Source organism: Peromyscus leucopus, chromosome 4 (assembly GCF_004664715.2).
Source record: "Peromyscus leucopus breed LL Stock chromosome 4, UCI_PerLeu_2.1, whole genome shotgun sequence".
Classification (NCBI taxonomy): domain Eukaryota; kingdom Metazoa; phylum Chordata; class Mammalia; order Rodentia; family Cricetidae; genus Peromyscus; species Peromyscus leucopus.
This window is the reverse complement of record NC_051066.1, coordinates 149,764,630-149,836,718: the sequence shown is the minus strand read 5'-3', so window position 1 is coordinate 149,836,718 and position 72,089 is coordinate 149,764,630. Positions and strand designations below refer to the sequence as shown.

The 72,089-nt window shown below is 48.9% G+C and overlaps 1 long non-coding RNA gene across 1 annotated transcript; it reads left to right on the top strand.

The window, feature by feature from the left end:
* Positions 1 to 17,149: 17,149 nt before the first annotated feature.
* LOC119087924 lies at positions 17,150 to 29,665 on the top strand. Its single transcript, XR_005091471.1, has 5 exons — positions 17,150 to 17,248; positions 21,235 to 21,362; positions 21,622 to 21,812; positions 25,970 to 26,036; positions 27,725 to 29,665. It is a non-coding gene; the product is annotated as an uncharacterized LOC119087924 (long non-coding RNA).
* Positions 29,666 to 72,089: the final 42,424 nt, after the last annotated feature.

The following is a 72,089-nucleotide window of genomic DNA, read 5'->3' as shown; positions in this document are numbered from 1 at the left end:
TCCCCAACGTGAGAAGAGCTCTGAGGATGAATCTGACTTGCTGTACTGGCTTCCACCGCATCAATGCGGCTTCTGGACCTCGGTCAGGTGATGTCCTCAGGGCTGTGTCGCCTGGAGGCAAGGGTGTCTGCGTGCTCTGCATGGTCAGCTGCAAGCAGGTCCCTGGGCCCAGGTAAGCACACACTCCTCCCCCAGCCTGCCCCTATCCCAACACCGCACCGTCTGAATGTCTCACAGAGGAGAAGGCACACGATGACCAGCCCTTGAGGCAGCTGACTCCTTCATCAGAGACGAAAACCACTGATGCTCATGTCAGTGTGGGAGAGACATGCTTGTCACACTCGCCGAGAAATGACGCATCCAGATGTGCCAGGCTCTCTGGGCCGTGTGCAGCATGCTTGTCTCTCATCCTTAGAGCCCAGGGCTCAGGGTGCCCCCGGAACAGATCCCAGGACAGTTTTGTGGAGTACCCACTCTGTCCCAGGACTAGACCCAGGAGTGGCTCCAGGAAGCACCTGTTTCAGTCATGTTTCAGACTTCACCGCATTGGCTCATTAACTATCACGGCATCCCATGGAGTGAATGTCATTACCCATACTCCACATCCCAGGACACAGAGGCTGGGGGAAGCTGGTCATATGACCCATGATGGCACAGTTGGAAAGAGGGATGGCCAGAAGGTGACATCCAGCTTACCTTCCCCCCGTCATCTGAGTCCCAGCCTCCAGGTAGCTGGGAGACATGGCATGTGGAAGCTGTCCCCACGCCTGCCGAAGGAGGCGCATGTTTCACGTGCAGCCCCCTCTGCTAAGGGAGACAGACCTGAGAGAGAACTCGGATGCTCCCAAAGTGACTAGTGCCAATAAAGAACTAGAGGGACCAGAGTCTCGCCCACCACTGTGGCCTATGGGTTCTGGGCTGGCTCTGGGAATGCTGTTTGTCTAATGATGTTGAAAGTTTGGAAACCTTTGGCCCACATTTCTTGGTATGTCCTCTGCTGTCCCATAGTTCAGTGTATTAGTGGGAGACGGTGCCCTGGGGTGGACTCCAGGTATGGACCCTATTGTGGGGGAAGGCAGGTGCTGAATAAATGGGAGTAAAATAGGCCAGAGGAGAGCCCCTGGACCCTGGACACCCCTTATTCATTCCACAGAAGGACATGAAGGCCTGGGCTGGAATGATCTGTATTGTATGGCCATCTGTCTCTGTTGCCTGAGAGTGGCAGTGAGTGAGCTTCCTGGAGGAGGTTTCTAGGAGCTTGTTCTAGAAGCATTTGATATGAGAAGAGATGGAAACTGTGAGACAGGCATTCCATGTGCGTAGAGGGGAGCGAGGATGAGAGGAGGGCAGAGCTGCAGTGCACATCATCTGACCTGCAGTGTACATCATCTGACCTGCAGTGCACATCATCTGACCTGCAGCACACATCTGACCTGCAGTGCACATCATCTGACCTGCAGCACACATCTGACCTGCAGTGTACATCATCTGACCTGCAGTGCACATCATCTGACCTGCAGTGCACATCATCTGACCTGCAGTGCACATCATCTGACCTGCAGTGCACATCATCTGACCTGCAGTGCACATCATCTAATCTGCAGTGCACATCATCTGACCTGCAGCACATCATCTGACCTGCAGTGCACATCATCTGACCTGCAGTGCACATCATCTGACCTGCAGTGCACACATCTGACCTTCAGTGTACATTATCTGACCTTCAGTGTACATTATCTGACCTGCAGTGCACATTATCTGACCTGCAGTGCACATTATCTGACCTGCAGTGTACATCATCTGACCTGCAGTGCACATCATCTGACCTGCAGTGCACACATCTGACCTTCAGTGTACATTATCTGACCTGCAGCACACATCATCTGACCTGCAGTGCACATTATCTGACCTGCAGTGCACATTATCTGACCTGCAGTGTACATCATCTGACCTGCAGTGCACATCTGACCTGCAGTGCACATCATCTGACCTGCAGTGCACATCTGACCTGCAGTGCACATCTGACCTGCAGTGCACACATCTGACCTGCAGTGCACATCTGACCTGCAGTGCACACATCTGACCTGCAGTGCACATCTGACCTGCAGTGCACATCTGACCTGCAGTGCACACATCTGACCTGCAGTGCACATCATCTAATCTGCAGCACACATCTGACCTGCAGTGCACATCTGACCTGCAGTGCACATCTGACCTGCAGGAAGCCCAGGCTGCTGTGACCCTTTGCCATCACAGGTGCCTTCAACAGTGGACTAGAAACTTAACTGCAGAATGGATTCTGCACCCCAGCCCCTGTAGAAGCCAGACAGTAGCTCATCCTCAGAGTGCGGCACCAGAGCACCCAGAGGTGTTCCTGAAGGAGGCTTTTGTGGAAGCCCACAGAGGTTTCCTAGTGAGATCTGAGCTGGCTTTACCAGCAGGGCTGCATAAGAGGATGACTGGACCACGGGGATGGGTACCAGGTGTTTGGAAAGGTCTACACTTGGCTGTATCTATCTATCTTTTGCGTCACTCTTTGGCATTGTTATAAAAAGCCCTTTTGAATAAAGTTCTAGACCATTGGGTATTGACCCAGGTCTTCCCGAAACTATGCTGTGTTTCTGTCTTTCTTCTCATCGGCTAGGCCTATCATTCTACCTAATATTTTTTATTCCTCTCTCCTCCTCAGAGGAACCCTTTAAAAGGTGGGAACAGGCCTCCCACAGGCTTTACTATAGTAAGGAATCTAAGGGAGGCTGCTACGAGCTGCCAGTGCATGGTCTCTGTAAAGGAAGCCAGAACTGTGGATCTAGACATAGAAACACAGAACTGGAGCCAGGCACTGCCCATATGGGCTCTGTGTGGGCTTCACCATATCCATGGATCCCACTATCCAGGGGTACATGGCATTCTCGCCCGGCAGGCCTGACTTGATGCTGAGGGCTGCTCCTCAGGGCGGGACTCACAGCAGATGTCTGAAGAGGATGTGTTTGTGGAGGTGAGGGTGGCCTAGCTCTTCCTTGTATGCATTTAGTTTTGCACAAGCTCACTGCACAGAGCCTGGCTGTCATCTGGAACCACTTGTGAAATCCTATCCCTGCCTCCAAGCACAAGAGCCCGAAGTAGCTTTCAGGCATGGCTGAGACCTGGATGGACCTGGAAAGAGTTAGGTTGTCCCCCAACCCCCAGCCCAGGACCTTGGTGCGGTCCCCCCTCTACTCTACCCAAGTAGTCACTGTGAATTCACGCAGGGACCCAGCCAGCCAGCCCTTCCTAGGAACAGGACAAGGAGCTAGGACATTAGCCAGGGGACTTTTCTCATTTAGAAATCACAGAGACTTGGGGTCTGGGGCTCTGAGCAGATAAAAAGGCAAACTGTTAATGGTGGAGGGGCAGGAGGGGGGAGGAGCAAGCCAGGACCCTGCATGTGTGACTCATGTCTGCCTTCCCATCTGCTCACTGTTCTCAGGGACAGTGGAGGTCGAATTAGGAGGGGTGGAGGGATGTGAGCAAAGACACTTCAGGGGGTTTAGGCTGCTGGCACGCAGAGTCGAGTGAGGACAATCAGAGAGGTTTGCTAACGCTGGGCAGAGCCAGTTTCAAAGGGATAGAGCCTGTTGGGACACTGACAAGAAGTGTCCAGAGTGAGAGACAAGGGAAATGATCCCTGGGAATCTCCTGGGGCCTCTAAGGTGGCCGCCTGGGAGGAGAGCCATGGAGCCCCTGGCCAGCAGGCAGGCATGACCTGGAGTCTGAGGCAGCATGGTTCTCAGGTCGAGGGTAGGTCTGGGCATGGGAATGCTGCCCCGTGACCGTGACCGTGACAGCCGTGACTGCCGAGACAGCCAGGTGCTGCTCTACACCACCGGGATAGACCTCCAGCCTTTGTCGCACCGTGAACAAGGCCATTTTACTTTGCCCACAAAGGGCATCCGGAAGCTGAAAGGCCAAGCTGCCTATCTAGCAAGATAGAGCTCACAGTGATAGGGACAGGTGGTCTGGCAGTCTGAGTGGGTACCACCCATCTCAGGGAGTCCTCGATGGTAGCTCAGTTAAGGCAGCCATGGCCTCTTCATGAGGCTGGCACTTCAGGCCTCAAATGACCTACACAGAGGAGGGATTTAGAGGGTACTTGGTCAAAACCAGCCTGGACTGCTTCGGGTGCATCCTTGACTTATATGGGAAACCTGGGGGCTTCCCTTGTAATGGCTGCAGGGACCCCTGAGGGCAGGACACAGTGCCCCATCAGGGTTTGTGAGACTCTTCTCTTCTCCTCTGCTCTCTGATCAGTGCCAGGCCAAAATCTACCTTCCTCTGCAGTTCTGGGCCACTAGCATGACAGTGTGGTCTGTGAACCCTTCGGTCACAGGGACTGATGGATGTGCACCTGCCTACCACACACACACAAACGTGCTCATATACTCACAAACAAATATACTTCCAAACATTCTTTTACCTGTGTGCTCCGAGGTGCCCTTGTAAAACCACACAAACACACTCATCCACTTACGTACAAAGCAGACCTCCACGCGCGCGCGCACGCACACACACACACACACACACACACACCTCTAGACCAAGTCACCTACTGTACCCTTGCCAAAGACAACATCATTCCAACCCACAACATAGAATTCAGTGCACCCCACCTTTCAGCCCCCTCCATGGGCATGCACATGAATGCATCCACTTGCCATGCAATTTATATAAACACAATCTCATCCCAGTCACACTTTCTGAACACAAACACATGCTCGTTCATCTGTTTCCACTCATCCTGCAACCCCGCGGCTGGAGATTGGCTGCAGGGCTGCTGCAGGTGGCCTGGGTGGCATGGGATGGAATGTGGGTACTGCAGGGCTGCTGCAGGTGGCCTGGGTGGCATGGGATGGAATGTGGGTACTGCAGAGCTGGGGAGCCTGCCAGGGTGGAACAGAGGAAAGCCAAGCCTTGAAGGAAGAAAAGAAATTTGTTTATGGAAAGTCACGAAGGCCCATGATTTGTTCATTCATTCACTCATTCACTCATTCATTCATGTTGCTGGAGGCGATGCTTTCATTTGCTTGTTTGTGAATGATCCTGCTCCCCTGAGGAGGGTGAGCTCTCTCAGGAAGGGGTTGTTGTTCCTTGTCCCTTTGTCTCCAGAGACTTGAGCAGGGTCTGCTATCCATCTCCACAAGGAGGCTCTTGATAATAACTGTGAGGTCTGCAAATGCCTGTTTTCCCCCACTTCCCCAGGGCTCTCTGCTGAAGGCAGCCTGGCTCGCATCAGATGGGATGAACATTTCAAAATACATTAGTGACTTTTCTTATTGCCGGACACCCGAAGGGGGGAAAAAAAAAAAAAACAATTCGAGGAAGTTATTCTGGTTTACAGCTCAAAAGGATCAGAAGAAGGCACAGAGCAGGGAGTGACAGGCTGGCTCGTCATGTATCCATCTCAGGAAGCAGAGAGTAGACAGGAAGTGGAGCTGGACTATAAGACCTTAAGGCTCGCCCCAAGTGAGCCACTTCGCCCGTCAAGGCTCCACCTCCTGAAGGTTCTATGCCTTCCAAAACATCACCACTAGTTAGGGACCAAGCGTTTAAACACTTGAGCCAATGGGGCACATTTCACCTTCAAACCCCAACATCACGGATTGCAATCTTTTGACTCTTCCGGCGAAGAGAAGAGATGAGGGGCTCCTTCCATCCGGAGAGAGTAGACGCATGAGGCAGGATCCAGGCTGCAAACCTGCTAGATTTCAGAGCTGTGAAAAGTGGATGGAGCCGGGAAGATGGGGGGGTGGGGGAGCCAAGGCAGAGAAGGATGGAGTCGGGAGGAGGAGGGAAGGAGACAGCTAAACAGAGATGCAGAACATTCCCTAGACCTCAGTGACCTGAGCCATCAGACCTCCCCAAATGTCACCTGAGAGTCATTCAGCCCAGAGAGCAGAAGAGGAGTGTGGGGTACAGGGATAGGGGCTCTCTAATCACATGGAGTTTTGGACAAATCCTTCCCGGTCTGAGGGTCTCCTCTCCGCCTCAGCTCGGGGGCTGGACCCGATAGCGATCCCCAAAAGGCCCTCTGGGGGTGGTTTCGGGTGGTCTCCAGATGCACGGTTGTTATTTTAGTAACTGTCAGCAGAGCAAAGAGACGGGCAGTGAGGTGTAGTTGGCATTGACTCGTATGTGGGTTGGTGGAAAGCTGGTGAGAGGAGACACCACAGGGGTGGGTACAGCACGGTGGTGGAGGAGACCGTGATGCCTCACGGACCTGCTGGTTTGGGAATTTTAAAGGGCCTGGTTGAAGGCTGATAGACAGGGTAGTATGAGAGTGACCCTGCACAGCTCACCCCTCACCAAACCTTGAAAGAGAAGGGAGGAGCTTTTCGAGGTTAGCCTGGGTTAGGAGCCATCCTCCATCCTCACGGGCCAAGTGGGTACCAGCAGAACAGTGGTTGAAATTAGCAAACACTGTACACTGAATAAGGGGGACTGTGAGCCTTTGCACTGGATCTTGCCTTCTCCTGAGTCTCTCCTCCCTGTATTCTCAACCCCCCACACCCCATTCATTCCGATCTCCTCTCACATGCCAACTGCTGAGAACTGCTTTTCCTCACGCCCCAAGAGACATGTTCCCCACTGTCCTCAGTCTCTAGCCCACGATGTCTTTGTCTCCTTGGCTGGGAGTCATCATCGTCATTTGTTGATGTGCTGAACATCTGATTCCCTAGAGAAGAAGGGACCATGTCCAGGCTGCTCACGGCTGGGGTCTGAGAAGGTCTAGGTTTTGCTGACTGAATGCATAAATAGCCATGTATTATCCGAGTCGTCTTCTGCTCCTGCTCAGATGGTTTTGTTTCGTGTTCAAGCCACATTGAGGCCATTACTTTCTGTCTTCCAGGACAGACCTGTGGGGCCTTCCTGCTGGAAGTAGAGCTGGCATCACATGTTTAAACAATGGGTGGAGCTGAGCCAAAACCAAAAGCTGCACCCATGACGCTCACAACTTATTGAGGGTGCCATGTGTCTGTCCATGCACTGGGTGTCCTGGTCAGCTAGGCCCCTGTAGCTGGGGAGGGAAACCTTGGTTTTTCACATGCCTGGCAGAATTGCTTTTAGTGTGTGCCTTCTATCAAAAGCTTGGCCAAAACTAAAGCTCTGAGGCCTCTGCCCTTGGAGGATACCCAGTTGGCAGGTCTCCATGGAGACCACAAAAGCACATCTGGTCCCTCTTGTTTCTTGGGGAGGACCATTAGTTCTGACTCCACAATGCCAGGCCTCATGTCTCTTGGGTGGGCATAGTGAACCATACATAGGGGACCCAGAGGCCCTGGGTGACATGTGTGCATCATATGGGGTCCAGTAGTCTGGAGGTTGGAGTCCATCACTACTGGGACCTGACTGAGTAGCTGCTAGAACATTCTGGGGTTGTGAAGCAGCTACTCTCGCCAGCATTGGATTCTAGAGACCTCGGTGGCTGGATCCTAATTCCTCCCAGACTCCTACAGCCCTTGCGGCTGCCTCCACCTCGCTCTCCTTTTCCTTGCTCCATCCTCCCCCACCCATCTCCTTTCCTGTCTCTATCAGTCTGTCCTACTCCGTGCCCTCCCATTCCCTGTGTGTACCTTGCCTTGGCTCTATACATGATCACATAGAGAAGTCAACATGCCGAGAACTGTAGAAGACACTAACAGGATTTGTACAAGCTGCCTCTCCTGCTCCTGGCTGCTTAACTGGCTTTGACCCTGGCCTTGCACTTCTGAGCCCCTTGCTCATCCTTTCTGTGCTCAGTCAGGTTGCTTCTCATTTGGACTTTGTATCCTCACTCACTCCACATGATGGTAGGAGACCATGCCAGCAGGAGAAAGTTCTTGTTCACCCTACAGGAGGCCTGCAGACAGGGAAGAGCATGCCTAACCTTGGGTATGTTTTAGCCTCATTTCTTTATATGTATATATAAAGAAATATTGTCTAAACACTGTATCCTGGATCACATGAGTATAGAAAGTAATTGGAAAAGAGAGAGAGACAGAGACAGACAGAGAGAAAGACAGATGTGAATGTTCTTGGCAAAGTTGGGAACAGTACCATAAATGAGCAGAAGGAATAGGCTGTTGCATAGAGAACAGAGGGGTAGGTACTGCTAAACTAGAGAGCCCAGGGCCATGGGTGACTGCCACACGGCTCACACAGTTGTCCCTGTGAGCTGACCCATGCACCCACCATGGTCAAAGCCTCAGAGTATTCTGGAGAAGCTGGGGGTTGGGTTTTTATAGATGTTTGCTAATGCTTATGGTTTTAACCTTATTCTGACCAGTCCATATCCTCTCCCATCAGGCTTGGGCTAATGTCATTCATTCCCTGGGAGAGGATCTGGCCTCAGTTTCCCCACCTGTCAGCAGGAGTCTGCCTATAGAGTGGAGCAGGGTCATCTGCAGAGCATACGGTGACAACATTGGGCCTGTGACATGACCTTCCCCCGTCTGCTTACTTACTGTCCCGCCGTCATCCTGGCTGCTTCAAGACTAAGGCCTCTCATGCCTCAGCCAGAGAAGGGTTAATGCTGGGCATAGCAGGGGTGGGGACCGCAGAGTCCCCAGGAGCTGTGCCGCAGTCAGTGTCAATGCCTGCTCTGGCTGGTCAATAGATTCTGACTAAGCCGCTCGACTCAGCCCATCCTAGGAGGAACACACAGGCCCCTGTGATCCAGACTGAAAATACCCCTCTGGAACTTGAATGTGGCAGTGTGCCAGGCAAGAATGCCCACCTGAGGTTCTGATTAGAGACTCTTGGGTGATGCTGGGGACCAGCCTGGGCAGCCATCTGAATGAGGAGTTGAGGGACCACCCAGAGGAGAAACTCTTCGTGCCTATCATAGAGAGATTCGCTGGCCTTTAACACCGTGCATCTGAGGAAGGGGGTGGACTTACAAACCAGCCTGTAAAACCGGGGGCAGCCCAGAGGCCTGTCCCCAGCCCAGCATGGTGCTCTGCCTCTAAGGAGCCCCACCCCCACCACATGCGCAGCAGCTGCCCGGAGCTCTGAGGACCCCTAACCCCTTCCAGTCTGCACAAGATCTGTCTGTAGCCAAGAGGGAGAGATCAGAGACAGCGACTAAGAGGACACGCTGCACCTTTGTGACAAGGAGACAAGATACACATCTGCTCCCAGATGGGAAAAACATCTGCACACAGCTGTGAGAGGTAGTTCTAACCTGGGCAGCGGCGGCTTGGAACCCAAACAGGGCTCGTCTCTGTCGCCAGGGACAGCTGCTCCACACAGTCCACCTGGGGCCATTGCCATTCACCATGAGGGCAGTGCCGCAGCTTAAGACACATGGGAAAGAAGGAATGATTGACAGAGGTGCTGGGGTGAGAGAAGAAAGCTCCGGGCAGTGAGACCACCTTGCTGAAGAGACTGGGGCCAGAGAATGCTGACGGGCAGGAACATGCCATGACCATGACCATATGCTTAGCTGCATATACCTCTCGCCCTCTCTCTAAACCTAAATCTCATGTCAGAATCTCACAGCTGGACCTGGAGGTGGGGAGAGTCACCGGACCTCTTGATCTGTTCCTCTCACACTGGGTACATCTCCTTTCTCTGCCTTTCACTATCATTTGTGTCCACAGTTGGCCTGTGGAGGACTGGTGACCCAGCCTGGCTCTTTAGGGCTCCCAGGGTCCAGCCTTAAAGCCTAACAACTCTGGTAACAGGAGGGCAGTGCACACATAGTCACCAGATGTAAACAAGGCTGCCTCTGGAGCAAGGGCTACCTAGGCATCTGCAGAAGCATTGTGAGGCCTCCACAAATAACAAGAGAATGGAGGGGAGCAGCTGGAACACGATCCAGATCGCTCCGATCCGAGCATCTGCCCTTGGCCACGTGGCTGGGAATTCTTCAGTGTCTTTTCTTTGGAGGAAAATGGCTGCCCTCAAGCCCGGTACATGACAGGTGTTCAGCAATATTTGTCTATAGTACTGGGCTGATGGAAACTGTATCTGCCCAAGGACCTGAGATGACCCTTATTCTCCTCTCTAGAGCTTGGGGCGAGGTGGGGGAGGAGCAAGAAGCTTCCAGGGTCCATCTCCTGGTTGGACTGGCAATGTGGCAATGCAACATTAGCCAACTGCTTGCAACAGTGCAATGTAGTGTTGCCATAGTAACCAGCACATCCCTGGCTGCAGCAGGTATCTTTGATGCAGCGGGGGTGGGGGGTGGGGGGGTGGGGGGGGGTTACGGGACTCCTAGCCACTTTCCTCTGAAACTTACAAGGCTCAGAAAGCTCTTGAAACATACAAGATACAGAAGGTCCCTCCCCAAGATTATAAAAGCAGCAACAATCGCTGAGGAGAAGATGCTCTCAGATCACTAGACCTCATTTGGAAGCCTCTCTGAGGCCCAGTAGGATAGAATGTCATGATCAGCTAGTGATGTCTGCCAGGGAGCAGGCGCCCAGGTGCCCAGTCATACTCTGCCAAAGTCACAGACTCCAGGACTGGAATCCATCATGGAGCCTGATGCATAGGAATGCGCCCTTCTTATTGGCTGGGTAGGAGGAGACCCCAAGTATCTGGCTATCAGAGATGGCTCTGCTCTGCACCAAAGGGCATCTAAAATGCTGAGGTCAGGAGTGGGTTATGCTTGGGTGGCTGGTGGGAAACAGACTGCTGTGCCAATCCAGGAGGATTGCCATCTTGCCCTACCTCATTGGAAATCCACTTCAGGAAGCAAGGTCGGTGTGGGGTGGGGCGGGGGAAGTTGGGAAGGGGGTGGCGTGCTTCTTGCTGCTCCAGGAAGGTAAAGGCTCTTCATAGCCTTAGCCTAGCCTTGACCTGACCAGAGCAGGCATCACTTGAAGAAAGACAGAGTTTGGCTGCATGGTCATGGGACACCCGTAGAGACTATTCATACTCTGCATGATTGGGACAGGGCCTTAAGAGAACGAAGAGTGGCCTGAGAAGTCCAGTCCTGTGTATGCCTGGTAAAGGAAGGGAGGGACACTCGGTACCATAGCCTCAGGGGGAGGCTGTAGGCTAGACCACTAGACCACTGCTCTGGACTAGTACAAGGAAGTATTCGTCAGGACTCCTGTGGTCCCATGTGATAGAGACTCAAAGAAAACAAACAAGTGAAGAGGGATGTCAACGTGAAGGGAGTGGAGGTGTGTGGTGGCTTCAGGTGCAGCTGGATCCAGGAGTCAACTCCCGGGCCTTTACTGACTCGATTCCCTTTCTCAGCTCTGGGTTGGCGTGGAAGAGAGGCAGAGGCAACCACAGGCACTGCTCCTGCCCTAATGGCAACGGTGCCAGCCTCCCCAAACCTGTTAGCAACCATCCCAGGACAGGCCGTGATGGGGCAAGGTCAAGTCACATGACCAACCCCCCCCCCCTTCCTCACCAGACAGGAATGGAGCAGGCCTGAGTCACGTGTCTATCCCGGGGCCCCCCAAAGAGTGTGGACTGAATACAGAGGGGAAGTGTCCTCGAAGTAGATTGGAATGCACGGTGAGTCAGAGGGAGGAACAAACACATGGGAAGGACCCGTGTCCATGACACAGACTCAGGACCTCATTTCAGAATCCTACTTCTAGGACAAATGTCCTTTGGGTGACTCTTCTTCTTCTTTTTCTTCTTCTTCTTCTTCTTTTTTTTTTTTTTGAGAAAGAAATGTGGATTGTATTCATTTATCGAACCAGATACATCAAGACACAGAGCTCATTAACAAGAAGGATGAGTGGGTGCATGGTACGGGTCTGAATGTTCGCACACTTGCCTCCTCTGTCTGCCCAAGGATTACTATACTCAGAATCGTCCACTCCCGGACGGTAACTGCTAATGCCTGATTTCTTGGGGGACTGTGCAGTCTGCTGTGATTGTGAGAAGAACAAGATCATTTTTTTTAATCAGCTTCCTCCACAGAAGCCTGTTTGCAGCCGGCCCAGACCTAGGAGGAAAACACCATTTAGCTTCGCCTCCCTAATCCCCACTGTGGGTCCCTAAATCACCAGATGTCGCTCAGCACCACTCAGCCAGAAAGGAGCAATGCTCCACAGTCATCCGCTCAGAGTTATGGTCCCTGTCACCTCCTGCTGATGGCTCCTTTAGGGTGAGAGGAGCGCAAGGCTTGAAGAGGGTGGCAGGACCCTGCCACTATGTGACTGTACCCCTGGGGGGTGGTCACTGCCCCTCCAAATCACCCCTGGCTGTACCCACTGTGTTTCTAACCCCTAACTCATGACCTTCTTATGTTCCCTGGAGATGACAGCCTTGATTCACAGCCTGACATCTTCTGTGTGGTTGATAAAAAATAAATGTCACCCAGTGTAATCACTGGGACTTGGCACCCGAAAGTCTAGGCTTTACACTGTCATAGACAGACAGACGGCCTGTCGGTTTTTCAGGTAGATCTGCCCTGTGGGGTTTTTCCCTTTGTCTATGAAGGGAGTGTGGAGGGCAGGCAGGCCAGCTAGCTTTCTCTTAGGCACATGAAACCCTGTGAACCTGGGAGAGGCTCAGTGCTCTCCTCTCCATGTTATTCTCTGGGTTTGTCCTGGCTTGTGCCTTGGGCTGAACCAGCTAGGAAGAATGAAGTCTACCCCAGGCCCTGTGAATGTGACCTGTGGTGATTACTTCCTGTGAATTGAAGCATCCCCCTTGCTTCCTAGAAGGAAGCTTGTTAGAATCCAGAAAGCAAAGGAAACTTTAAGGCCCAGGAAGCAATGGACCTGTAGGTGATTGGCAAGTCCTGGCCCTGCCATCACCACCACCACCACCACCACCACCACCACCACCAACGCACGCACGCACGCACGCACGCAGTTAGGTGAGCAGTAATGGTGTGTGTGTGTGTGTGTGTGTGTGTGTGTGTGTGTGTGTGTGTGTGTTGGAAGTGGGGGGGGGGAGCCTCTCAGACCTGCCTAGCTACCTCAAGCTGTGTAAGGAGCTCCAGACATGCAGGCTGGGGTGAGATGTTCAGTGATGCTTGTCTTAGTCGCCCATGCTCCTGGAAGTAACCCCAATACTCTCACTGGCTCACTAAGCTAGCCTCGTGTGGGATGATGGGGTCTGGGTGAACTGAGGATGTCTCACCTGGGTGAACAGGGTTTGGGGCTTATCTCCCTAGGATAAGCCGTGTCGCAGGACCATATTTGGAAAATAAGTCACTGCAGATATAAAGCAGAAGGTGCCCTCTTTCTGGATCAGCCAGGGACCCTCCATCTAGCAGCCAGAGTCTTCATGAGTCACAGAGGAGGCAGACAGGTAGAGGGGGTGGCCATGAGGGGACCATGAGACCAGAGCCTGGATGAAAACAGGGAAGACCACTCCTGGACCTGAATTTAGGGCCTCTGCTCCCTTTGATTTTCACTGGAGAGAGGGTGTCTGGTTAGGTGGTATTTTGATAACAAGTCCTATCTCTGGGAACTGGGCCCATTTCAATGAACTTCCGGGAATTTCGTATTGTTTTTAAGCAACAAAACAAAACAAAAATGATCAGGAAATGCTTGAGTCTCTCACCAAAGGAAAAGCTATTACAAGAATTCGTCTCACCTGGGGTTGTAGAAAGGGTCTACTGAGTGATGAATCGGGAGACTCAGTTTCCCCCACCTCCACCCCCAGCAGCCCCTGGTGACCCTGTCTGTGTCGTTCCCCTGGACTTCTGTCCCTGCAGTCCCCATGGTTTCCTTCACTGTGGTGGCTCTCCAGCTCACAGCATAGTGCTCAGTGTGTTCCGGTGTCCTCTCTAATTCTGTCCCCACTTCCATTTCGGCTTTCTGCCTCAAATCCTAGAGCCCTGTGGCTTCTGGAGAGCAAGGAACAAGGAGACAGGATAGAGAGGCCAGGCTGTTCAGGATATCAGCCTGACCCCGCTGGGGTTGGTGACTCGGTATCCCCTCTCCAGCCACATCCCGTCAGGAAGATGTGAAGGAGACACGGGCCCGGGGATAATCAGAGTTTGGAATGGGGGCCTGATTACCTGCCTGGGGAAACAGTGATTTATGGGTAACTCTGTCTCCTCCAAGGTTGGATGGGAGCTAATTTCCCGGCAGTCTTAAATCAATCCCCCACACGCCACGAGGAAACTCAGGGGCTGTCATGCGCCTCATGTAACCACCGACTTGATTAAAATGAGGGTGTTGAGGAGCCATGCCCACCCCCCTGCCAAGGCGGGGGCTCAGCAGGAGCTGGCAGCGCCATTTATCCCCGAGATGGCGGCAGCCCACACACGGCTCACTTAACTTCATGTTTGGCTGCTGATGGGATTTCATTTATAGATAATATAAACAGGTTGACAGGGCCCTAATTAACTGATTTGTGGTCCCCTGGGAACAAATGGTTATTAATATTCATCAACATTTGTCACACATAGGCAGATGCCTGGCCCCGACATGATCGTAATACGTCCTCCACTGGCCGCACCACAGTTCCTGATTTGTCTCTGGCCTATGGGCTCCAGAGAGCAGCAGCAGCCGCTAATGGCTCACTCCAGGAGACTGCCACTCTCCTGAAGGTCTTGATAGTGGCATTAATGCATGATTTGCCCATGACAGCAGGCCAGGTTTCCCATCATTCTCTTTTCTCACCAGGTGTCCTTGGCTCCACTTTCCACCTGTCCCTTCCTTGAATCTCCCCTCAGACAAATTTAGAACTTCCTCCTCCAGGAAGTCTTCTGGGACTGATCTCTGCTATCTTTTTAGGTGACATTATTTGCGGCTGTTTGGGGGTTTATATGCGGACGTGCTAATTGACTATTTCAGTTTGTTTTATCCAACAATTCTCTGCCTCATGAGCTTTTCTGAAAGTTAAGATCAAATATATTTCTTTCTTTGGAAGTAGAGTCTGGTTTTCTGCAGTCAGTTGTGCACAGTAAAAAATTAAATAGCCAGTTGGGCGGTGGTGGCGCACGCCTTCAATCCCAGCACTTGGGAGGCAGAGGCAGGTGGATCTCTGTGAGTTCGAGGCCAGCCTGGTCTACAGAGTGAGACCCAGGACAGGCACCAAAACTACACAGAGAAACCCTGTCTCAAAAAACCAAAAGAAAAAGAGAAAAGAAAATCAAATAACCCCCCATGCAGCAATGGTCGCAGCTGAAGGCCCTTCGGGGGGCGTGGGAGCCACTTACTGTCTCGCCTCGGGCCCATGAGGCAGGTGTGTGAGGGCAACTGAGGCCCAGTGGTGGACTACCAGGTGCCCAGGGAGGGGCGTGGCCAGCTGAGTTATTGACGGGCCCGGAAGTGCTCCATGTTTGGTGGCTCTGTGCACTAAAGCTGATCTTCCTGTGCTTCGTTCTCTGCGTGTCCTCAGTCAGTCTGTCTGCCGCAAGCTCACTGGGACCCTGAGCCCTGACCCTGCCTGTGCCCCTCTGAGGGTGCTTGGAAGGTTGACAACAAAGGCCACCTCTCCCCAGGCTCTGTGACCTTTGGAAGGTCAGCTGACATTTCTGAGCCAAAGGTTTTTTCTAGACTCCTGGTTGTTGCTGGAGGGCTTCTCTCCAGGTTCCCCAAGCCCCGCAGTCCCACAATCCACTTATAAAATAATCACTCAGACACTTATATCACTTATAAACTGTATGGCCGTGGCAGACTTCTTGCTAACTGTTCTTTTATCTTAAATTAACCCATTTTTATAAATCTATACCTTGCCACGTGGCTGGTGGCTTACTGGTGTCTTCACATGCTGCTTGTCCTGGCGGTGGCTGCAGTGTCTCCCCCCCAGCCTTCCGCTTCCCAGAATTCTCCTCTCTCCTTGTCCCACCTACTTCCTGGCTGGCCACCTACTTCCTGCCTGGTCACTGGCCATCAGTGTTTTATTTATATAGAATGATATCCACAGCACCTGGTTCTCAACCAGAGATCAATTTTTGCCCCCTCGGAGACTTCTGCCAAAGTCCTGAAACACCCCAACTTGGGAGGGGGAGGCTGGGCCTGCAGCCACCCAGCCGCCCACTAGACCAGGCTGCTGCAGGGACCCCCAGGCCCAGGCCAGCTGGATTGAGGTGAAGGGGTTCCTATCTAGGAAATCAAGATGTTTTAAAATACCGGACAGGGCTTGACGCTCTGCCCCAGCCCTACAGGGGTGGGCTAGTGTACCGCAGCTTGGGTCCTATCCCCACCACTGCAGAAGGAAGTAAACAAAGATTAAAACACCGATGAATACCCACACCTCTACCTCCCAGGCTGCACAAGACAGCTGAAGCACCACTCCCCCCCCCACTCCCCATCAGGCCCCATTCCCATCCCCTCCCCACCCCCATCCTCTCCCTGCCCCCCATCCCTCCCCCACCTATGTCTCTCGGGCACAGCCCCTCCTTCCTGCTAAGGTGTCCCACTGAGTCACATATTTCATCCCTGCATACATCTTAGCACGTGATGCAACGTAAGGTCGTTTATGTTACACAGATACGCTGAATAGGCCCTGGGGGTGTGGGTGGCTCAGTGGCAAAAGCGATTGCCTGCAAGGGCGAAGCTTAGAGTCTGGAACCCCATTACCCATGTAACTGCTGAGGGGAGGCATCTCCCCTGTGGTTCCAGCCTCATGAGACAGGCATGAGGCTCTCTGGAACAAGCTGCTCACCGTGGTTAGCCATACGGACCAGACCTGGGCTTGGCTGAGAGACCCTGCCTCACTGAACAAAATGGGAGAGTGATCGCTGGCTCCCCAACATCAGCCTCCTGCACATGCATGCACACGTGTGTTTACGCCCATGCAATCACATGCACACATACCCTACATACACGAAAATGGCCAAAGAAAATAGACAGAAAAACTAATAGAATGTTCTAAACATGTTGCGAAATAATGGCCAATCTGGGTGGATTCCTGCACTTCTTACTGCCTTTTCCTGTCATCCCTAGGGCACTGGCATGCAGCAGATGTGAAAGTGAGGCCCAGAGATGTCGGAGTGGTTTTTTCTAGGCCCTCAGCATGTTTGGACCATGATGGGCTCTCACTAAACTCCAGTCTTCAGGGTCAACTTCCAATTCCCCTCCTGAGTACCTGAGAGCGGCCTGATGCCACTTTCAAAGGACTTGAGCCGCAGGCATGCCTGGAGTTGGCCCTGGCCTCTCACCCGGGTTAATGACTGCTCTCTCCTGGGCTGGTGTCAAAAGCTTTCTATGACGTGTGTGTCTCTGCCCCAAATGGTCATTTTGTTTCATGGAGCTGCATGGGAGCGCTGCGGTGGAGAGAGCGTTGGAGCTGGCCCCAAAGGCACGGGTCCTTTAAGGCTGCCCCCTCCAGAGAGCTGGCTCTGCACGGGAAGGTAATTTGGCGGCCACTCTCCTGTACCTCTTTGATCCTCGTGAAAAAAGGTTAAAAGGAAAGCGATTTCGGAGAAAATGACCTACATGATTAGGTGAAATGGCTTCTAGCTCCAGCTGAGAGGCGGCAGCCAGAGGCTGCTGGGTTGGCGGGGGAGGGGAGGCCGGGGGAGGGGAGCCTGGAGTGGACCTGCGGCTGGGACCCCAGGAGGAATCTCAAGGTGGGGACAGCAGAGGAGACCCCCTACTCCCACCCCCACCCCGCTCTTCCTTTCTGCTCTGTATAAACAGGACAGTCTCACAGACTAAACCACCAAGCTCTACAATGCTGTTGAAAAGTCTTTTCTGTCTTGATCCTGCAACAGCTGTTTGCAATAATTTTGGATTTTTTTTCCCTCTTTTGCTTTTTTTTAAATTTTATGAGACAGGACCTCACTATATAACCTAGGCAAGCCTGAAATTCACAATCCTCCTGCCTCAGCCTCCTGAGTGATGGGATTAGAGGCACATACCACCACGCTAGCCTTGCTTCCAACTCTTTCCTTAGCAGGTTGGTATTTAAGTAGCCTACTTGTAAGCAGCCCCCTTGTCCTCCAAACCTAAGCAGGTGGCCAAGGAGACATACACAGAGGGTGCTAGGTAAGAAGACAGAGGGTGTGCACCCCAGCAGCCACTTTGAGCCCGTGAAGCATCCGTAGTCCGTTCTGCTGGCGTGGACCTTCCACATGTGCCCTGGATGCTGCCAGATTGCCTCCCCCCCCCCAAGTCCAGTGAAGCTTTATTATTCCAGCCATTGTCCTAACTTCTCTTATGACCAGCCAAGCAACTGTGAGTTGGAATGATAACAGGGCAGATGCAAGGCTCTGGCTTCCTGGCGGTGGTTATTTACCTCCCAGAGCAGCTTGAAGCTAAGAGACTATTGAAGTCCCTTAACTCTCTCTTTATTTTATTTTTATGTGTGTGCCTGAGGCTATGTCTGTGTTACACATGTGCAGTTACCAGCAGAAGCTAGAAGAGCCCCGTGGGTCCTCTGAAGCTGGAGTCACAGGTAGTCACGAGCTGTCCGATGTGAGGACTTGCCTGCTCAGTTTTCTCTCCAGCACCATTAACTCTCTTTTTACTCCAGGCACCCTGCTGGCCAGCGAGCTCTGTCCTTGCTGTGGCCAGAGAGTGTTATGATTCCAGCAGATGAGCCCATGGGTCTCCCCACCCCCAATCTCCCGTGACACCATCACAGGACTGGAAGCTTGCCTTCACAGTGCCGCGCTGGGGACTAGGGAAGCCTCGTCGCGAGGCGATAAAGCCATACTATAAGGACAACTGGGTGGTGACATGGTACTGTATGCACAATGGGGTGCATACTCTCATGCATGCCCCCTCAACATTCCCAGCAGCATTCGCTGGGGTTCTATAACCATAGCCAAGTGCCTTTCCAATGACGCAGCACTGTCCCGCTGGGAAGCTAATGGGACCTCTCAGGCTGCCAAGTCACACTCAGGAGCTGGCTACCTTCCAGTCCCTTGGAACGCGTAGATGAGTTGAACCCAATTCCCCAGTATCACGAAAACCTGAAGCAGAGAGGAAATGTGTGCATGGCTGTGTCCCGGGCTACATCCACTGACGCTTGGAGTCAGCCACCACAGGGAGCAGGCCACACATGGTGCCCACTCGGATCCTGGGATTTGAGAATGTGCGGCTCTGTTGTCTGTCCACTACCAGCCCCAAGTCCAATGTGAGTCCAAAGACTGAACTTCAAAGACAATGAAAGACTATTCCAGAATGTTCTAGAAACCTTGGTTTGTGGTGACTTAATTAGACTGCTGCATTTCCGCATTTCCAGCTGTTCTGCCCTTCTGGATGGGAACATGTGCCTGTCGGCCTCAGTGCGCTGCAGGGAGGGAGGCTGTTAGTAACTGGTCACCCTCCCTCCCTCCCTCCCTCCCAACCTCCCTGCCGTCCCACCCGCTGGACCCTCAGTTCTTGGTATCCCTGACTGGAATCCTAATTAAAGTCATGCACAGTGTGAGTTTTTAAAACTCATCTTTTAGGAGTGGGCATCTTTATTAAATCGGGGTGGGGGGGTATGTAAACAGCGTCTTTATTGTTAGAAAACTGAAGAGGGAAGAGCTCGTGGACACAGGAAGAAACTGGACCCTTGAAGCCGATAGCGGGTCATATTTGGAAAATAATGGTTCAAGGCCACTGTTGACAGAACCACGTGTGTGTGTGTGTGTGTGTGTGAGAGAGAGAGAGAGAGAGAGAGAGAGAGAGAGAGAGAGAGAGAGAGAGAGAGAGAGAGGAATTGTGGAAAGGATGTTTAGCAGGAGGTCCATCTTCTGAACCAGGGTGTGTGTGACTCAGCCCTGTCCACTTCAGTCCCGGTATACACAGCAGAGCTCCAGAACCACACACACACACACACACACACACACACACACACACACACACACACACACGGAAAAAACAACCTTTTTGTTTTCAAGATTTATTTTAGAGGCTGGAGAGATGGCTTGGCAGTTAAGAGCACTGGCCGCCCTTCCAGGGGACCTGGGTTCCATTCTCTGTGTCTATACGGCAGCCCACAAGCATCTGTAACTTTAGTTGTGGGGGAGTTGACACCCTCTCCTGGTTTCTGTAGGCATCAGGCATATACATGGTACACAGACATGTGTGCAAATGGAACCCCCACATACATACACAAAATAAAATGAATAAGTTTTGTTTGTTTGTTTTTCGAGACAGGGTTTCTCTGTGTAGCTTTGGAGCCTTTCCTAGAACTTGCTCTATAGACCAGGCTGACCTCGAACTCACAGAGATCCGCCTGCCTCTGCCTCTCAAGTGCTGGGATTAGAGGCGTGCACCACCACTGCCTGGCTAAGATTTATTTTTAATCTGTGTATGCTATGTGTCTTTGTGTAGGTGTGTACACATGAATGCACGTGCTCAGAGACCAGAAGAGGGCATCAGATTCTCTGGAGCCAGAGGTACAGGAGGTTGAGAGTTGCCTGATGTGAGTGCTGGGAACCAAACTCCAGCCTTCAAAAGAGCAAGAGACATTTTTAACTCCTGAACATCTCTCCAGCTCCCACCCCTCTCCATTTTGTACAGCTGAAACATTGTGCCTGTTGATGAATGGGTCCCCACCTCCCTCCCACCCCCCCAAACCTCCGCTGACCCGCTTCCACACTCTGTTTCTATGAGGGGCTGTTTAACATCGCCCGGGAGTGTGAACAGGCAGTGAGTCTGTGGCAATCTTATTCTCATTGTCTGTGCTTTGTCCTCGTGGTGTATTGCAGTGTTTTGTTTTTCCTTTAAGGATGAATAGTTTTCTACTGTCCACACCACACCATGTTCTTTAAACAGGTCCATCCATCAGTGGACATTTGGGCTGTTCCCTCCCCTTTTAATGGATGTGGTGGGAGTGTTAAGACTTTTTGTGATCCAGATTTCAGGTGTTTTTTCTTTTTCTTTCTTTCTTTCTTTCTTTCTTTCTTTCTTTCTTTCTTTCTTTCTTTCTCTCTCTCTCTCTCTCTCTCTCTCTCTCTCTCTCTCTCTCTCTCTTCTTTTCTTTCTTTTTTTTTTGAAATAAATAACCCAGACATGGAATAGCTGGTTCAGATAACACTTTTTTTGCATATTCAAACAATTTAATTCCCAAAACAAGCAATTTTAGCTAAATACTTACACACATTTTTAGAAGGTTGCTAATAAACAAAGATTATAGGCAGTTTTGAAGCCAGACTTGAAAGCCAAGATAAGGACACTCCTACTTTTCTTAATAGAGTATCTTTTATTCCTTGACAATTCCATACACACAAACGACGCATCTTGCTCCCTTCCTTGCCTCCCCCAACCCCAGGTTCTCCCTACATATCCCCCGACCCCTCCCCCAGCTTCACGCTCTCTCCTCTTTTAAATTAGTAACCAGCTGAGTGTAAGGGGGCTGCCCGAAGTGCTGACTGATGCTTTCCACCTTGACCTTCTACAGCTGCAGTGAGTTCGTGAATGCAATGGCCGAGCCGTGTCCAGAAGACAACCTCTCAGTGTCACCCCGCCCTCCAGCCCTTCATTCTTCCTGCCTCTCTGCTACAATGTTCCCTGAGCCTTGGGCAGTAGGTAAGATGTTCCTGAGCCTTGGGCAGCGGGTGAGATGTTCCCTGACCCTTGGGCAGTGGGTGAGATGTTCCTGAGCCTTGGGCAGCGGGTGAGATGTTCCCTGACCTTGGGCAGCGGTGAGATGTTCCCTGACCTTGGGCAGTGGGTGAGATGTTCCCTGATCCTTGGGCAGTGGGTGAGATGTTCCCTGACCTTGGGCAGTAGGTGAGATGTTCCCTGACCTTGGGCAGCAGGTGAGATGTTCTGACATCCCATTTAGGGCTGAGCACTCAGGAGCCACTTATTCTCAGCACTTTGACCACTCAGGAGTCTCAGCATTAACTGCTGACCACCGGGAGAGAAGATTCTCCAGCCATGGTTGAGGGCAGCACTAATTTATGGAATGGATTCTGGCCCAGCTGCGTTAGGTTGAAAGCTGAAGTTCTCAGATCCAGGTCCCATGTAGTGGAGGTGAGTGACAGCTGCCCCTGTCAGCAGCTGAAGTGTGTTCGGGAACTCTCTGAAGCAATTCTTGTAACTTACCTCCTGGTCCATAGATGGAGCCTTCAGCTTGGCCCTGATACTCCTACTTTTTAAATTTTTTTGATGTTATGTATATGAGTATTTGTCTGCATGTCTATAAATACAGTTTATATGCCAGTGCCCCAGGAAGCCAGAAGAGGGTGCCAGATCCCCTGGAATTGAAATTGCAGATGGTTGTACGATGCCATGTAGCTAAGTGCTGGGAATTGAACCTGGGTCCTCTAGAGGAAGAGCAGTCAGTGCTCTTAACGGCCAAGCCATCTCTTGGCCCCTGATAGTTCTATTTATAATTGCCAAGGTATGGCTTTCTTCCTCTAAGTATTTACATGACTGTCCCGTCACCATTTTGGAGTAGGGATTGCCGTGGCCCGTTAGCCCTGCTAACAGATTGAGCAGCCCAGTATGGTGTTGGTCAGGTCTGTGGTAAAGGCAATGGAGCTACTGATACTTTGTAGCAGATGGGGATGGCCATACGATCCTTGACAGGTCTTGGGTTTGTGGTTCAGGGAAGACACTGAGACAGATTGTCCTTATTAGTAAAAAGATTTTAAAAATATTTTTGTTTATGTGGCTTTTTGTGTGTGAGTGTATGCCACATGTGTGCAGGGGCCCTTCATAATAAATATGCCCAACACACTAGAAATAGAGGGAAATTAACTCCATATAGTAATGACTATAAATAAAAACCTCAGTTAATTAGTTGTCAATGTGGAAAACCAAAAGCTTTTTCTCTCAGATCATGCAAGGATGCCCACACTTAGCACTGCCCTTCAACTGGTCACTAGGCAGCCTAGCCAAAGCAAGGAAGGGAGGAGGAGGAGGAGGAGGAGGAGGAGGAGGAGGAGGAGAAGTCAGCAAAAACGTGTTTCTATTTGCTTATCCTGTCATCTTCTACACTCAAATCTCTGAGGACTTTGAAAAAGAAAGGAAATGAAATCCGTTAGAACTAAGACACGAATCCAGCAAACTTGCAGAACACAAACACAGTGAAGGCTGGCTGCATTTGTCCATGAGCTGCCTGAAAAGGAAATTAGGGAAACGGTGTCATTTTCAAGCAGAGAGCCCAGACATGAATCCACACATATACATACCATCAGCGGATTTTCCCCCTGAAGCTGCCAAGTCTACACATCATGGAGGGGACAAGTCTTCAAACAATGTTGGGAAAACCAGACCCAGTGTGCTGAGGGAATAGATTAGGGCCTTCCTTCACACGCATGAAAATCAATTCCAAATGCATTACAGACTTGTGGACACGAGGCCTAAACATGTAAATACAGAGAAGAATACACAGGCTGGTCATTAGCCAGTAGCTTTGGTGGTGGTGGTGGTGGTGGTGGTAGTGGTGGTGGTGGTGGTGGTGGTGGTGGTGGTGGTCGTGGTGGTGGTCGTGGTGGTGGGTGTATTTATTTATTTTTAATATGACATAAATGCACAGGCAAACACAGAAAAAATAGACAGATGCATAGCCAAGAAATAATAATTAAAGTAAAAAGACAACCTACTAAGTATATAGAATATTTACAAATTATCCATCTGATACAGGATCCATTTCTAAAACATGTAACAAAGTTCTACAACCTAATATTAAAACCAAGCCAACCAACCAAACAAACAAAAGAAACCTAAAAACTCCCAAACCAAATATCAAATAGGAAGGGCTTGAGTAGACATTTCTCCAAAGAAGCACACCCGTCACTAGCTGAACAGCCCTTGGGAAAGGTGTGGGCATGAGCAGGGCACTTGTGCCCCATCAGTTCCTCCATGGACCCTCTGTCCTGGGTACGCCCATCTGCAGTTGCCAGGACAGCACCATGAAGAGACGGAGCCTGGCAGGAACAACCACAGTCCTCTCAGGTCTGCCTCCCTGGGCCAGGGGGCAAAGCCTGTGATGGAAGGCTGGATGGCCACAGGTTCCTGTCATGTAAGCTAGCTGACACAGTAAACTGGCCTCAGAGAGCGTTGAAGGCGGGATTTCCTGTCCTGGAACAAACCAACAGCAAAGAAGATGGGGTGGGGGTCTCAAACTCTGTGCTGCTGTTGTTGTTTACCCCGACTCTGTAAAGTCCAGATTTAAAGGCAGAGGTCCATTTAGAAAGGAAGGGAGGGAGGGAGGGAGGGAGGGAGGAAAAAGAAAGAAAGAAAGAGAGAGAGAGAGAGAGAGAGAGAGAGAGAGAGAGAGAAAGAGAAAGAAAGAAAGAAAGAAAGAAAGAAAGAAAGAAAGAAAGAAAGAAAGAAAGAAAGAAAGAAAGAAAGAAAGAAAGAAAGAAAGAAGGAAGGAAAAGTCTTCTTAGCAAAACAATTGGTGTGTAGTAGTTCTTTTAGAGCAGATACTACCATGGGCTTTTCAATCCCTGAGCCCAGTCAGCATCTGCCGCTCTGGAGTCCCATGGGGGGTGGGTCTTGAAGGTGATGGTCACAGGCTACTCTCCTGTGTAGTTGGTGGCTGTGCTCTTAGGACTCCAGGCTGGGGAATCCACTTAGAGCTGCAGGCTGTCCACAGATCGTGACACCTCCCCATGGCTGCCTGGTTCTGCGCGGACATCAAGAGTCTCGGAGCTGAGACATATCCATCCTCTCCTCTCCTTCCTTCTCTGTGCATGGTGACGTGCATGTGTGAGGGTGGACAGCCTCGGGTGTCAGGCCTTGCCACTTGTGGTTTGTCTCTGCATCCCGGGTTAGCTGCCCACAAGTTTTCCCTATTCTATCCCCGCCTCCTGTCTCTTTGTAGGACTGCTGGGATTATATTGTTTGCTGGCATCGCATCTGGGTGGTAGGGATCTGAACTCGGGTCCTCATGCACAGCAACTGCTTTCTTAGCCCACCTTGGGGTCATGCTTTCAGACCAATTCACTTTTCAGTTACACCCAGGTACTGTGTTGGCTTGGATCTGAAATCCCTCTAAGGCCTTGCTTGGGTCAAAGGTTTAGTCCCCAAGGTGATGCTGCTGGGAAGCAATAGAACCTCTAAGGGGTGGAGCCTGGAGGGAGGTTTCGGGTCATTGGCAGGGTGGGGTGCCCTTAAAGGGGATTGTGGGGCTCTGGTTTCTTCTTTTGCTTCCTGGCCACCATGCAGAGAGCAGCTTACTCATAATGCAACCCAGAGAGGCGGGGCCACCTGAATAGGAACTGAAACTTCCAGAACGGTGGACTCAAATAAACCTCTCTCTCACTAGGGCCATGGTCATGGGTATGTTTGCCGTTCACAGAAAGCTAACTAATGCAGATACCAAAAAAATAAAATAAATAACAAACACTCTACCCATGTACCCACGCACCCACGCACCCATGCATGAGTATAATTCAGTAAAGTTTGGTAAATGAGAATCCTTACAGACGTGATGATTAATGACAAGGTCTGAGGCTTAGGAGAGACTAGAACTTGGGACTATGGCAGATGGGAACCACCGGCCTATGGCTGGTAGATAGAGCCACAGTGAGGAGCCCAGAGTGAGGGCTGAGACCTGGATCATCTGTTTGGAGGCCGTGGGTGTGGTCATTACCTTTGTGTTGATGTGACAAAACCTGGCAGAAACAACTTAGCGAAGAAAGGATCTACTTTGGGGGATCTCAGTCCATCATGGCAGGGAAGGAAGATGTGGCCGAGCCGCTCTTGGCAGTGGGAATGTATGGCAGAGGCTGTTCACATCACAGTGGACCCAGAAGCAAAGAACAATAGGAATCAGTTGGAGTAATGGGCCACAGCCCTTCCCCCACATAGTGGCTGACGTTCTCAAGCTAGACTCCATTCCCCAAGAGTCTCCAGAACCTCTCAAAATACCACCACCAGTCACGGACCAAGCATTCAAACCTCAAGCCTGAGGGGGTGGTTCAGATTTAGACTGTGGCAGTGAGCAAATACAGACTTGAATAATTCTTTTCCACATGACAGATCTGCTGTCGGGATGCTGTGAGGTCATAGCCTAGCTCAGCTCCTGCACTTCCAAAGTCAGCTTGGAAAATAAGCTCCATCCATGTGGCAATATGGCCCCCAAGCACTGCTCATGGGGGATTTTCTTTCCACTCTTCTGAGCATTCGTTTCCTTTTAGGAAAACAATTCTTATTTTAATTTTTCCATGTTTCAGATGCAGCTGTCGCCATGGTCTCTGGGAGCCTGAACAGAGGAGGCGACACGTGACAGATCTTACGGAGGTAGGGGACGAGGGGTAGGAAACAGAAACTGTGGCCTGGTCCCCAGGAAGATCGGGGAGGAAAGCCAGAGCAGAGAGTTGGAGAGGATTGTCAGGAGGGTTGGAAGGGTCTGTGGGCTGCTGACCCTTCTATCTCCTAAAATCTTCACAAGTAACACCAAAAACAAAAAGAAGGGTAGGGGACGGCGCCATGGGTAAAGTGCTTGCGGCACAAACATGGAGACCTGAGTTCTGATCTCCAGCACCCATGTTAAAGCCAAGTGTGGCCATGTGTGCTTGCAGTCCACACACTGGGGGTAGAAAGGATGCCAAGGACTCGCTGGCCAGCCAGTCTAGCCAAAACAGGGAGCTCCAGGTGAGTGAGTGACCCTGTCAAGACACTCTGACCTCCACAAACACCTCCATGAACAAGTGCACTGCATACACACGTGCCCACGCACACACAAAACCATGCATGCACACACAAGAGGAGGAGGAAGAGAAAAGAAACTCAGAGAGAGGGCCATGGCATGATAGGAAACGGCATCATGGAGTCAGGGATGATGTTGGCAGGAGGGGCATGTCTAACTCTCGCTGAATTCCGTCTAGTCAGTGCGGGGCAAAGATCAGTGGAAGGTTCTGAGCCAAAGAACCCACTGTGCTTAGACAGTAACAGGAGGCCAGGATTGGGGCTGGGCTGGAGCGTAGACGTGAGAAGCCCATGAGCAGCTCATTGTAAAAACTAAGTGGCTCCAGCCAGTGGAGAGGGCAGGAGGGTGCTGGCTTTGTCACAGCGGCTGAAGATGGGACCTACACAACTTCCTGGAGGGGAGATGTCAAAGGTGGCTCCCGGGTGAGGTGCCACAGCACTGGACACGTGAGTCAGTAGTTCTGCAGGATCCACGTATTTAGATAAGATGACCAACCAGTCTGGGAGGCTGTAACAAAACGCCATTCCTAGAGCAGTTTATGAACTCCAGAAATGTATTTACTTCTTTTTATCAGTGTCAAGGCTGCAGAGGCCAAGGTCCAGATGCCAGTGGAGTCAGAGTTAGGGAGGCCCTTTCTGGACCCCAGGTGGTACCATCTCTGTAGATTTTTGTAGTGGCGGCAGGTGACCAAGTTCCCTTGTACCTCTTTCATAAGGGCACACATGCCATTTCCTGAGGGAGCCCCACTTGCCAGTGCCCCTCCGAACACCGCCACTTTGGGGCAGGATTTCAGTCTGCGCATTGGGGGAGAACACAGTGGAGGCCAAGTATTTCATCTGCCCACTCCTGACATGCATTCAGGGGCTCGGGGCTCAAGAGAAGCACATGTGGGCACTGTCAGCATGTAGGGCCATTTAAATCCTTGAAGATTTCCCGGGGAGAGAACAGCTGGTGTCAGCCCCACGCCCACTGTGTGACCTACACAAGGCCATCCTGACCCCAGCCCCACGCCCACTGTGACCTACACAAGGTCATCCTGACCCCAACCCCACGCCCACTGTGTGACCTACACAAGGCCATCCTGACCCCAGCCCCATGCCCACTGTGTGATCCCAGCCCCATGCTCACTGTGTGACCTACACAAGGCCATCCTGACCCCAGCCCCACGCCCACTGTGTGATCTACACAAGGCCATCCTGACCCCAGTCCCACACCCACGGTGTGATCCTAGGCAAGGTCATTCTAACTCCAGCCTCTCTGATGGTTTGTATACTGATAGACTGGAACAGCTGCTCTCCAACATCCTGTGCTGATCTGTAATCTACAAAGCAGGACTTCAGGCTGGATTGACCTCTGTCGAGGAAGAGTAACTACCCACAGACCAGCATGATCCTACCAGAGTGAGACCTGGATCAGATGGGCCATCCCAGGACTGGCCAGCCCTGGTGAACCTGCCACAAGACACTGGAGGTCCCCATATCCCCCAAGCTGCCAGGCTGGGACCACCAGCAATCAAGCCCCTGGCCACATTTAGTTTTCTACAACATGAAACTTGGGACCATTAGGAACCAGTCCAGTGGGATGCCTCAGCTGGGAAGTCTGGCAGCCTCCAGGGCCCCATGGCTGGGAAACTTGTGACTTTACAACCAGAGTCAAATCCCTGTGACTTCAACAAGAACTTTCTGCAGAGTATCCTTCCTCATCACAGGGCATGCCCAAGTTATTGCCACCTGTGAGTAACGCCTTGGACACAAGAAGGCTGGTGTCCATGGAGGTGGGGTAGACTTCCACACTGGTAAGACAGTCTTTCTAGTTGATGTCTTTGAAGAAGGGCTATGGAACATGGAGGAAGCCTGTTTCCAGGCCAGGCAGAACATCCATGGAGACAGAAAATGACACAGGCACCAGAACATATTGAAGAGGTTTGTTGAGTTGGACTGAGGATTCCTGCAGCCACGGTCAGAGTGAGGGGGACTCCCCCCCCCAACAAGGTCAGGGTGAGGAGGACTCCCCGCCCCCAACAAGGTCAGGGTGAACCTACCAGGTCGTGCCAACAAGACCAGCGCAAACACACTTCTCTGTGAGTGATGGGTGTGGTGATTAGGAATACAAAATCGAGGACACACTCCCTTGGCTGGAACCCTGCCTCTCTTCATTTTTCATCCGTGTCACCTTGGACAAGAGACACAGCCTTTCTATGTCTAGAACCTTCATTTGAAAAATGAACTCACGCATGCAGAAGCCAGAACACATGGTACCGCACAGGGCCTGCTGCTCTGACGACTTGGCTGCATTCCAGATTTTTTTCCTGCTCTTTGAACAACTGCCCGGAACACATCTGGAATCAGACTCCATAGGCACATGTTAAGAACTCAGCCCGTGAAGAGCGCAGCTCTCCCCTCGCCTCAGCCATGAGATAAAGTCAGGGTGACTACAGTGTGGGCAGCTCAGGGCTGGCAACAGAAGACTTTAAAACCACAACGCAGAGCCAAGATACAGCTTGTAACTCGGCGAGTGAACAAGGAGCCAAGTGGTGTTTGGGGTGGTGCCAGGAAAGTGTCAGGAACCAGGGTATGATAAAGGACAGACACTCAGGCAGGCAGGGGTGCAATGGGAATGTGAGATCACCTGCTGTCCTTGGAAAACCCAGGAGAATCCACTAGGCTCTCAGTCCAATCTACACACATTTGGGGACCTATATCAGCCAATTATAACACCCATGCAAAAAGCATGAAAAGAAACCCCAGAAGTTTCTGGAGAAGAAAGGGATGTAGGCAGAGTCCATTGACCAAACTTGGCCTTGATGTTGGGATAGAAAGAAATCAGTGGACAGTGCACCAATTCACAAATGAATGAACCCTACGATTAAGAATATGTAGTTGTCATTGTTTGGAATCATCAGGGAGACACACTCCTGGTGTGACTCTGTGTATGTTTTACTGAGGAGGAAAAATCTACTCCAAATGCAGGCAAGTACCATCCATTGTCAGAGGACTCCCAGTAAAGTCAGAGTCAAGAAGATTCCTAGAGGGTCAGAGTGAGCAGGGAGCTCAGCAAGATTGTGCTGATGAGACCAACCCATGTACCTGCACATGGCCCCTTTATGAAATGGTGGGTGTGGTGATTAAGAATTCAAAACTGGCTGAGTGGTAGTGGCACACGCCTTTAAACCCAGCACTTGGGATGCAAAGGTGGGTGGATCTCTATGAGTTCTAGGAGCCAGAGCTATAACACAGAGAAACCCTGTCTTAAAAAACAAGCAAACAAAAGAATTCAAAACTGAAGCTGGGTGGTGATGGTGCACTCCTTTAATCCCAGCACTCGGGAGGCAGAGGCAGGTAAGCTTCTGAGTTCGAGGCCAACCTAGTCTACAGAATGAGTTCCAGGACAGCCAGGGCTACACAGAAAAACCCTATCTCAAAAAACAAGCAAGAAAGAAAGAAAGAAAGAAAAAATTCATAACTGGAGACAGAATGAACCACAAAATTCGCAAAAGGAGTAAGCAATCTGGGCAGACACATTTGTCTCTCTCCACTTCCTGACTGGGTGCAATGTGGCCAGCTACCTCATGCTTCTGTGGCCACATCTAGAACCACTTTCAATGGCATGCCTTCCCCACTGTGATGGACTACACCTCCTGCAGCTGTGAGCCCAGATAAACCCTCCCTTTCATAAGTTGCTTTTGTAGGGATTTTTGACACAGAAATGAGAGCAATAACTTTAACATGACTGTCCTACCCCGAAGAGATCAAACCCAAATTCAATAGCTAATAGATCACTTGGGTATGATCACAGCAAGTCATTGAGGTCCAGATGAACAAAGTTTGAAAAGAGAAGAATGAAAGAAAGGGGTACATAGCACATTCCTTGTGAAGAAGAGAGGACTGGTTGACCAGATGTTTATTTCCTTCATCTCCAATCTCTAGCATGTGATGTTCCAAGAAGATGTCATGAAGAAAAAGGTCTAAAGGGAGTGTGAAAAATTAAGTCATAACCGTTATTTTGCAAAACAAAATAAATGATAAATGTAGTCAGGTGCTCTCACACATAGGATTATAATAACAAAAGTAAGGAGTTGATTTGGAGCCAAGAAAAATTGACAAAAGTTCAAACCCATATAGAGGTAGGTTTGATGATATCATAATATTCAGAGGATGGTAGATTATGGGGGGAAAATTGGACTTCAGAACATAGTGGAGAAGCATAATGTTCTACACAATCCAATCCATATCTTATTATGTATATCAGAATAAACTCCAGATGTACTGGTAAATTAAATGTAGAAATCATCAAAGTCCCAGAAGAGAGTAAATGAATATTTACATAATATTGTGGGGTTTGTAAACATAAATATGGAAAACACAAAGGAAAAGTTTGCTGAATGTAAAACCAAAACTGAAGAGCCTCCTTTAATTCCATCTTAAATGAATTCTTTCTTCACACTGCAGACTTACTTCAAGCGACATTTCTGGCATTCATTCATTCATTCATTCATTCATTCACTTTTGGTGATTCATTCCCAGGCAGGTATTTTTTAGGAAAGGAAATCACACACTTATTCACGTCAGGGTCTTCTATTTAGGGACGGATTGACTACCACAGACAGTGTCCTCACTGCAGTGAGAGGTATCCTGTGGGACCCCATGCTGCTGGGCATGAAGAGTTATCCCTCTCACTGTTATAGGGTGGAGTCAACCCAGTGACAGTCAGGGACTTCTGTCACCAGAAGTCATACCCAGGTCAGCAGCAATGACCGCAAAGCACCCTCCCCAGATCACAGATTCACTACAGGACATACTGCACAACAAAGCCTGTTCTCCACCCCCAGGACAGGAAATCGATGGTCACCATGCCCAGGGCAGATGGCTGATTTATAGGCTGCTGGCGTTGTCCTCCACTGAGGAACCTTCCTCAAAAACACAGCCCTCTCCCATGGCCAGGCAGCCTGAGACCATTTGTATGTGTCACTGTGTTCATGTAGGGAACAGATGGGAAGCCTTCTGTAGGGGACATGGTGTACATCATTGCATTTCTCGAGGGGACAGCGGGGACTGTTCCAATGAGCCAGCTTCCTAGGACCAGCCCCAGCAGCATTCGGGACGGGAGAAGGAGGTGTCGGGCAAGCACCAGCACACAGCTCTAACTGCACCTTGCAACTCTCACAAGACCTTGCAGCCCCAAGCAAGTCCAGTTTCCTGATGCATCCTTATGACCTTCTTGAAATGTATCTGTGCTGTATCTTTATATAGACTAGGTCACGTGATGCAGAATTTACACACTTGCTCTCTGCAGCGACCTTAAAGAGTGAGAAGCCCCGCTTTGTTCTTTGGAACTGAGTGCTCTCTCCCTTCAGGACCCCTGTCCTGATGTCTGTCCTAATGCTCACCCTGTCCGGGGTCTCATGGTGACTGCCTATGGCCCTGAGCCTAGAACTCTGCTAATAAAGCTCCTCTGTAAGAGTGATTTCGTCTCAACTCCCTCTCTATGGATCCAGCATTTGTCTTATTTGTAGCTAAAGGAAGGGAAAGCAGATCAAAGCCCGGCTCCTCCAGCTGCCAGGAGGGAGACCCAGGCAAGGTTAGCCAATGTCCCTGTGCCTGGGCTCTGGGCTCTCTAAAGTAGAGGAGTTCATGATGAGCTGCCTCTGGGAGATGGCTACATGAGTCAGGACACCAGCACTTCCACCGGCCTGTGTTCCCCTCGATATCGCAAGCTTGTTTTTATTAAGTCATGCCATGCTTGCTGGTGTCAGGGACCTCCCTGCTGCTGTACCCAACCTGGAAGGCCTTCCCATGCAACTCCACTGTCACCTCTGACCTGTCACATGAAAGTGGCTGGTCCCAGGAGAGCGCCCACTGCCTCTCTGTGGAGGGCTTACCACCCTCAGAAAAATGTCTATACTGACATTGTCTTGTCACAGGCCAGCCATTGAGAGATGAGGGGAAGAGTGTTGCCTAGTGTTTCTTGGTCATGGCCTCATTTGCCTGAGTAGCACTTGTTGGTTGGAGTGGAACTTTCTGGACTCTTTCTCTGTCCTCTGGGTCAGCTGCACCTTCTGGGTCCCAAGTCAATATCTTAGCCAACTTCATACAGAAGCTCACTGATCTCATACAGGTGTCTGGGCAGTTCAGGGACCAGGTGCCTCAGCTCCTTCTGCCAACAGCTAGCTGTTCCTCATCCACAGACTCAAGATGTCTACCACATCCAGATTTCCACTGTAGGAAATGGACAACACAAAGGGAGGGCCCCAGCCCAAAGTTCCAGGGACAACTTCTGTTCGCTCTGATTGGTCAGATTCTGGCCACAAGACCATTCTCAACTCCAGGAAGCTGAGAAATGTGCTGCTCATCTGAGCATCTCTACAGCCCGCTGGAGTTCTGGAATGTGATTGGTTACTAGGAGGGAGAAGACGGAAATTAAAGACAGAATGATCTAGACCATCCATCATCACTCCATCCCCCACTACAAAGTCCAGGCACTTGTGACCAAAAAAGTGAATGACTGCCCAGGAAAAGGGTTCTGGGTGCCTGGCTCCTGCTTTGTGTGTGTGTGTGGTGTGTGTGTGTGTGTGTGTGGTATGTGTGGGGTGTGTGTGTGTGGTGTGTGTGGTGTGTATATGTGTGTGGTGTATGTGTGAGGTGTGTGTGGTGTGGTTTGTGTGTATGTGTGTGTGTGTGGTGTGTGTGGTGTGGTGTGTGTGTATATGTGTGTGTGTGGTATGTGGTGTGTGTGTGTGGTGTGTGTGTGTGTGGTGTGGTGTGTGTGTGGTGTATGTGTGAGGTGTGTGTGTGTGTGTGTGTGTGTGTGTATGTGTGGTGTGTGGGTGTGTGTGTAGAGGGGTTGAGCTGCCCCTATGTGCCTGTTTCTGCTCCCTTCAGCCACCTCCCCCAGCCCTTGTGTTCCTGCTGGAGGTAGGGGAGTCAGAGGACAAGTGATGTCCCCTCCCAGATGCAGAAGTGTCCCTATCCCTAGCCACCTGGCCTGTATTTCCTTCCCAGCGACAGACTGGAAGGCCAGCTCTGTCCCAGCCAGATGGGTGCCATGCCAGGCATGCCACACTCCTCTCTGCTGGGTCACAGGGTTGGCACCAACTCTGTAAGACTGCTGCTTGCCGGGGATGTCCACTCTGCCAAGTGACAGCACATTGGCCATAGACAGCATAGTGCCATCTCCGTTTCCCTAGGGCCACATCCAGCTGCAGGCCGGGGCAGGTGGCAGCAGTCGTGAGGAGGTCTGCACTTGGTTGCCCGAGAATAGTTAGTTTGAGCAATGGCAGGTCTGCGGGGATCCCTTTCCACTCCTCTGCCCAGCTTTCTCCCTAGAAACCCAAGAGGGGGTGGTTTCTACTGTCCACTTGTCTCTGGACGCAGTAACTGGGGCTCCCTGGTCCAGGGTGTTCTGAGGGGAAGGAGCATATGGAGCAGGCTTCCCGCTTCCACCTGCCTTCCACACAGTTCCCATTTGGGTAGCCGCAGTTGGCTTTTCCTCTGCAGAATTACCTACACCTCAGGATATTTAGTCCACATGTGGACATGTGGCCAACCAGAAGATTCCATTCCCCTAGGCAGTGTGGAATGAAAGGTGGTCACATGACTACACCAGGCCACTGAAAGCTGGCACTGAGACTTAGGCCAGAGTTCTGAGGGATGCGCTTTCAGGGAGGAAGGTGCTTTTCCTGACTTGTGATGCCGTAGGATGCTTTGGGGCTCCTGGTCAGTACCTCAGGCCTCACAGGAGAAAGCCTGCCTACAAATGGAGCCAAAAGAAAGGCAGAGGGTGGACTGAGAAAGGGGATGCCCATCTCTGCCCAAACTCTGCTTTATCCCATGACATTTGCTGAACGCGAGCCAGCGGGTTCTTCCGTGTCCAGCACCCATTAAAACAGTGTTTCTTAGCGTGAAAAGACCTCTGCCTGCTTCCGGCTCTTCTTCCCTAACATGCAGCATGGCCCCAAAAAGCAGGGACCGGGTCCACCCCAGCCTTAGGGAGGTCACAGTTCCCATGGCTGTGGCATTTCCTGCCAATTCCAAACCAACCCGGCTGAGTCCTCTCTCCTTCCCCTCACACTCATCCCAGTCTGGCCTCCCTTCCCTCAGACCTCGTGGGTTCCGGGGAGTGTCTCCTCTCTTCCTCCTCTTTTCTCTCCTGTGTCCACCTGAGGCGGAGACTCCACTGGCCAGCCCTGAAATGACTCCACAACTGCCGGTGGCGGGGATCAAGCCTGCAGCAGGGTCCAGCACCTCAGAGAGCCTTTCCAAGCTCCCTGATGCTGTTTTCTTCTCCTCTCAGCGAACGCTGCAGATTTCACCATCGTGCAAGCTGCGGAGGAAATGGCCCAGTTGGTAGAGTGCTTGCCTGGTGATCACAAAGGTATGAGTTCGATCTTCAGCACTTGCATATGAAACCTAGTGTGATGGTGTGTGCATGTAAATCCCGGCATTGGGGGGTGGGGGTGGGGGTGGGGCAGAGACTGAAATGTGATCACATACACAAAACTGAAACTTACTTATCATAAAATTTACCATTTAAGTCATGTTTAGGGTTGGTTCTGTGGCATGAAGCAAATTCATACTGCCATCACCACTAGCCACGCACAGAATCTCTCTTCTGATCAAACAGGAATTCTAACGAAACATCTGCCCTCCTGCCACCTTCCCCAGGCCTGGGCACCCACCCTCGACTTCCCATCTCTATGAAAGTACCCATGTAGGTACTTTAGGAGAGGAACCACACAGAGTTTGTCCTCAGGAGACTGACTTATTTCACTGTAGCATGCCTTCCAGCTTCATCCATTTGAATTCTCCTCCTTTGGGGAACTGAATACTAGTCTATTGTGTGGATTTCTTTGTCTATTCCTCTAGCAATGGGCACTTACATGATTTATGTCATCTGTATATTTCAAATAATGTCGAGGATGCAGGCATGTACATGGACTCATATTTCCTTAAGTTGTGGAAGTGACCAGTTGTATTAGATTGGCTTATACAATATCATCTGGGAACTCCAACTATGGCTGTCTCACATTGGAGAGGTTGAGAACCCATGAGGTGGCTATCTCTGTGGTCTCAATCTGATTCTGATGTCCAGTCTTGTTCTAACATTGGTGAAGGAATGCAGCAGCAACGAGGTGGATGAACCAGCCTGCAAGAGTGAGAGCAAGCAGGTGAAAAGCAGTTTCCTTCCTCTGTGCTCCCTCATCTGGGCAGCCACCAGAAGGTGCCACCACATTTAGGGTGGGTCTTCCTGCTTCAAGTACTCCAGTCAACAGCCCTGACAGGAGCGCCTTGGGGCTTGCCTTTCACTTGGTTCCAGATCCAGTCGAGTTGACAACCAAGATGAGCGTCACGTGCGGTAATTCCAGGGTTTTGCTGTTTCGGTTGGTGCTGTGGAGCGAGTCTGGAGCCTCACGTGTGCTTGGCCACTGTCATTTTCACCTCTTTAAGGAGCCACCATACTGCTTTCCATGGCTGCTGTGCCATTTTACATTCCCACCACCAGTGCATGAAGTTTACCATTCTCCACATACTTACTCCAAACTTGTTACTTTCTGGTTGTGTTTGTTTCCATAGAAGCCATCTTGGTGGGTGTGGAGTGGCTTCTCACTGTTGTTGTTTTTTGATTTTAAGATTTTATTATTTTTATTTAGTGTGTAGGAGTGTTTGCCTACATGTGTGTATGTGCACCACTTGCATGCAATACCCTTGAAGGCCAGAAGAGGGAGTAGGATTCCCTGTGACTGAAGTTTCGGACAACTGTTAGCTGCCCTGTGAGTTCTGGGGACTGAAACCCTGGGGCCTCCAGAAGAGCAGCCAGTGCTCTTAACCACTGAGCCATCTCTCCAGCCCCCTTACTGGGGTTTTAAATTTCTATTTTCTTGATGGCAAGCGAGGGCTGTGCACCTTCTAATGTTCCTGTCAAGACTTACAGCCCTTCTCATTTGTTGCATTCAGCCTTTATTCTTCCATTCAGCAAGCATTTCCCAGGCATCCATTATTGTTCTCTGAGTTAAAGATATAACAATGACCAAGGCCAGAAAATCAAAGGAACAAAGCAAATAAAAGGCCTTGCCTCTGGGGAGCTGACAGTCTTCATCTACTTACAACATGATTCCTGCCTCTGGGGGTAGAATGGAAAATGCCTATGACCCTAGCAAAGGCTGGACACCAGTCAGCTCCCCTCCTGTACTTCCACACTCTCTCTTCCCTGCCCTCCCCCCAGCACACCCCCCCTCTCCCACAGTGGTGCTGAGGATTGAACCTATGGACTTTAGAATGCTAGGCAAGCCCTCCACTAATGAATATACCTTTGGCTCTTTTTCATATTGTTGATTTTGAGAAAGAATCTTGAGAAGTTGCCCAGGCAGGGCCTGAACTCACTCTGTAGTTGAGATGGGCTTGAACTCGCAGTCTTTTGGCTTCAGCCTCCTAAACAGCCCTCATCATTTCGTCTCCAGGTCTCTTATCTCTGCCATCCTTGCTCTGCTCTTCTGCTTGGCTCCTTTTCTGCTCCTTTCTGCGGTCCGCCATTTTGGCTGCCTTCAGCCATCTTGGCCCCCTCTGCCATCTTGTCTCTGAGCTCCTAGCATTACAATCTCTCTGTGTTTTCTCTCCATGGGCATTTCAGTTTGGGGCCAGAGCCACCATGCTGGGGGGGGGGGGGATGGTGGAAGGTTCCATCCCTCCTTCACCTCTCTATTGTTTGTGAAACCTGCCATAAGCAGCTGTGCTTTGCAGCCCAGATGAAGCCAGTATGAAGAAGCCGTCATTTCTTATCGAGAACCTTTTGTCTGAAGCATTTACTAGGATTCTTCTACAGAGCAAAAGGTACATGAAGTCTGGAAATGTAAGAGAACTCAGGTCCTTACAGTGAGAACAGGCACATGACATAGCTGTGAATCAAGGAACACTTCTGTGAACCATGGGCAACTGGCTAAACACAGGCCACCATCTATTCACTTCTGGAAGCTTCTACCCAGTCATGGGTCTCTCAGCAAAGACCAACAACTCTTCCATGTCCTTAGGAAGAGGTGAACAGGGCCCTAATAAAGGCCCACCTTTTTCTCCAGGCTTCTCTTGGGCTTGTTTCCACGTGTTCATGGAGGGATAGACCTCAGTGCACTCCTGGCTCTCTGGAGGGCTGCATTCTGTACCATACTGTCTGCTGCTGCTGGACTGACCAAGTAACGTGAGACAGGAGGCAAACACAGGAGGCTGCCAGCTGGACCCTCCTCCATCAGGACTTTTCAGACCTGCGTGTCTGAGCCAGGCATCCCATACAGATGGGCTCTGTTAGCTGCACACTCAGGCCAGGGCCTCAGTTCATGTCAGGCTTGTGATGGATGGCGATGGGAGCCAGCATTACCAGCCACAGGAGACTTGAAGACGATCAGCACCAGGCTCTGGACATGGGTTGGGGCAAGCCTGAGTCCCCACAGTGTGACTTCTACCAAACAGAAGCACCCGGAAAAGGTCCAACAGCCATGGCCAGAGCAGGAAAATAGACTCTCTTATGAAAATGGAAGAGGGAACTGATACCCCATGGGGTCCCATCTTTCCTTTTTATGACTACTGTCCAGGTCCCTAATGCCTTTACTATGACCCTGTATCTAGAGAACAGACATCCACACATGTCATGAGCTACCCATGCAAGGAGCCAGCCATATTCACTGCACCCCTTGGAAAGTTCCAGGTGTTTGTGTGTCTCCTTGACAACTTGGCTATTCTCTGAGCTGAGCCAGAGTCTGAGACGTGAATGCACAGGCATGCAGACAAGCCACACAGAGTCCCTCCTGACAGCGCCCCTAATTAGCTTGTGAGACTAGAAAGCCCTGGCAAGATGGCAAGATGGTCCCAGCACCCAGAGGAGTCTCCCTGCTTGGTTTACCAGGCAACAGGATAAAGGTTCATCCTAGTCTGTCACTGTCATACAACAGACAAGTCTCTTTGGGACATTATCTTTGTGCAGGGGGTGCAAAAATAGCTTTCAAGTGGTTGGAAGTGGAGGGTGGAGTCCAATGTCCCCTGCATGGAGTAGGGACACCTGAAGGTCAGCCCAGACAGGAAAAGCAGAGCCGAGAGAAAACAGGGAGGAAAATAGAGATGAAAGATGCTACCCGGTACCACTGCTTTCTCCTGTCCTTGGTGTCTCCCTGTGCAAGCTCTGTGACACATATTGATCCCAGAATCAATTGACTGAGTTAGACCACTTTCGAGAGTAAGGGGGTGCATTGACATTATCGGGGGCTAGTATTACTTTGGGCTGTCCCCCGAGCCAGAATGGATGGTCACACTAGACCTTCATGGTTTACTTTACGTCTCTTTCTCCTGGGCCCTTTGCCAGAGGGAAACCACCTCCACAGAGATGGCTGAAGACTAGCTAACTCACAAGAGCCCTTGGAAGGCCCAGGAGTGGGATAAAGCATCCCCATGCATCAGCTGTTGGTGGGATGGTTTTCATTATTCGCCTACATTTAAATTCACTGCCTGTTTAGAATTTTCCATCTCATAAGCTCATGCCTCCCTGTGTGAGAAGATAGTCTTTAATATACTTTTTTATGCTTACTCAAACTAAATTCATTTCTCCTAGTTGTTGCTAAGATGCCTCACCCATGCAGCCATGCCTGCAACCGCCTGTCCCCTCTCGACTTTTCCATGAAGAGTCTGTCGACTCTTATCTCCTGGTTTAGTCTGGATCCCTGTTATTGCTAGCCAAGACTTAGTAAACACACATACAGTCTGTCTAAATGGGGAAGCACGCACATAACACTTTTTAACTACAGTTCTTTAAATGTGCCCCTCTCCATGACCATAAAAAGACCATATACTTCCTCTTTGTTTTCTTTGCTTTTGGTTTTGAGATTGGGTCCCATGTAGCCCAAGCTGACTTTAAGATCATTGGCCAACAGAGGATAACCTTGAATTTCTCATCTTCCTCCTTCTGAGTGCTGAGATTACAGGCTCAAAACGCTAATACACCCTCTTGTTCACGCATGAGCCCTATCGACAGAGTCTGTGACTGCCCAAAAGCACAGCCAGCCACAGACAACGTCTTCGTCTTTGGGTATTTCCCAGTTGCTGGCTCACAAAAGGCCGGTAGAGGCCCCTGGGTGGGGCTCAAGGGATCGGCTGTGTCTTTGCCTGTGTGTGAAAGGCTATTGTCTTTGCAAAGCCTATCTTCCTTCCCACCTTGGACTTGGGGTAGTCCAATATCTAGAGCGCTTTGTGAACGGATCAGAAGGAAAAGAAAACACAAAACCGCCTTGGAAAGCCACACGGTCTGCCAGGCCCTCCCACCCTCGGTGGAGACGGCCTGGAAGAAGGGCAGTTCTGAACAGACCTCTGTGAGCCCTCTCTGACTGGGCCTGTTATCAATACCCCAAATAACTTATTTGGATATGAAAGAAACCTTCAACCCAAGAGAAAAATTATAAACATTTCAGGGAATAAAATGCCCATTCCTGCTCCCAGCCTCCAGTTCTGGCACGTTTCCATAGGTCCTGTCAGGGCCAGGCGGGGGGCAGATGACGGATGGGGCATGAAGGCCCCGGCTGAGCCGGGTCTGTGTTTTCACAGGCAGGCACACACTTGATGCTGCCTCTTAAGGGCACAGCCTGTCCCTCTGAAGGATTTGTGCCAGGCAAGCCAGGGAGTAAGTCCCCCACAGACGGTGGCAGCAGGGACACTGGGCTACTCTTTTTTTTTTTTTTTTTTTTAAAGAAATCTGGGTGTGTTTTCTGAGCCACCATCAGTCCTGTGTGAATTTAACTGTCATATTTTAAAATTATTATAGAGCAAAGCTTGTCTTTGTATGGGGCGCAGGTCTGTGAATTTTAATGCACAGACCTCTTTGTGTAAACACCACCATAGTCAGGATTCCCTCCCTCACCTCTAAACCAACGCACTCATTCCTTTCTCTTAGTCTCACCCCCACCCCTCACTCCCTCCACCCCTACCCCTGCTCAGGGGTACAGGGTACAGGGTACAGCCCCTCCCCCCAGCCTCCTCTCTATGGTCAGAGTTACAGACATGGAGAAGCATGGTGTGTCACTGTGGGGCCTGCTAGCGCCTGCCACATTCGAACAAGTTGCATGTGTGTCTATGGTTCCTGCCTTTGTGTGGTGGGGCAAGGTCCCACCTCATGCCTGGAGTGCCTGATTGTTTAACCAGGCTCCTGCTGAAGGCTGCCCATTCATTAGGTTCACAAAGGCGCAGGCAGCTGGGTCACCTGGCAAATTGCTTACCAGGGTGAACCCTCTACTTCCTGCTCCTAAAGCAGAGCTCTGGGAGCTCCGGGCCCCCAGCCACTTTTTCCAAAAGGAAATCAGACTGTAAGTTGTGGCCTGATGCTCTCACAGAGGCAGAGCTTGTATCTCAAGGTGGCGTTTGTTTGCCCAGGCTGGCCTTGAACTTGTAACCCTCATGCCTCCGCCTCCTTCAGCAAATCCTACCAGCTTGTGCCACCCCAACGGCAAAGTGGCGCTCATTTGCATTCCTCTAAAGGCTAAGGATGGGAAACACTTTCATCCTGCACAACAGCACCTTCTGCATATTCTCCACCCAAGAGTCAGTGCAAGGCCCCTACTGGGGTCTTTGTTTCCCTTCAGATGAGTTCTGAGATGTTGTTGTTGTTGATGTTGATATTATTTGTAGTACCAGAGAGTGAACCTATGGCCTCAGGCATGCTAGGCAAGTGCTCTAGCACTGAGCTACAGCCCCAGTCTGGGGTTTAAGGCTCCTTTACATATGTTGGCTACATGTGCTTTGTTAGATATGGGACTGCTTTTCAATAGTCTCTCCTAGTAACATACTGGACTCTTGCTCTCTTTTTTTTAAATTAACATTTGTCTATTTATTTATTTATTTACTTATTTATTTATTTATTGTGTGTGTGAGAGAGAGAGAGAGAAAGAGAGAGAGAGAGAGAGAGAGAGAGAGAGAGAGAGAGAGCACACATGTGCATGTGTGTGGGGTGCCAAAAACAGCTTGACCACACAGCTGCCATGGCAGGCTTAGAAGCCCAGTCACAGCTTCTGGCAGGCAACACTGACCCAGGAAAGTCATAAGCTGCCCCCACCTAGGGAGGGCCTACATCTAAGGGGAAATACCTGGCATTCCAAACATTCCTTATACCCCTAGACAAATGTCAGCCAATCAGGGTCCTGAACCCTGGAAATCCCCTCACCCCAATCTCTGCTATGATTAAAATCCCCACCCTGCCTGGGCTCAGGGCTCTCTGTTCTCACATAGGAGAGGGAATCCAAGCTCCAAGCTTGAAAATAAAGGCTCCTGGCTTTTACATATGGAATTTGATCTTTGTGGTGGTCTTTTGGGGGTCCCCATGATCTGGGCACAACATTTGGGGGCTTGTCTGGGATCCCCAAGCCCACAGGGACCACCATGCTTAGAGCCTTAAGCCAGCTGGTAAGTGTCTGTCTGTCCTGTCTGTCTGTCTGTGTTTAGTTTTGTGTGTGCCTGAGTTTGTGATCATGATGAGGAATGGTTAAGGACAGATGCACCAGAGGACCATGATCATAAGAGACTGGAACCCTGGTAGTGGGGGCAAAGAACCCCACATCTGTTTGACTGAGGACAGAGAGCCTCATATCTAGATTTGTAAAGATGATGCAGGTCACTACCACGGGACTGGCATGAAGCCAGTGTCTTCCTTTTGGGTTGGTCTCCAGGCACCAGGAGAGCTGTTTGTGTGTGTTGTGATTTTGCTCTTTTCCTGACTTACAAAAACTGTAGACTCTTATTTTAAGATTTTTGAATTGGTCAGCTGACACTTTTTCCCTGGGAAAATAGTTTGCCTTTCTGTTGGAATGTCCTGCCTATATGAATGTGTGAATGTGTAAGAAATGTGGCCACAAGTATGTGTGTTTTATACCTGGGCTTGTGTGTGCATTGTGACTCCTGATTGAAAGTGTACATGGACAGCTTTCGGGGCCAGATGCCCAGCAGAAGGGACAGAGGGTCCCATTGGTTGAACTGGCACAGACTAAAGGTACTCCTACCCCCATTGCTTCCTGGTTCTCTGACCTAGAGCACATGCAGCAGCAGGTGGGGGAGCACATTGTTGGGGTGCTGCACACCAGGAGAACAGTGGCCAGGGCAGGGACTCCAGTCACAGCCAAGGGGTGGCCTATAGGGAGGGCCCCTCAGGGCCCTGGTCAGGGCATGGAGTCTTCATGCTGGTACAGTGTTGATGCAAATTTAGTTATCTTGTTATTGTATATGCATGTATTTCTGTTCTTATTTAAAATAGCTATACAGTATATTCTAGACTACTGAGGGGAACTACAAGAAACACTTTGGTAAGAGTTTCTGTGTTAAAAAATGAGAGAGAAAGCAAGAGACTGGAATAATAAAGAGAAGGAAAGGAAAAGAAATATTTGTCTGAAGTAAATGTCTGAGGAATCAAAGGAACAGACTGAAGGTACATAGAAGGTTGTAGAAGGCCAGAGGGGATGTGAACAATGTTGTGGTTTCTCATACCCACAAATACTGAATTTGAAAGTTAATTCTGGTTGGTTTTCATTTTAAAAATAGCTGATGATTCTTCACTGCAAAACATTTATGTTAAAAATAGAGATATATACATGTATCTGTATATGGGCACATATGTGACTTAGATCTAACTGTGCATATGTGTACAAGTAATTATTATTTAGAAAAACATGTTTTAAACAGCAACCATGTGGCTTTCCTCCATCTTGGCTGGTGACCTCATGGGCAGCCATGTGGCTGGCAGCCATCTTTTACTAAGGTTATAAAGATCTATTCAGATTAACAAAAGCTAACAGAGATTTACACCTAAGTACTTATGCCAACACTTGCCTTTGCCAAGTGCTCAACAGCAAGCTTCTAGAGAATTTAAATAGAGGGCTACACATGTTTAACAAATAAGATATTTAATAAATATTAAAGCTGCACCTCAATGCTTTTATACACAAGAATGTACCTTGCTCTGGCAGCTAAACTTTGTAATTTAAGAGTCACCTAGATGATGCCACCAGAAATTGAGATATTCATTTATTGTGATGTAGCAAGACAATGACCTAGTCAAAAGGCTTAGAACAGCTTCTGACTCCATGAGTCTTGACCCTTTGGAGGTTAAAAAAAAACTTTTTACAGGGGTAGCCTAGGGCCACCTGTATGCCAGGTGTTTGCACTGAGATTCATAACAATGGTAAAACTGCAGTTATGAAATAGCATTGGGAAAGTTGAGAACCAGTGACTTAGAAAATGTTTCTCCTTACTCAAGGTCTATTCAGGCTTAAGAATATATGTCTAGCCTCTTTGTCGCTGCTAAATTTGTTAAGATTAAGCTGTTTGGATAAACTGAGTCATATAAATGTTTATATTGATACTAAAAGGAATTTAGGGCCCTTCCATTAACATATGGCTATTTTGTTTTGGTTTCTTTACTGAACCTGTATTTGATACTAGAAGAGCTTCAATTCAACATCATTGTTTATAAGGCTACTTATTGTAGACTGTTAGAGATCACAAGTAAATAGTCAATCATCTTATAAATAATCAACTTTTTTAATTGTAGTCATGCTAAGTACTGATTTAATTAATTACAGGAATAAACTTTACTTAGTTTCTTGCATATGTTTTCAAGGTTGAGCTTAAAATGAGTAACTAGAAACAAAGTTTATCTATTCATATATACCTGGACAGCCCTCATACTTCAGAGGTCTGAAGAATATCGGAATTAAAATGTTGATCTAAAAGCTTATTATATCAGACTGACTCCCAGATCCTAGCAGTGACCCAAGGTATCCAAAGAGGATTATGTACAAGGCACCACAATGTCTCCACCTGGATTATGGCAATGCTTACCACAGGGCAAGATGCCCTAATGCAACACCTACCACCAAGACCCGGCCCAGACTGTGGACAAGCAGCAGGACACTGGAGAATTGTTTGCACCTCTTTTGCCTGGACAAAGTAAGACCAGTCTTTCCTATGTTCCTTTTCCACAGGAAAAACTCTCCCTTATGGGCCTGATGGCCAAAAAAGATTGATGCTGTTCTCATACTTGTGCCTCCAACACTATGGAGACCTGGGTATGGACTGGTCCCTGTCACTTATAGAATTGGAAGCTGCTTAGTCTGCACTCAAATTTATCCTTTTCAGATCTCTGATAATATTGATGACTAGACTAGCTATAACTTTGTCAGCTTGGGGGCATCAGACAACTAGATCCTTCTGCAAAGCTATAGCCAGCTTGTTAGCTCATTTTTAAGAAAATGTTCTAAGATATAAAAGTTTAAGTAAGTCATAAAGGTTTAAATATGGGTCTAAAAAAGGTCTGAAGATATGAAAATCTATGCAAGTTTTGAGGGTCTAAGATTGTTTTAGGATATATAAAGGTCTGAGGATATGAAAGCTTATAAGATTTGAGGATCTCAAAAAATTATTTAAGATATAAATGCAAGTTACAAAGATGTAAATAAATGACTTAGATTATAAAAAATGTTTCAGATTGCTTTTCCCTTCTATGATATAAAAGTCCAGAGCTTAACATTTAATAGAGTTTTGATAAGCTGGTAGAGCAGTGACTACTTACTGTTCAGTTACAAACTCAACATTTTAGATTTATTTTGGTTGTCATCTAAATATAAACTTAGAAGTGCTTCTCATCAGGCTAAAAGAAAAATCTCTGTCCAATTTATACCTGGCTCTCTAGACAGAAAGAAAATGCATATGCTTTTAACCCAAATCTGTAGTTCTTGCTAGGACTCAAAGATATAAGTCCACTTCTGCTGTTTTACAGATACTCATTACCAGCTTTGTCTATGATATGGATTTCAATACAGATTGGTACTTTCACATCATTTTATAAGATCATTCACATAGGCCTCAGAGGATTAAAAGAATCATAAAACTTGGACCCACTTCACAGAGGTCGGAAGAACTCCAGATAAGTACAGCTTAAATTTCCCCATTTGTCTATTCCTAAGGATGGCATTTTTCTCTCTCCTGGTCTTGGGACTCCTCCCCTTCCCAATTACTAAGACTATGGGACTAAAAGTTCCAAATAAATTCATAAATTTTAACTTCTGTTTCTAGTTTAAATATATTTCAACAGGTTTCCACTTGGCTGACAGACACCTCCAAGCTTCAGTTGCTAACTAGCTAGACTGCTCCAAACAACTACAAACTCTGGACTTGCTAAAAGCTGGCATGGACTACCCCAGCCAAGGTGATTGTGATTGTTCCCTATCTTTACAGTTGGGTCAGTAAGCCACATGCTTCTGACAGATGCCCCATTGCCCAGCCTTTGACCAGCCTTTCAGCCTTTGACTAGCCTTTCACCCTTTTTGGGGCCCTGACAACAATGCCCCAATGTCAGCTAGAAGCAGTTCCAGAAAAGAATACATTGTCCCATGTTCCCTGCCCAGAATAGGCTGAAATGCTGGGTCAAAAAGGAAACTCCCTAGTGTAGGGAACAAAATGGCTAACCATAATGCCCATTGACATACCAGGAAAATAGGTTCAGAGTTGTCAATTGACTCAAAGATCAGAACTACTGGGCCTTAAGAATGGCAATAGATATAGATTAGCTAATGGTTCTTAGGTCCCAATACCCTTAAACCCCTGGGCAGATAAGACTCATGATTGAGTCCTGTCATTTGTACTTGTGAAAGAGAGAATGTGGGGGAGCCCAAAACAGCTTGAACACACAGCTGCCATGGCAGGCTTAGAAGCCCAGACACAGCTTCTGACAGGCAACACCTAGATCCAGGAAAAACCATAAGCTGACCCCACCCAGGGAGGGCCTACATCTAAGGGGAACTACCTGGCATTCCAAACATTCCCTATACCCCTAGACAAATGTCAGCCAATCGGGGTCCTGAGCCCTAGAAATCCCCTTACCCCAACCTCTGCTATGTTAAAAAAAAAAAAAAAAAACCACCCTGCCCAGGCTTGGGGCTCTCTATTCTAACTGTTGCATTGGACAGGGAGTCCGAGCTGCAAGCTTGAAAATAAAGGCTCTTTGCTTTCACATTCAGTCTCCATGATGGTCTTTTGGGGATGCCCCCATGATCTAGGCACAATTGCAAGGGTTCACACATGCTATGGCACGCATGTGGAGATCAGAGGACAATGTGTGGGCATCAGTTGTCTCCTTTTGCTGTGTAGGTTCCAGGGATCGAACCCAGGTTGTCAGGCTTGGCAGCAAACCCCTTCCCCACTGAGCCCTGGTGCCAACCCCAGACTGCATTCTCTACTCTTTCTCTAGTGTCTTTCACAGAGTGAAGCTTTCCTCAAGTTAGTTTTGTCTGTTTTTGTCATTTACTGATCTATCAGTGGTGTTTGTGGACTGGAATCACATCTAAAACCCTTTTTCTTCACCTAGGGTTATAGTGATTCCCCTGTTCTTTGCTCGGGCTGTTTCCAGTTCTTCACAAATCTATACCACTTTTAAAGTCATCAGAAAATTGCCATATCATTTCAGGGTTGTTGTCTGCAACTGTCATTTCTGGTGAGTTCTGAGTTTCCAGGTACTTGTACACCATGGGGTTAGAGATTTCATCCTGGATGTTTCATATTATGCAGCGAGACTCCATCTGGTTTGGGTCTTGCCTGGCAGTGTCACAGGGTCGCAAGAAGGTCCCCTTGTCCAGAACCAGAGGCTTCTCCATGTTCACCCTAGAATTAGTGTTGTCTATCTATCTGATAAGTTTGGGCGTCAGGGCCAGCTTGATCAAAGTTTCTATATATATTTTTTTCTTTTTTAATCTTGGTGTGCTCATCTCCTTGTCCTCAGCCCAGCTTTCCAAGGTGACTCGATAGCTTTGAAGCTCAAAAATCACAGATTCTTCCACATCAAGAAAGAGATTTCCAAGGAAAAGATGTTCTTTGGATGGGCCACTCTGGGCACGTAATGTTGTGGACTGGTTGGATTAAGCCTGCATTTGCTGATCTTACTATGTGGCAAAGGGCATAGAATAACTCCAGTATCTTAGACCACCTGGGACTTACTGCTGTCTCTGGGAGTGGGTCAGTTTTCATGAGCTTTGAAGGCTACTAAGGGGAAGGTGGGTGTCCCCAGAGTGTGGTGGGAAAATCAGAGGCTGAAGAGACAAATAGACTCTTCCCAAACTAGAGAGCTCACTCTTTCCAACCCTGAGAACCGAGTTTGCAGAATGTTCAGAGTATACACCATTTAGTAGACACTGGATAAAAAAAAAATTTCATAGTGAGGTCGAGTTAAAATGACAGAGTGATTAGAAGGGTGAACATTCCTAATGACAGTTGCATCGGCTTCACCGCGCTCCATCACAGTGGTAGGCACTCTCACTGAGACAGACACTTTGCTGTAGTTGTCTCTATGAAGAACTGTCAAAATATTTTGAAGTTAGGTGATGATTTGGTATCTATTAAAATGCTATCCCCCAAAGTCTCTTCCCAGCACACACAGAGCATCCAGGGCAAGGCACGCCAATGTCAAAACATTCATTTTACAGCATCTTATCTCAGTTCCCAGGCTAAGCAAGCGCTGTCAGAAAATGACATGTCACAAAGCTCAAAACGCGGACAGTTCTTAGGAAGAGAACTGATGGCCGTGTTGATACAGAGGCCCCGGGGTGGGGCCACTATCAAAGGCTGTAGAAATCTGAAAAGGGTGGAGCCTTCAAAACTCCTGGTCAAGGTGGGATCTGAACAGAGTCCTGAGGACCAGGAAGCTGATCCTGGAAGCCAGGTCACTGTTCTGATGGAGAACAGGGACCCCAAGCTAAGCTGTGGGGTCCAGCAAAGGTGGGGCTATTATATCAAAGGCCCCAAGGTAGGAGGGTTCACAGGGATGCCTCATATCCCCACCCCCCCACCCCGCCCAGCACTCTGTCATCCTCTTGGCTATGATTTATTATTGACTTTAAAAAGAATTAAAGAGCTAAATCATCCAGGGAAGAAGATGCCTGGAGAAAAGCTGGTACCAGCTTCCAGGGACCTACGAGCATGCTGATCCCCCAGCAAGGCTTTGCTATTCCACATGAAGGGTGTTTGCCAACCAAGGAGCCCACTACAGACTCACTGCTGGGGGGCTGGGCATGGGACACCTCACCCCGCCCCCCCCGCCCCCCCCCTCCGCCCAGTTTAGCGCCTGTCAGGATTCTGGTACCAGAATCCAGCAGACTTGGCTCTCTCTTCCTGCTGTGCTTTAAGATCCTTGCCCTGGGAAGCCTCATGGGGGAGGGGTACACCTTAGAGCCGGCTGCATAACTTCAGCAGGGAGCAGATGGGTGGGGTATCACCTCCTCCCGGGACAAAGGCCCAGGCTGGGGGCACCAAAGGACTTCTGTATCCACAGTGCAAAGGCATGAGAAAGGGAAATAATTTTTTTTTAGACAAAGGATGGAATTTACCCATAATCTCAGCACATGAAAGGCCGAGGCAGGAGGATCGTCAGTTTGAAACCCTGTTTTACCAAAAAACAGCAACAGGAGGCTGGGAGGACAGCTCAGGGGGTAAAACGCTTGCCACACAGTGTGCAGCCTTGTTGGGATCCCCAGCACCCAGGTGAAAGCCGGGCATGGCGGCACATTCCTGTGACCCCAGTACCGTGGCCCCGGTGAGTGAAGACAGACAGACTCTGCTCAACCAGTTTAGCCGAACTGTGTGAGCTCCAGGTTCAATGGCGGACTATTGTGTCTGCTCTGTGAAGCCCCAGCAGGTGCCCTGCCCAGCACAGCCCACAGACCAGGCCTTGTCATTGTCCCCGGGTCCACCACCTGGGTTGCCTTTGGCTACAAGCTCTCAGCTCCAAAGATTTTCTCTGAGAACATGCGGCTGTCTGTTGTTAACTTTTTGTTCAAACAGCACTGGTTTCCATGGTGAGGCATCGCTTCCTAAGGGCAGAGTGAGGGGTTAGACAAACAGCAGCTCAATACCTTAGAGATTCTTGTTCTCCCGAGGGATTCTGGGAAGTAAGCATGCAGCCTCCTTAACAAGGCAGGCTTGGTCTTGCCTCAGGGCCTTTGCACTGGTTGCACTGCGGCCCGCTGCACTTTTAAAATGCAGCCGAAGTTCAGCATGTCCCTCCCTCTCCATGGCTACCTCCTCTGGGTAGGTAGCCTTTCCTGGTCATATCATAACAATGAATCCCTCTTCCATTATTCTGTGAGCTCTCCAGTCCTCACTGCCACCCAGTCCAGCAGGAGTGAGGCCCTGGGTTCCACCCCTATCATTGGAAGTAGAAAAAGAAAAACCCGGGCCAAAATGGCCTCCCTGGACTCTGTAGAGGAGACACTGAAACCAGAGTTGCCTACCAGCTGTGGCCAGCCCAGCACACTGGTTGGCAGTGGTTGAGAATGCTCCCAGCACAGATCAGCCCTGACTCTGCTCACACAGGTGGGCTCCGCAGACTCTATGCTCAGCTGCAGCTGTGGGTGGGTTCGGACTGACTTTTCCCACGTGCAACCTGGGCCCATGGAAAGTGAACGGCAGCTACCAGGACACACACCCTTCTGAAGGCCAAGCCCAGGGCCAAGAGTCGGCCAAACCGTAAGTGCACATTTTATGCCCCTTTCCTGCCACTACCATTCATGCCCACTGGTCACAGCAATCACCTAAGCAGACTAAAGGAAACACACTTTCTCTGTGTGGTGGCTTGAAGGATCATATGTGCGAACACTTGGTCCCTGGCAGGTGGCACTGTTTGGTGAGGTTATGGAACCTTTAAGAAGGGGAGCCTTGCTGTAGGAGGTGCGCCACTGAGGGCGGTGGGTTTAGAGTTTACAGCCCGTTTTATCTCCAGCTTGTTCTCTTGGGTTTGTGTTTGCAGTTGCAGATCTCTCTGGGCCCAGCTCAGGCCCTGCAGCTGCGCCTCCCCCACTGAGGACTCTCCTTCTGGAATCATAAGCCAAAATAAACGTTTGTCCGGAAGTCACTTTGAGTCATAGTGATTTATCACCGCAACAGAAAGTAACCAATACACCCTACAAAGCGGGGAAAGAGTGTTCTAGCCGATGGTTATCCATCCGCCACACAAAACATGTCCCTAAACGATGACATAGAGCGGTTGAACGCAAGCCTGGGCTAAAGCTTGTTTGTCCTACTGTTCAGTGTGACTTCATTTGCTGAAGCTAATGCCAGAAGCTGATATTCTGAGTGACAAGCTGCAGTGGCAGCTGGTGCACACACCTCCCATGGCCATCTGCCAGGGACCCTGAATCTCAATGGCACCAGCCCCCCAGTAAAGTGACCTGAAAGCCTCTACCCAACTCAGGGACGTGGCTGGGAGCATCACTCCCTCAGTGGGTGGATCTGCTCACATTTTAGCTCCGATTTCCACTCTAAACTGCAGCTGTTGTCGCTGCCTGGGGACTCTTATCTTTTTACATGCTATTATAGATCAGTTGCCCGCTACTGTAATAAAGAACCCTCCATGGGCTGTCTGGAATGTCTAAATCAGTGCCGCAGAGAGCCTGATGGGTCAAGAAACCAGACAGGCTGCCCTTCGGGGTGAGGTGCGAGACTCAGGTGGGTGGCTCTAGCCCCCAGCTTTTTAACGCCGAGCGTACGTTTAATCCGCTACAGAGAGGTAAAGGGGGTGTGACTGGGAAGTGATGCACACACCAGGAAGCACTAGGTTCACCACAGCCGTGAGCATTGGTGGAAAAGCACCCACTGGCTTTTTAAATTGTTATTATGCTTACTTCATTCCCAACTGTGTCTTTGCCGTCACGTGGTGAGGGGCAGGCCATGGATAGTCAGGCATTAGAGCAGCTTACGTCCAGTGGGAACAGTGAGACCCGGGGGATACACCGACACTTTATAAAAGGGTCGCAGACACCCACAGTTCAAACAACAACAACAACAACAAAAAATCAATCTCAGCCCCTCGGTTGAAACGTGTCCTGTTTCTTGCTTTCTCCTCTGTGAGTTTCAGTTTCCGCTGTGGGGATGTGGGACTGCTTGGCCAGGATGGTAACATCAACAGAAGCTCACTCAAACTGGGTACGGAGAAAGAATGGAGCAGGAAATGTAATAAAGATATGGATGAGCTAAAGAAAGGCACAAGGCTAGCACGGCCCCTGGGACTAGAGGAGCTGTGGCGGCCGGTTTAATCATCGCCTGTGACCACACATCTGACAGGAGCAGAGTAAGGGGGAGAGGATTTGTTTTTGCTACGGTCTCAATGGGTTCGGATCATGATTGTTGGCTCCGTATGTTTGGGCAGGACATCATGGCAGTGGCCCCGTGGGGCAGAGGACCTACTTTACATCGTGGTGGACAGGAAGCAGAAACAGAAGAACAGGGAGGGGCCAGGAATAAGATAAAACATGGACCCACCCCACTCCCCTACTTCCTCCAGCTCAGCCTCGCCTCTTAAAGTTTCCAAAACTTGCCGCGGCTGTGATGGCGCACACCTTTAATCTCAGCACTTTGAAGGCAGAGGTAGGCAGATCTCTGAGTTCAAGGCCAGCCTGGTCTACAGAGTGAGTTCCAGGACAGCCAGGACTACACAGAGAAACCCTATGTTGAAACAAACGAAAGTTTCCAAAATCTCCCAAAATTGCACCCACAGCTGGGGCTCAAGCATCTGACCCCTATGTTTATGGGGACATCTCGTATTTCAGTTCTAACAAGCTTGGCACAGGGTCAAGGGAGGGAGAGAGAGAAAGAAGTTGTGTAGAATGTGAAGGCTGTAGCCCTCCTGAGAGAGATGAAGCCACCCTGAGTCACTAACAGGTCTAGCAGCCCTGGGAACAGGTGCCCAAGCTTACTGGTCTTTTCTCACTGTCACGAGCAGGAACTCTCCATCCTCCTAACTGGAAACTGTAGGGGAAAAGAGCCCAGTGCTGTGGGCCACACAGCCAGTCTCCAAGACTGGAGGAGGATGCCCACAAAAGATACCAATTATCTGGACTCCTACAGCAGTGCCATCTCTTCTAGGGAAACCCTCCAGGGAAAGACACACTCTGAAATATTGGCCTTGGAGCCTAGAACATCACTGTTACTACAGTACCACATCTGGGCACTACCACGATTGAGTCAGTCTTCAATTCCACGGAAACAAAAGAAGTCTCTCATTTAAAAATCAGCCCTGGAGCCGGGCGGTAGTGGCGCACGCCTTTAATCCCAGCACTCGGGAGGCAGAGCCAGGCGGATCTCTGTGAGTTCAAGGCCAGCCTGGGCTACCAAGTGAGTTCCAGGAAAGGCGCAAAGCTACACAGAGAAACCCTGTCTCGAAAAACCAAAAAAAAAAAAAAAAAAATCAGCCCTGGGCGGTGGTGGTGCATGCCTTTAATCCCAGCACTCGGGAGGCAGAGGCAGGTGGATCTCTGTGAGTTCGAGGCCAGCCTGGTCTACAGAGTGAGTTCCAGGACAGGCTCCAAAGCTACAGAGAAACCCTGTCTCGAAAAGCAAAAAAAAAAAAATAATAAATAAAAAAATTAAAAAGCCTGTTTCTTAAAAAAAAAAAAAAAAGTAAAATAAAATAAAAATCAGCCCACAGATTATAAAAATATTTGAGGGTCTTGTGAGGTGGATCAGCAGGTGAGAGCAATTGCTACATAAGCACGAGGCTCTGAGTTCAAATCTCCAGCAGCCACAGAAAGAGTCTAGTACGGCCACACACATACACGCCGGTAACCCCGCACTGCAGCGGGGGTGGAGACAGGAGGATGGCTGGGCCTTGAGATGCCAGCCTCACTTCATGTTCAGTGACTTCGTCTCAATGGAATAAAATTGTAAGTGATGGAGTAGGACAGCTAGTGTCTTCCTTTGGCCACCCAAGACCTGCACACACACGTGTGGGTACACCACACAAACACTGGAATACAGAAACACGCACAATGCATTATTATGATAACTCACAGTGTGAGTTTGGCATGCAGCTCGAAAGGAGTCTGTACAATTAACCGGTGACATTCGGCACCAGCCCACACTTTTCACTAGTTATGAGAGAAGACTCTGGCACCAGTGCCAAAGAAACCAGGACACTGTGAGTGCAGCTGACAAATGTCTGTATCCTTCAAATGATGAGCAATGACCGTTTCTCAACAGTCACTGTAAACACAGCCTCTGCCATGATGAGAGACAGAAGTATCCCAAAGAAACTTCACTTTTATGATTCATTTTTGTCATGAGGTATAACTTATTTACATTCTCATCGATCGTGTTCTACTAATTTAAAATGATTTCAATGAAAATGAATTATTTTAAAATTTGAAGACCCTAAAAATTTTTAATTTTTTTTTTTTGTTTTGTGTGTGTGTGTGGTGTGCATGTATGTGCATGTGCCTATGGAAGTTAGAGTTTGATGGTGAGTATCTTCCTCGATTGCTCTTGACTGTATTTATCTTGGCAAGGACTCTTGTTGAACCCAGAGCTCATTGATTAGCTCAGCTAGTCCAGCCAGCCAGCTTGCTCCTATGACCTTCTGTCTCCACCTTCTGAACGCTGGGGTTACAGGTGGGTCACCACGCCCACCCACCATTTACATGGACGCTAGGGATCCAAACTCTGGTCCTCACGCCTGCGTATCAAGTGATTTGCCCACCGAACCATCTTCCCAGTCCCAGAATGTTTAAATTCTCAATTTTAGTCCGGGCCCATATATTTGCTGTGACACAATAGAGTGATCAACAAACGCTTTCCAAGAATGAAAAATGATACTTAAATCATACTCTGCAGGTTCAATGAGAAAGAAAGAACAAGGAGACATTCCCGACAAAGCAAGGCTCCTACGTGTGTCTTTTCAACAAACTGATGCTTGTGAGCCCCCACCACAATGATACAGGCTCGATTGTACAAGCTTGAAACCTTATTTTAAAATTTTCTCTTAAATATCAATATTTATAACATGCCAAATATATCCATTTGTGCATTTCATATAAATATTCTAGATGTCTATATATAACATATATATAGACATCTATATATATAAGGAGTTATATCCAAATATGCATTAAACTTGTGATAAATATTCAGAGGACAGTCACATGACTCCTAATCCTGGAGGACATAATGCCGGGTGCAGTGCGTCTGGCAGAATTCACGAGTCAGGTTTGTTAGCAAGCACCTTGCCTTGTCCGCCCGTCGCCCGCAGAGAAAACAGAAGGAAATAACGAAGTCTCCCAGAGTCAAGGAACCATTCCTCCAGTGTCGAATGACAGGGTGACCTCCTGCCTTCCGAGATGATGGCTTCTGGGGCTTGAGGAGAGTGGAGAAAAAGATGTCTGAGAGACTTAGAGGCAACTCGGGGCTAGGGGTCCCCTCCCCTGCTGTGAGATAGCCTGCTTCTGTGGCAGACTGTGACCACTGTGACCGACAGGACAAACCCTCCCTCCCTCCCTCCCTCCCTCCCTCTGCTTCTGTTAGGTGTTTTGCCACAGTGGTACGGCAATGAACACTCTGTGTGCAGGCATCTCAGACCCATGCCTGAAAGAGCACGGCAGCCCCACAGGAAGGGTAGAGGCCAGTCCTGTGTGCTGAGCAGTTTTCAGGCATGGGTCCGAGACCCCTACCCAGTCCGCCATGGAGGTAAAGACTTGGTGGCAGGAGGTGAGGTGGCCATTCACATTGTGTCCCCGGCCTGTGCTCAGCTAGCTTTCTTCTTTCTCTTCGGATCTCAGCTCATGGGATGGTGTCACCTACATTCAAGGTATGTCCTCCAGCTCCTCAGCTGAACCTATTTGGGAAAGCCCTCACTGACACACTCAGTGTGTGGGACCAGCCCCCACAGTTATTTATCCCAGAGACTCTTGAGGAATGAGGGATAGTTAGAAGTAAAGAGAAGAGAAAAACAGAGAGAAAACACAGGATAGACTCAGTGGACCTGGATCCTTATGCACTGGCCCAGAACTTTATTCCAGAGGGCTATTTATAACAATGCCAAGGGGCGGGGCAAAGGGCCTCCCCCTTGCTTAATACAGCCAAGTGTAGACCTTCATAAACACCTGCACTCAGGCCCGTACGGGGTCCAATCATCCTCTTATGCAGTCCTGCTGGGTACAGCTACTAGGAAACCTAGTGGACTACAAAAACCCAGTGCTGCGTCTCCTAGGTGATTCTAAGTCCAGTCAAGTTGAACATCAAGTTTAACCGTCAGCGTCTAGCACCCAGGACACATTCTGGGCCACTGTCCCTTACTGCTCCTGTGCCTCTGGGTGATAGCCATGCAGTCACCTCTTCTTCATTCCACTCTGCAAAGGACTGTTGTGTGCTGTCATTTCAAGAGACATACGGTGACAGTTTGGCTAATGATGACTAGACTGTACAGCAGTGGTCCTGTAAGACTATCGTGGAGCTGAAAGGTCCCTATTACCCGTGACACTGCAGCTGGCGTGATGTCACAATGCAGTATGTTGCTCATACATCTGAGTGATGCTGGTGTGAACGGCCCTGTTACCCCACCAGCCACTCACAAAGGGGTGGCACACGGATTACACACTGCACGATCTTGCTGAGGATGCTGAACAACTGTAGTACTGGTTTATAAATGTCCTTAGGGGCTGGAGAGACTGCTCAGTGGCTAAGAGCACTTGCCTCTCTTGCAGAGGACTCCAGTTCCCAGCACCCACAGGGGGGACCTCAAACCATTTGTAACTTCAGCTTCAGGGGATCCAACATGTCTTCTGGGCTCCACAGGCACACACATGCATGCATGCACACACATGCATGCACACGCACATGTACATGCACAGCAAAGAAAATAATTTTTTTAAAAAAAGAATTTTACTTAATTGCTGTTATCACACTTTACCTCCTTCCCCAAAGTCAGCACCTCTCCCAGTCTGTGCTGCACCCCAGCCCACAGTCCCTGGAGCTTATAGTCAGAATGGGCCCCAGAACTAGCCATACCGTTGGGAAGATCTCTAGCCTAGAGGTTTCTAACCCACTGCCATGAGATTTGAGATTTTCTTTGGCTACAGTTTCCTCAATGCTACATAAAACACATCTGTGTCATAGAGATGTTGTAAGACCAATTGCTAAACCGTCTTATTAATAAAAAACCCGGAGCCAGATATTGAGGTGAAAGCCAAGAGATCAGACGAACAGAACAAGCCACAGCCACAAGTTCTCACCCTAGGAAATCCTCAGCCCAAAGAGAGGGCTACTTCCTCTATACCCACTTCTATGTTTAATATAGTGGCTGGCTTTTTCCTCTGATCTTCAAATAAGCTTTATTGGGGTGCACGAATAAAATATCACCACAACATGTGGCTGGTCTGTGGTTAGAACAGCCTTTCTGTGGACATGAAAAGCCCAGGCTCTTTCCACTTTGTGGCTCTCACCTGCTCAGAAACAGGCTTCTCACAATGCCTGAAGACATCCTCTGTGAATTAGAACCCTCAGCCTGCACCCAGCCAGCAGCAAGGGACAGTGGTCTCTTCATGCTAATGCTCCCTCCATGGGACACCACTCAGAACTCCAATACAGCACTGAGGTGTATCCACGAACTGGAACACAGTGGCTACATCTCCCAGCAAACCTGGGCAGGAACTATAACACGCACTCTGCACACCTTACCGAGTGACATCCCTACCACAAAAGGGTGATGCAGATGCTAGGAATGGGGCCAGGCCAGTATGCTGCTGGGTGTCCACACAACCTTCCCACCTTGACTTGGGGCACCTTTTCCTCTTGTCCCATTTCTTAAGAGACTTGGCACCCAGGGCTCACTCTCCCCATCTGTGATGAGCCCTTTCCATTCCCAGGAAGTGCTCATCTCCATGGCTACTAGATCCAGTACTGAACAGCTCTGGAGACTCGAGCATCTCTGACATGCTGTGTTTTGAATTTGTGAAGAACATGTCCCAGATGGGCCCTTTCATTGATTTACAACCCCGTGCTCTTCTTCTGAGGGGGAAAAAAAAGTGTTCCACTCCGTTGGTCTGTCAGCTGTCATCAGGAGGTGAGTAGGAGGGGCCGTGCCTGGCAGACACTAGGGTGTTGGTTGCAAAGTGTCCACCAGCTGTTCAGGCCTGGCCAGGAGTGCCTGGGCATGTAAGGTCTGAGGCCACATCTGCTAAGTGCTTTCAAGGAGGGCACTCAACAAATGGTGTTAGAAATGCGTTGGTGGGAACAGTAATTCTGAGTGGTTGGGGCCTATGCAGCCCAGAATAATGTGGTGTGTGTAAAGGAACCATGAACTGGAGCAGAAAACAAAAGAAATTTCACATTAAAAAAAAATCATACACACACACACACACACAGTGGAGCTGGAGAAATGGCTAGGCATTTAAAAACATTGCTGCTCTTGCAGAGGGCACAGGTTGGGTTCTCAGCATCCAAGGGAAGCAGCTCACAACTGTTAAACTGCAGCTGCAGGGATCCTCTTCTGGAATGACACTCAAGGGCAATGGCATGTTTACACACATGCACACACACACACACACACACACACACAATTTTTTCTTTAGAAAATTACTAAAAATGAGTAAGCACTGGAGGTAAGTATTCAAACTGGTTTGCACTTTGCTCTTGGCGTCTGAACTGGAAAATCCAGTGTACTGAACAGCTAAGGTGCCCCATTCAGGACAGCACACGTGAAGCAAGCTGTAGCAGAGCATCCAGCCCTGGGGTAGTGGAGACCATAGCTGGAGTTTTCCTGTGTCCTGCCCGGTCCTGCAGCCGCTCAGACCCAAGTAAACACACAGAGGCTTATATCAATTACAAATTGCATGGCCATGGCCCATGGCTCAATTTTCTTGTTAGCTAGCTCTTATAACTAAACTCAGCCCATTTCTATTCATCTATATGTTGCCACATGTTCCCTGGCTTTACCTGTGTGCCATTACATGCTGCTCTCTGGACAGCTGGATGGTGTCTCTCTGCCTCTCCTTTCTCTTCTTCCTCTCTCTCCTGGATTTTCCCGCCTGGCTCCATCCTGCCCTGCCATAGGCCAGTGCATCTTTATTTATCAACCAATCAGAGCAACACATATTGACAGCGTACAGAAAGACATCCCACAGCAGGAGACAAAGGAGCTCATCCTCAGGCCAGCCTGAGCTACATGATGCTATTGGGGGTGCAGAGTGGAGAAGCCATGCTGAATCCCACTGCTGCATCCACAGTGTTGCCTATCCCTGTCATTTCACTAAAAGGGACAGACAAACTCAATGAAGAGGCTAGTTACTCACGAGAAGGGGCCAGGAAATGAGCAAGAAAGACTCAGACATATCGGCCTCCAGGCCTCCCGGGCCGTGTGTACCCTCAGTTTATCAATATTGTGCCTTCTCAAGTAAAACTTTTCCTTCTGAGTCAGAGTGTCACATAGCCCAGGCTGGCCTTGAACTCCCAACCCTCCTGCCTCCACCTAGCAAGTCCTGGAGTCCCAGGCTTGCACCACCACACCCCGCTTTCCAAGGGAAACTGCTAACATCCCTCGGGACACTTTCCCTTTCTTTTCCCCTTCTCATCTGTAGTAAATAAACTATTGATTTTGTTTCCAGGGTAATTTAAGAAGCAATAGGGCTCCAGCTGGTAGCAAACAAATTTAAGTGTTACAATTAGTTATTCTGGTCATTGGCATCAGCCTGGTGACAGTCGGAGGAAGGGACCGAGTGTGGGCTGCCTGAGCAGGATGCTGTAGGTGACATTACAGGATTAGAGACCAACTACCCAAGGATATTGGATGCTGAAAAGACTCCGCTCCCCACTCATGACCAAAGCCCTCCCGTGCTTCTAGAATGCTCTGCTATGTCTCTCAGCCCTTCAGCGTTCCCCTAGACTTCCCATTGCCCTTCTGCTCCATCTCATTGAATTTTGCTCTCAACACACAGACTCGGGGTTTCCAGGTACCTCACTGTTCAAGCCTCTGAGCACCCCCCTGAACCCCCTGTGCATTTCCCATGACATCACAGCGCTGAGGGCTAGAACCAGTCTCTTTCACTAAGGATGAGAGCCACCCTAGTGCAACCCTCCTCTCTTGTTCCCACAAGGCCGTGCGTGGGAAACCCAAAGGCCCCAGCTTTTCATTTCATCATGAAATGGCCTTGGGCCAAAAGCAATAACAATGTGACAAACTTTTCACGGTGACTTGCCTGTGCTGATGAGCTGTGTGTACACGTGCCACTGTGCACGCGTGTGTGACCGGGGAGCAGAATGGAAGGTTACTGCTTCAGTCAGATGACTGGCATTGGAAAGACAGCATCTGACTGCTTATATTAAACACACTCGCAGAACTAATTTTTTATGTTTTTAGGGGTGGCAGACATGATAACTGCTTAACGTGGTACTGATCACATCTTATTCTTAGTGCTCTGAGCAAAGTCCCTGTTCGGTTTTCATTTAGCAAACAAGGAAACTGAGGCACGGTGACATGAAGCGACTTACCCATGAAGTCGTCACATGTGCAGTGCTGAACTCCTCTGGAGACGGTGGGTGTGGGCATGTGACTCCCTCTGTCCAGCGCCATGTGGGAGGGCCGGGGTGTGAGTGTGTGTGTGTGTGTGTGTGTGTGTGTGTGTGTGTGTGTGTGTGTGTGTGTGACTTTGGGGTTGATGCCTTCCATAGCACAGTGTTTAACACGGTTCAGCTCCTGGGTGGAGGAGGAGCTGCTGCCTCAGGCACGTGTGTGCAGCCATGAGGAAGAAGTCCACCTTCCTGGACATGGACCCACATTTGAGCTAACAAACTAAGGCACCAACTCCGGTAAACAAGGCCATTCTGTGTGCTTTGCTGGTAGATGGTGACGTAGCCAAACGTTTATATTTCAAAGACTGGATGGTTGGCTCAGTGGTTAAGAGCTGCTCTTCCAGAGGTTCCCAGCACCCACATGGCAGCTCACAATCACCTGTAACTTCAGTTCCTGGAGAGCTCTCTTCTGGCCTCCATGGGCAGCAGACCCGTGCACCCATGCAGGCGCCCACACGTGCATACATGCAGGCACACAAACATGCATACATACATATTAAAATAAGTAAATAAGATGAGCAGTGGTGGTGCACGCCTTTAATCCCATCACTCTGGAGGCAGAGGCAGGCGGATCTCTGTGAGTTCAAGGCCAGCCTAGTCTATCTATAGCCTGAGTTCCAACACAACTAAGGGCTGTTACACAGAGAAACTTTGGGGGGGGGCGGGTCAGGGAGTAAGTAAATAAATCTTTAAAGAAAATCTTTAAAATTAATTATATATCTTGAGATAGGGCTCACTATATAGCCTAGATTGGCCTTCTCAAACTTGTGGCAGTCCTCCTGCCTCTGCCTCCCAAGTTCTGGGATTACAGTCATGTACCACCATACCTGGCTTTGGTTAAATGTTTTTTTAAAGATTATATTAGTGTCCATTGCTCTGTTTCTCTAACGTGTACGGTCTCTTTAGGGTAACGTATGAAAACATGCTCCCTCAGGTAGAGACTCTTAATGTAACTTAGCTTGTTTGTTTTTAGCTGGCATTCTTAGAAGCCAAGGTCCCATCAGGTACGTTATTTCAGAGATCGCCCGTCCCTAGGGCAGAGAAGGGGAAAAACCTGAGGAGAGATTTGCAGGCTAGGTAGCCTGGGAGTGGGGAGCTGCCACTCTGCCCTCAAAGTCACAGAAGAGCAAGAAAAGGGCTGCCCCTCCCCTCCGAGGGAAAGGGATCCTGCCTCCTTTATCCAAGAGGACTGCCTTTAGACGTGTTCTGGGACTGTCTTGAACTCTTCGGCTCACACACAACACAGCCTAGGGGAAGCCTTGAACAGCCTGTCCCAGGGCCCTGCCTGCTGCAAGAAAGGGATTCTCCTCTTGGAAGAGCACCCTCAGGGTGGGGCTGCTCAGAACTTGACCCTTACATCCTCCTCCCCTCTTTCCCCTCCTCCCTCCTCCCCCTCTCTTTGTTTCTCCCTTCCTTTCTCCAAACTTTACAATCTTTTTCTTCTCGTTCCTGGCATCATGGTGCACGCTTTTAATCCCAGCACTCAGGAGGCAGAAGCAGGCAGAGCTCTGTGAGTTTGAGGCCAGCCTGGTCTACACAGCTAGTTAATTCTAGGACAGCCAAGGCTACACAAAGAAACCCTGTCTCACAAAACCAAAAAGAAAAAAACAGCAACAACAAAAAATCTTTTCCTCAATCCATGATGTCCTTGGGGAACAGGGCAGAGGTTGTAGGGGGCTATGGCTTCCCCTCTCAGCCCTGCCTCTATTAATTAGAAAACAACTACTAATGTAAGACTCAAAGACACTTTGCTTTACAGATAATCAAATATTAATTAATAAATAAACTCAAGGACTCAGGTGTTTAAGAGTTTCTTGAGGGTCACCTCTTATTGCAACTTAATTAAGAAACTCACGGAGAAGCGCAGGACAATCAAACAGAGGGCGTCAGGCCCGTGATTCGGGGCTGCGGCATGCCGAAGCCTTCATTAGCTCGCTCGCTTCCATGAAAGCTAAGCAGGCTTGCGCTCCGCTCGGGGACTAATCCATTAGTCACTGCAGAATCTCCGAGGACGGGGATGTCCATTTCAAACCTAATTTGCAGCTGCTTGCTCACTTTAGTGGTTTTAGAAGCGGATTCATCTGCTTCAACCCTACTATATTTGGTTGCTTGACACAAATATTGAGGTTCTCCCCTCCCCTGTCATGAAACGGCGATGTAATATTAACAATTTGTCTCCCTGATAGCAGCACCATTTGTCAAAGGCTTGGACCCAGGCCCATAGAGACATGTCACTCTCGGCCAATTGGTGATATTTTTTTTTTCCAGTACCATGCATGGCCTAGTTCTCTGACAGTGGTTTCAGGGGAGAAAGGAAGGAAGGAGGGAGAGGGAAGAAGGGGATGGCCAGGAGGTGGGGTGTTCAGACAAGAAGACCTGGGTAAGGAATGCAGGCGTCCATACTCACAGAAATGTCTCTCCCCCTCAAGGATGGACAGAGTCCAAACGGACAGCAGCTGTGAGGCCCAAGCTGTGAACAGCACTGAGAGGCCAGGTGCTCCTGGTCCAGTGTTAGGTATCCAGGCTGCCCTGGGGACGGGGTGCCAGGCCTGGAGGGTGGGGAGCAGAGGAAGTGATGTTTTTCTGTTGGCTTAGTGGCTGCACATAAATCTGCTGATATTTTAATTATCATCTGAGGCCCCACAACCCTGTAGTCAGTGGCTCGCCCGCATTCAGGCCCTGGCCTGGCTGGCCTTCTGGTCCCACGGTGGCAATATTTAGGTTTAAATTAAGTAACATTCTATTTATCAATAAGACTTGGGAGCCAAAGGCTGGGATGAAAGCATGCTAGCTCAGAGAGGCTGAGTAGCAACTAGTTGACCTTGCTTTTGGGCTGGAGACACCACAAGAGACATCTCTTCCTTTGTCCCAAAAGCAAAAGGAAGCTCAAGCTCTAGCCACGCCCCCTTTCCTTCTAGCCACGCCCCTTTTCCTTCCGGTGTATCTTCTCTATCCAGGTTGTTGGCTTTTCTATGGCTAATTCTGGTCAGCTAGTCAGTGGCTCTGCCCCACCCCCCATTCAAGGTAAAATTTATTTAACTGTTATTTATTTAACAGTCTCCAAGTGTCACAGTGCAATCAAAATATCCGACAACACCCGCCCCCTTTTGTCTAAATAAAAAGAAAAGGTTCTAACACAGTAAAACTATATACGATAAGGACAATTGTCAGGTGAGAATTACATTTACACCAGGTGGTGGCACACACCATTAACCCCAGAACTCGGGAGGCAAAGGCAGGCAGATCTCTGTGAGTTCAAAGCCAGCCTGGTCTACAGAGCGAGATCCAGGAAAAGCCAGAGCTGTTACACAGAGAAACCCTGTCTCGAAAAACCAAAAAAAAAAAAAAAAAAAAAAAAAAAAAAACCAAAAAAAAAAAAAAATATATATATATATATTTAATTTGCTTTACAATGTCCAGTCCATTTGTATTTGGCAAATTCAGAAAAATTACTCCATTATCTATCCTATCTTGGTGAGTCTAAATTTTTATATCTAACCATTTTCTATCATAGCTTGTATTGCCATCATGAAAGTATCTTTTTAGACCTAAAAACATCTTCTTAGATAAACAGCTAAAGCTTTTAAGTTTCTCAACCTTATAATCTTTACATCTCTTATGTGAGTTTCTTTTCTGAATTTGGTAACAAGGAAAATTATAAGACTATAACTATCTAGTCTTCAACTCCATCAAAGACCCAAGAAGGATATATTACTACCTGAGTAAACAGGAAATACAGAGCAAACAACTTCCAAAATTATAGAAATGGCAGGGACATCTGTCTGCCTGGACAGTCACCTAAGGCTCCTCTGTAACCTTGGCTCATCCATCTTTGGATTCAGGCCTAGAATGTCTGACAGACTTTGCTGTGAAGCAGGAATTTTGAAGGACTGTTCTAACTTGTCTTGGCACAGTTCAGCAGTCGCCTTCTTTTGTGTCCTGCTTGTCCAATTTGGACAGCATACGTCAACAGTTGAGGCAAGGGCAATTTCCTGTCCAGTGAGTGGCTAACTTTGCCACAACCAAAGCAAACTCATATGGAGGTTCTTTGATGCCCATCATCCTTTTCTAAAGTAAAATGGTGTAGCCAGGAGCAGACATGTCTCACTGTCGTGAAAAGCCTTGTTATGAAAACATCTTAAATGCCATATTATGTAGATCTCTGAAGTGTTTGAAGACCACCTGTCTATGGAAAATGTATCCCTGTTTAACCTCAAAAACATACCTAACTTGACTACAAGTTTATTATAGATGACTAACTACTAACCTGTATTTCTTAGTGATACAGTACATTTTTAAATGAGCTGCATAGACACAATACCTTGAACAAGAGTAGAAACATATCTATAGTATAGCAAAAATAACCTTAAATTTGTATCAATATACAAAAACCCATGCCAATATAAAATATTTGAGATTAATGGTTGCTTTTTAGGTTTAAAGTAGATTCAATAAACTACCTTTTCATCCTGTCCTCCCTATATCCCCCTTTTCCTTTTCAGAAAGAGATTCTTGAATCTCACCTCCCTGACCATGACCAGAGACAGTTTGCAACCAACCCCACTAAATGATGACAAACATCCATAACACACACACACACACACACACACACACACACACACACACACACCTACCTGTCAGTGCTTGCTACCTAATTCTTGGTCTGAAATACCTCTCAGATGACAACAACCATAAACATCGAACAGCAACTCCTGCCCTCAGTGTACCTTGCCCCCACCTTCTCTAACAAGTCAGACTTTAGCTGGGCATCAGGGTACACACTTAAACACTGCACTTGAGCAGCAGGAGGTAGGAGCATCAGGAGCCCAAGGCTAGTCTGGGCTGCACAGGGAGTCTAAGGCCAGCCTGGGCTACATTACATTCTGTCTCAACAAAAAAAAAAAAAAAAAACAAAAAGTAGTCAGGCTTCGGAAGGAAGACACCTGGGACGCTCTCTATGCTCCTTTACCTATGAAATCTTCCCAGGAATTCTGGGACTTGGTTTTTCTTCCACATTCATGTGTTTCCACGATCACGCACTTTCACGCTTGTGGGTATGGTACTTTTCCTCTTCAAATTAGTGGTATTGGATTGTCTACTCTGCTGACGTTTTGTTTGTTTTGTTTTTCCTTTTCTGTTTTGTTGGGGGCAACACACTCTCCTCCCTGCAACACTACACGCATTGTGGTTTGTCTATCGATTGTCGGGACTTGAGAAGGAGCTGCCTGTGGCACAGCCCGCTGCCTGCAGGGACCTGGACATCCTCCAGCTGTCCTAAACCAGAACAGTAACCGTCAGGTACAAGTCTGAACCGGGATCTAAGTGCAACCACAACCTGGGCTGGACGCAATAGACATGTAACATCGAGAGAGAGAGAGAGAGAGAGACTCAGGGTCCATGTCTCTGTCCCACAGAACCTCCCCCCCCACCCCCACCCCCACACACACAAGGGTTAAGATGTAATGTGCCAGCTGCCCTCACCAGCCACTGCAGAACTAGGCCCTGCCTTAGTCAGACCTTCATTTCCTAACTGCCTGTTCCTCTTGAGCTCAGGCTGTCAATGCTGTGCTTGGGGCTTCTGTATAGAGGAGTCTATCCTCAGGGAGGGACAGAACGGAGCTCAGAGGAGGGAGAGAACAAGAGAGTTGAGGCTGGGGGCTGCGCCTCTCTGTTCTGCCTGGGGCTCAGGGAACAGGGTCAACAGTCAGCAGACAGGTTGCCTCCCATGGAGGATGCTTGGTGGGGTGGGCTGGGCTCCTCAGATGAAGGGTTCTAAAGAATTTAAGACCAAACACCAACTGCCCTTGGCAGCCAAGGTTCCCTCTCCTCACCCTGGGAAAGGAGCCTCAGGCAGAAACAGAAGATCAAGGGTGTGGGAGGAAGTGAAGATTCACACAGCCTGAACCAACAGAAAAGCCTCGGTGAAATCGAAAGCTCAACATACATGTGGAATATTCCCTCAGAGCTCCAGGCTTCTAAATGAACACGTAGTGGGCAGAGTATATGTGAAAACATGTGCATGCCAGAAACCAAGCTCAGGGACTTAAAGAGCCACACCTATTATCCCCTGAAATGGAGGGGTAAATAACCCGGCTGAACCACGGCCTCAGCCGCACCGCCTCGGCCACACTCGGCTCTGCCTTCTTCAGTGTGTTGGGTGGTTTTCCAGCGTGTCCCCTCATGCTCACATAATGGTTGCTTTGGTGGAGTTTGTGTGGCGGTTTCTGTTCTCAACCTGAGAACCAGGAAGAAGAGGTTCTTCTCCCGGACCTGTTTTCTAAAAGATCTTCCCGAGAAAACTTTCCCACCCCAGAATGGTATCCTCCTGGGGTCAGATCTGTGTCTTGTAACTACTCCTAGCTGGAAAGGAGGAGGGAAGCCCAGGTAAGACAAGAAGGAACTGGAGCTGAGCACTGGGTGACCTGAAGCTTCTGCCCTTCATACCCGGCTCGTCACTGCAGGACATGAAAATTCTAGAAATCAGAGCCACAGTCAGTTACTGGAACAGTCCCCTCATAGAAGTTTTCATCCTTAGGAAGGTCATCTACCACTTTTGACATAGGGTCTCTCATTGGCTCTGAAGGGTCCAGGAATATAGAAATATAAAATTATAAATTTAAGAAATGAAAACTGACAATCATCAGCTCTAAAGGCTAACTGCTAACAATGGCTGTCTGCGTCACAGCCAGGTCCTCTGTCAGCAGCCAGGGGTTAACTTTTAACCCCCTTGGCCCTTAGAGCCAACAACTGCCTGGACCAAAGTTAACTTTTAATAGTTGTTTCTATGTGACTTCTAACATGCATCCCATGCCTGATGGTCCTACATGACGCCTAGCACGCACCCCATGCCTAATACCATATAAAAAGGGGGCCAGTACCCGCCTCCATTGCCACAGCCCCAGAATTCTGACATTGGCTGTGGTCTCAGCTAGCTGATAAGCTTTTGTGCCCTGCAGTGTTTTATTTTAATTTTTATTTTATATTTTTATTTTTCTGGAATAAAGTTTGCTTCTGGCTTAATAGACTTTGGTGGTCTGTCCCCCATTATTACGTGACCCCGGACCCAACAGCTCATTGGCCTGGAGTTCAAGACTGACTGGGTAGTCCCAGATATCTTCCTGTCCCCACCTCCCTGGTGTTGGGATTATAAGGTATGTACCACCGTGTGTGGCATCTTTCGTGGATTCTGGGTATTGAAGTCACATTCTTGTATTTGCAAGGCAAATGCTTTACCATTGAACTACCCTTCCAGCCCTCAACTATCTTTTTAATGACACCCACTAGCCAGCCTGGCTACTGTATTCAGACTACAATGACTCATAACTTGCATTTATGTTAAAGCTTACTCGGTTTATTTTTATTGGTGTGTGTGTGTGTTGTGTGTTTGTTCACATGTACACCTGCATGAGTTTATGTGCATGCAGGAACCCACAGAAGCCAGAAAGGGGCATCAGACCCTTTGGAATTAGGGCTACAGGTTGCAAGCCACCTGATGTGAGTGCTGGGAACTGAGCCTGGCTCCTCTGTAAGCACACCAAGTTCTCCTAACTGCTGAGCCCTCTCCAGCCAAGGACAGGCTGCTGTCTGCCGTTACATCTGCTCCTTGAGTTCAGCCCTCCGCACAAGAGAGATGGGCTCAGACCTTCTCCCTTAGTCAGGGAGGGCTAGGGCAGTTCAGACAAAACCATCTCAGCCAGCCAGTCACTTCCTTCCTCCTGCTGGGTTTCAAACCCTAGATGAATGGCTGAGGCGCCTGTTTAATATATCAAAGCAGATGCTGGCCACCGGTTCTCCCTGCGTCCTTCAGTCCCTACCTGTTACGGGCACCTCCTGGCTGACACACCCTCCCCCCACCCCAAACTGTCCAGCCCAGGGGCTGGGCTGCCCTTCCCTATATAATCCAACCATCTTGGTTACCTGCTCTCTGTACCTTTGGGTCTCTTGGCTATTGCCCCTGGTTCCCCTCTCTCCCCTCTCCTTTTCCTCCCCCTCTCTCCCCATGGCCCAGCTCAGGGTCATGCCCACTCTGGATTCCCCTTCCTCTGCCTCTGGCTATGCTCTCCCACATATCTGTAATAAACTTTCTCCTCCACCACACCAAAGAGCAGTCAAGGCCTTTCCTTTTCCTTTTTATTTCTTTTCTTCATTTACCCCACTTCCTTTCCTTACCTTCCCCTCCTCCCTCTCCCCCTCCTCCTGTTGCGGTAACGCCCGCATTACCGATAACCGTTCACCATGTCCGAGCAAAGGGCTGCGGATTAAAAAATAGAGACAAAAGACAGCGGGTCATCCGTACGATTGGATGTCGAATGCCGTTTATTGAAAGAGGGAAGAAACCTTAAATACATACAGGCTTACAGCACAAATGGAGGAACCCCCAGAGGGCAGAAGTTCGCTGTCAATGGTCCACATTCCAGACTCAATGTTCTATATTCTTGCATCTAAGTAGTTAACGCCCAAAATGCAGGATACACAAACAAGGAACTTCCCTTAAGCATTCAGAAGGGTGGATACGGTAGGGAATCCGAATAGGGAGGACATCTGATCAAGGTCAAGCAAGCAAGGCTGCAGCCACTCCCAGTCGGGGCCGGGGCCAGGGCCCATGGCGCCCACAGTTCCCCCCTTTTTATTAAATGAGCTTCTGACTTAGGTTGCGTGGGACCAGCAGACCACCTTACCCGTCATAGAGACACTTGCCCAGGCCACACAAGTGCTCTGTCTTAGGTTGGTGGCAGCCCCCCAAGCATTACCCGTCTCTGAATACTCATTATCATACAGACTCAACCATGTGAGCTGTAGAGTGACTGCTGCCAAAGATTTCAAAGTGGCACTGGGCTTGTAATCTGTGTGACACAGAAAAGACCAACAGAAGTCCGAACCCACCCATAGCCAGGAGGCTAAAGGCAATTGAACCATTCCCTTCTTAAACGAGCCTTACTGTAAATTGGAGTCCTTGTAAGGTGGTATCCCATAAGCAAATGGAACTTGAGTTTTAATAATTTTTTACAACTTACAAAGCCAATTATAATGTATAAAAGTGGAATTAAATTTGTCATGCCCAATAAGAAGAAAGATTAACTAACTGTGGTAGCTACTTTTGCTGCCAGGGTCTCCATTGTGCTAGCTGTAGTAACCAATTATGAAATAGCAATCCCAGAAACAATAGCAGCTGTGGCCACCACTGCTATAACAGCAACAACGGCAACAGCGATGTCAGAGTCTCTTCTGGAGCGTGTGAGCATCATCTGTGTCTAGCTGCCACGGTCCACTGGCATGGACACGGCTCCAGGAACACGAACCACCAAGGCCCATTTTTCTTGATCCCAGCACTACTTAGGCTGGCAGGTCTGCAAGAGAACAACTGAGAAACATAAAGAAAACAGAAAACAAAAACAGCAAACAAGGAGCAAAACTAATGGCCTCAATAATGGCTACATTCAGGCTCACAAATTTTGAGGTATCTTCAAAAAGGCTAGATGAATTTCAGGAGGCAAATAAATGTTGCACAGAGCCATTCCTGAAAAGTAGGTACTACACCAGCTTGAGGGGGTCGCAAAATGCGAAAAAGGCTTAGCTGGCATGCTATTGTTTACAACTGAAGTTCATTGATCTTCAGAGTTATCCTTAATCTCCAAGGTGTGGTACATTCTCAATGTTTTTTGAAAAAAGTTACCATACATTACCTTCTGAGGAATCCAACCACATGGCTACAGTTCCTAGGCTTAGAATAATGTTTGCCAAGGCTGGCCGTATTGGGCTCTCAATCCCCATTGGCATCAGAATGGGAGAGTTTTTTACGAAGGCCCAATAGGTCTCTGCCATGTTGGGATTCAGCAGCAGCCACAGGGTGCACACAGCGTTCAGGAACCCAGAGAGGAACTTCATTGTCCTGTGGAAAGACACAAACAGATCCCCGGGCCCACACCAACACCGGATCGGGTCCCCTCCAAGTGCCAGTAGAAAGATCTTTCCATTGCACCAGAGGATGATTTGCAACAGGAGCCCTCCAGTGCTTATCTGCAGCAGATACTCCAGCAGAATCCACCGATAAAAAATTTAAAATATATAAAACAAGGGAAAGAATAGAATGGAGAGGAGAGATGAGCCCCTAACTCCCCCCTTTTTACTTTAGCAATATAAGTTTTTAAGGTACGATGGCAGCGTTCTACTATAGCCTGCCCTTGAGGATTATAAGGAATACCAGTCTTATTAACAATAGAAAAATCTTGGCAGAATTTTGAAAATCTCGTACTACTGTAGGCGGGACCATTATCAGTTTTTATGTATTTTGGCACTCCCATGTAAGCAAAAGCATGAAAACAATGATTCTTTACACAAATACAATAAGGGAGAATTAAGATCTATATACTGTACGTGAGCCTGTTCCAGGGCCTCTTGTACACGTTGTAGAGCTTCACGTCCTTCAGCTGTTAATTTACGGGGAGATGAAGGGTCAGGGTCGCCCTTTAAGACATCATACAAGGGGGCGAAGCTGACCTGTTGGAATTTTTAAAGTGGGCCGAAGCCATTGAATATCTCCCAGAAAGGTTTGGAAATCATTAAGTGTGCGTAGCTGATCCATACGCAGAGTAATCTTTTGTGGGAGTATGCCCGTGCGTAACAATTCATGACCTAAATAATGATAGGGAAAAGATACCTGTACCTTTTCTGGGGCTATCTGTAAATTAGCCAAGCTAAGAACTTCTTGTAAATAAGAAAAGGCATCAAAAACAAGTTTATCTTTAGCAGCCATTAATATCATCCATATAGTGAATTATATAAACACCTGGAAAAGCTTTTCGAACTGGAGCTAGGGCCAAAGACACATAAATTTGACATATAGTAGGGCTATTAGCCATTCCTTGAGGCAATACCACCCACTGATATCTCTGATAAGGTTAAGATTTTCTGAAGGAACACTGAAAGCAAAGCGAGGACTGTCCTCGGGATGCAAAGGAATGGTGAAGAAACAATCCCTCAAGTCAACCACAATTAAGTGCCAATGCTTAGGAATTGCCACAGGGGCAGGCAAGCCAGGCTGTGTTGCTCCCATGAGAAGCATGGTTTTATTTACAGCTCTAAGATCCTGTAACAGCCTCCATTTTCCTGATTTCTTTTTAATAACAAATATAGGTGAGTTCCAAGGTGAAGTGGAAAGAATGATATGTCCAACATCTAACTGCTCCTTAACCAATGCATACGCAGCCTCCAATTTTTTTTTAGCAAGGGGCCATTGCTCCATCCATACAGGGTCATCACTCTTTCAAGTGATTTTTATCGGTTGTATTATTGAAGGCTGCTGTGCAGTGACCCCTATGGAAAAGATCCTAATCCTCTAGTATCGCCAGGACCCCTAGTGACACAGTTTTTGTCTGCCACAGGGAGTGGGTCTCCTTGCAACATTTTCCCTAAGCCTTTGCCCGGGCAGTAGCCCTGACTCTTCAGCATCTGTTGTATAGGCTGTGTAGTAAGCACCGCTCCCATGCCATCCAACACATCCCGTCCCCACAAGTTCACTGGAATGTCAGGTAGCACAAATGGTTGAAAAGTTCCTGCATGACCTTTTTCATCCTTCCAATTTAAAAGTAGCCTGCTCTGCAATGGCATCTGAGCTGTGCCAATACCTTGTAGGTTAGAGGTAGAATTTTTAAGGGGCCAATTGGGATCTCAGGATTCTTGTGAAATTATAGATATATCTAGCACCAGAATCCAATAATCTTTCAATCTCAATCCCACATAATTTTATTTTTAATTTAGGCTGTTTATCATTGATAACTGTTTGTTAAAACACCTTTTTCCCTGTACTTCCAAAGCCTCCAGTTCTATGTATCGGCGCTATTTTGAATTTAAAATATGAAAGCAATAATAATTGAGCAATTTTATCACCAGCTTTTGTTTCTATGGTCCTTTTTACATATGCCAATTATAAAAGCATTAAATACAATCTCTATAGGATTTAAAAAGGTAAACTTTAGGTAATACTCCTGAGTATTTCCATAAGATCTTAAAAAGAGGATCCTTTCTTATAATTTTTAAGTAACACATTAGTACAAATAGCCAATTATTAACAATGTGGACCAAACAATTTACCTGTATTTTATTTACTGTAAAAATAATTTTGTAACCTCTTTATCAGTAAGAGATTATCATTTATGGGTTTATCTTAGCAACATTATTTAATAAGCTAATAACCCAATCCATTTCAGGTGTTATATTTTTATAGAATTAAATCAAGAATTTTTAGAAAGCAACTTAAATTGT